Source organism: Mus caroli, unplaced genomic scaffold (genome assembly GCF_978045245.1).
Source record: "Mus caroli unplaced genomic scaffold, Mus_caroli_1 scaffold_17, whole genome shotgun sequence".
In the NCBI taxonomy this organism is placed as follows: domain Eukaryota; kingdom Metazoa; phylum Chordata; class Mammalia; order Rodentia; family Muridae; genus Mus; species Mus caroli.
The window spans coordinates 88,178,784-88,250,017 of record NW_028227272.1 but is presented as its reverse complement, the minus strand read 5'-3'; the positions used below and the strand labels follow the sequence as shown (position 1 = coordinate 88,250,017).

The 71,234-nt window shown below is 48.2% G+C and overlaps 2 protein-coding genes across 2 annotated transcripts; both read right to left on the bottom strand.

The window, feature by feature from the left end:
* Positions 1 to 31,825: 31,825 nt before the first annotated feature.
* Positions 31,826 to 33,976, bottom strand: Olig1 (oligodendrocyte transcription factor 1). The gene has a single exon (XM_021185620.2). It carries the CDS (start codon positions 33,884 to 33,886, stop codon positions 33,104 to 33,106), a length of 783 nt encoding a protein of 260 aa, XP_021041279.1. The 5' UTR covers positions 33,887 to 33,976; the 3' UTR covers positions 31,826 to 33,103.
* A 32,273-nt stretch (positions 33,977 to 66,249) lies between these two features.
* Olig2 (oligodendrocyte transcription factor 2) lies at positions 66,250 to 69,424 on the bottom strand. The gene is made up of 2 exons (XM_021185514.3): positions 69,279 to 69,424; positions 66,250 to 68,567 (listed from the first exon to the last, which is right to left on the bottom strand). Exon 2 carries the CDS (start codon positions 68,510 to 68,512, stop codon positions 67,541 to 67,543), a length of 972 nt encoding a protein of 323 aa, XP_021041173.1. The 5' UTR covers positions 68,513 to 68,567; positions 69,279 to 69,424; the 3' UTR covers positions 66,250 to 67,540.
* Positions 69,425 to 71,234: the final 1,810 nt, after the last annotated feature.

The following is a 71,234-nucleotide window of genomic DNA, read 5'->3' as shown; positions in this document are numbered from 1 at the left end:
AAGAAGGAGGAGGAGGAGGAGGAGAAGAAGAAAAGTTGTTTTTGTTCCCGTTGTCACCTTGAATGGCTCTGGCTATAAACTGGCCATTTTGCATGGGGAAAGTATTTAGAGATGTTATTTGATGAGACAGTCCTCGTATACGTTGTTTTAAGCCTATGCATAAAACTCAAAACAATGCAAACAGGAGTCAGAGCTAGGCACATAAGCTGGGCCAGCTTTTGGGTCCATTTGACCTTTTCCATTTCTATAATGAAAACTCCCCATCACATCGACACAAGTGCATTGGTGGCAGAAACTGGATTTGGGTCATTTCTGGAGAAAGACACTTCTTTCATTGAAATAGCCCTTCTCTGCAGTGTGTGTGTGTGTGTGTGTGTGTGTGTGTGTTTGCCTCATGAAGCAAGCATTCAGGTGGTGCAAGGCTGCTGGTGACTTGTTCAGCTATTTGTGAAGAAGCTGGCAAGCTTGGGCCTTCTCCCTGGCAGGCAAGAGAAAGGCTCGCTTGTTTGTGAAATATCGGCTAAAAGGCTGCTGCAGGTGGGGCCGTCAGTGACATGTTGTTGGAAGCAGAGACCGACTGCAGGTGCCACCTCTGGGACACGGATGTGTGCTTCCTCGGCCTGGGGCCGGAGAAAGAGGACTGCCAACCCCCCAGAAAGAACCACACTGTTGTCCTCAGGGTGAATGAAAAAGATGTTTCAGTGCTGTGGACGGATCTCGATGGTTTGCACAGAGGACAAAACGTCTCCTATAAAATCCCATTTACATAGTCCTATCTCACTTGGGCTTTTGGTGACCAGATTCAATTGTGCTGGTGTCCCCTGTGCAGTGTGATATCATAGCTTCAGAGGAAGGCTTTATTTAGAGGTCACACTAGTTTGTCCTGGGGATGTAGTCATTTTTTGTGTCACGGACAATGTTTTACTGTGGAGATAGGAGCCAGATGGCTCAGCCACTTGCAGTCCGGGGCGAAACAGTGTCGGTATTGTTGGCGAATAAACAGAATCTATTATCTGCTGCTCATGAAACTGTAGTACCCACCACTGTTTGGAGATGAAGTATTTAACAAATTGTTAGGTCTTGCTTAAAGCTGCTATAACACAGCACCTCAGAAACTAGAAATCTTACATATTCTTAAAAGCAACTGCTGCCTCTGACCGGCTTTCTTCTCTCCCCGCCCCCCTCCATCCTGAGAGGCCATTCATGCTTACAGTAGTGGAGGCCCTGATTTTTGTTTCTTTCCCACCGCAATCCATATGCTAATATGATCTGTAATCCGTGTGTGCCCATGCAGTGGGGGAACAACAGCCTCCTCAATTTTCTCACCCCCTCTGAACCAGGCCACCTATTTGTCAATCCCAAGTAGCACAGAGGAGCTTTATAGGGTGGTGTGTGTCACTTGCAGAAGTGGCTTCTTCCCAACACTTTGGATCTAGGAGGTGAAGTGTCTGGAGTGGTCTTCTTGCTTGGCAACTCAGTATCCGTCAGGGGGTGAGCTGCTCACACACCTCTCACTATAATAGAGAGGCTTGGGAGAATTGTGAAATGTTAGTTTTTCTCGGAAACCCGTGTTCGGTGTTGCCCTCTGCATTTAAACCACAACCAGTCATCATTTCTTCTTCTTCTTCTTCTTCTTCTTCTTCTTCTTCTTCTTCTTCTTCTTCTTCTTCTTCTTCTTCTTTTGTTTGAGCACACACCTTCCCTTTCTAAGCAGAGCACACTTCCCATTTAACTTGGCCCAGCTGTGGCGGGGTCTATTGCAATGTCAGAAGTATTCATTTCCTGTTTTAATTGCAGCGAAAGCCAACCTTGACTGGCAAGGAGAAAGGCACTGACAGGTTTGGGCTGTGTCCAGCCCTCCTCAGACTCTCCGGCAGCCAACTGTTTGACAGTCTATGCAAATACATGCAAATGCAGGGACACTGGCCTGACACCTGCAGAAAGTGACCATCCCCACTCAGGCTTTGCCTCCCCTGTAACTGGGGGCTTTGAAATGCTGCTTGGTTGCTTTCTGTCAGTTTATTATGCATTTGTCAGCAGAACGTCGGGCTGCTGAAAACACCCCTCTTTGTCCCTAGGAGCCGCACAGCTCCGTGTGGTGCCACAAGGGCCGGGATAGTGGCGTGGCTTCTGGCCAGCTCTTGTGAATCCTCCTCTCTGTCCCAAGACCCAAATGCAGACTCCGAACTCTTGCGGGCTTGCCCACACGGAGGAAGGCCTTCTGTTTCTCTGGATGCGAAGACATAATGGTGGTGGTGGGGCAACAGAGGGGAAGGCCAGCAACCTGGCAGCTGGAAGTTGATGACTTTGAGAGAAAATGTGTCCTGGATTTTAAAAAGCCAAAAGCAAGAGATCTGCCCGGGCTGTCAGAGAATCAGAGATGAGGAGAAGGCCTGTTGCCGCGAGTGGGGATCATAGGATCGCCTGCCACACACAGCACCTCCAGACGGCAGGAAGAGTGCCAGGTGGCGGGATTCTCGTGGCCACTTGCTGGCAGGCCATCTCGGCTCCCATCTGCTCAGGCCTTCGTTGGCCTCTCACGGTCCTCTAAGAGACGCTGGCACTGGTCGGACAGCTGTTCTTTCTGAGTTCTATGTGAGGGTGTGTAGGTTCAGTGTCACCTTTTTGAAGATAAGTCGGGCAACATCATCATTATGGCCCCATAGCCGTAGACTGGAACAAGATTTGGATTCCAGTGACTTCTTTCAGTCCTTCTGGGGAGAGAATAAGTTAGAAGTGCCAGATAGCAGCATCCTACAGATCCCCTTAATGTTAGTCAACAGATCTGGAAAGAACACTTACAACTTTCTTTGTGTGACTGGGCTTTAGCTTTCTAGAGCAAGTTATTTGGGAAATGGTTATGCAGAACAGAACTTCTGGAATCTGGAGAAATGGCTCAGTGGACAAAGTCCTGCCACACAAGCCTGGGGACCAGGGTTTGAATCCCTAGAGCTCAGATAAGCCCTGTGCACAGTAGCTTGTCTTTAGCCTTAGGCTAGACCCTATTGTGAGATGGTAACATACTATCTAGAAGCCTGTAGGCCAGCTAGCCTGCAGACGGCAGAAGAGGGGTACAGTGTCAAAGTGAATGGTGAGGACTGGCACCCAAGATCGTCTGGAGCAGTCACGCATACACACAAGCAGAAATTTCTAAATCTAGCCGTCCACAGACAGACTGGAAGGAACTTGAAACATGAGTGTGAGCATGCAACACAGATGGGTGTGTGCATGCTTATTCGTAAGCATGCATGTGTGTGTGAGTGTGTGTGCATGCATGTGCGCATAAGTGTGTGAATAAGTGTGAATGTGTGTGTATATATGTGTGCGCATGCATGTATGTGTGTGTAAATGCATGTGCGTGTATGTGTGGGTGGGTGTGTGGGTGTGTGTGTGCTTTGGAGGGTGGGAACCTGAATATGTACAACCTGAACATGCTGAGCATAGGAAGAGCTCTGGCAGTGTCTGGCCAGTGTCTGGTATTGCTTATAGTCAGTGGTCTTGGGGCTGGGCTACAGCTCAGAATAGATGATTTCTGGCGTAAAGATCTCTTTGCCATTCGTACAGTTTAAATCCACCAAATGATCAACTCATTCCTCCTTGTCTGTTAAAAAGATGCGGTAAATCCTGGGAAAACTATCAGGAAACATTTTATTATGTGGTCCTCTCCGGCTTCAGGAGGAAAAACCAGTGTGTGCTGCTCTGTAACAGGGAGAATGGTCCTCCGCTGAGACCCAGAGGATGCAAGCGCCCCCAACTCAGATGTGCAGCTAATGAGAATAAGGTGCTCACTACTTGAAAATTGCATTGTTGATCAACATAATGCTGGTGCCAAATGCTTGGGAAGTCTCTGGGATTTTTAAATACACAGAGGAAGACATGGGACAAGCTCTATAAACAGCATTGGACAGCTGCTGCTATGGGTAAACTGAGGCACAAAGGCATTGATAAGAATCCACCCAAGGGCATACAGTAGGTCCCGGTCACTTTGCAATAGAACCCATTTCTTAGGCACGTGCCTTTTCTTAATATTATCACATAGCATGTGCTATAAGGAAAACTCTAGTGATCAAATAATACCCGCAGAACATGGGTTTGAGGCCTGCATATGGGTGCTGAAGTTAATTTGAATTAGATGCGTTTAGGGGCTTCCCAACGGCAGGAGGAGTAGATGGGGCGTGCCTGGGATCAGATCCCCGGTAACTCTGAATATCCATGAGACCCATATTGTCTGTGGTTGTCATAACATCGACAAGGAACGAAAGCAGGAATGTCACTGGCTGGCTTTGGGGATGAATTTCACCAGCCCTGGTCCTGGTACAAGGTGGCCAGACTCACTCTTCTGCTCAGGGCCAAGGCAAGCCCCTTGGCGACCAGTTCTGATTGACTAAAAGGAGAGAATTATACCTTACCCAGCCCCAATTTCTAGGGTCTTTCATTTAAATGAGCGCGTGCTTTGCTGTAAATAAAATAAAAATGTCTACGATGGAATAAAGTTCCACACAAACGCCACTGCTTCCTGTCGCCCTAGTGCTTTTTCTTGCGCCCTGCATCTCTTTCTCCTTTTTAGAAACACACTTTGGAGCCCAAGGTGGTTGTGTTTAAGCAGCTTTAATGTCTTTTCAGGGCTCTGCGCAAGGTTGTGGTCACTCAGGCAGCAGTAACTTTGAAAAAATGACCCGTCTACACCCAAACAATAACAGAATCCCCCTTTTTATGTTGGAAACGCCCACGGCTTTCTGCGCATCCCCAGACTCCCCACGTAGATGCAACTGTTTGACCAGCCTTCTACTGAACAACTTAATTAAGCAAAAGAAAACGTGTCAGTTTCTGCCAACCTCACAAAAACAGAGCTGTGGGGGTAAAAAGGGTCGGCCGAATTAACCCACATTCCTGAACGGGTTCACTAAAGCGAGGCCTGGCTTTGCGGCAATGCCAAGGGGAGCCGCGCGCGGGATCGCCATTCACATTTATCAAGACATATTGTTCGCCAGATCATACTGAACACAATTAAAGCTGCAGGACCTCGGGGGGCCGAGGCTCGGGGTGAGCTTAGCTTAACTTAAAAAAAAAAAGAAAAAGAAAAAAAGAAAAGAAAGAAAGAAACTTGTCACGACACCGTGCCCACTACTGACACTCTGCACAGTGACGGGGACAAAACAGATTTCGCCCGACCATATGCAAACAGCAAGTTGTTTTTAGTACCCCCTTTCTACACCCCCTTACCCACCTTCTTCTCTCCCCTTCCACTTCTATGAAAGCACATGCCGTGTGCAAAGAGACTGCAAGTTCTGTATGTCATTTGTCTTGGCCAGACCAAACCTGGATTACCACCCCAGCTCAACCCTTTCTTTTTGGTGCTGGGGGGCGGGGAAGAATCCCTTCTTAAATCCTTCTCTGGAAGCTGGGAAAGCGGAGACCCCAGGAATCCTGCTTTCTAGCCAATTAAATTTAGTTGCACCCCCCACCCCGCCCCTGCGTTTTGAGTTTTCTTCCTTTATGTGAAGCCAGGATGGAGCTTAATGCCCAGTGCTCTGCCCCAACCACCCCATCTGAGCCTCCTGCAGTCCCCAGGATGAGCGGAGGGTTTCAGCAGTAGCCAAAGGGAATTTAAAAACTTTGCCTGTTCATTGGGGAAAATTTGGATCTGCACCAGTTTGGTATTGAGGCCATCCAATCCTGATGTCTTTACTCCCAGAGATCAGCCCCTATACTCTGTGTGTGTGTGTGTGTGTGTGTGTGTGTGTGTGTGTGTGTATAGTCCTTGCCTTGTAGGTTATTCTGTGAGTAAAATATCCTACAGTTATTACATGGACCCACACTCCAGGTGGGAGATAAGGACTGAAGCCAGCGCTCCCCTGCCTTATTATGCAGGCAAGGAGTTCCAAAGCGTCCCTGGACTGGAGGAGTCTTAGTTATACACCAGGAGCAGTGGGCTCTCCAGCCCCACAGGAAGCAGGAAGCAGGAAGTTCCTCATGGGGATGGCCAAGGGTTTTGGTGACACAAGGTCACACTTGGTCTGGAGGAATTGATGACTGGTATCTATCTATCACAAGGTTTCTTCTGCATGGTCATGTTTCCAACCAACCCATCACAAGTGCCTGATCATGCAGGGAGATTTTGTTGTCCCTCTTGAGTGCATGTGTTTCAGGGGTGGGAATAACAAGTAGCCTTGATGAGATAAGAGGTATAATCTAGCCAGAGGTCAGACAGACGGACGGACCATAGACAGACAGCCAAATGGGGGAAGCAGCAGAGTTGGGTGTGAAGAAAGAGGCCACCTGAACACCAGTGATGACTGTAACACACACACTTGGTCAAGCACATGAGCCCACAGAAAGTCTTTTTCCTTGAATTGGTTGAGATAAACACAAAATATGCTTGAAGCAGAAACCATCAGTGAGGAAGCATGCCCTGGGGCCTCAGGGACAATTCTCCCTGCAGTCACCTCAGAGAATTATTTGCTCCTCCGGGTGTGGGTGTCCTTGGTGTGCAAACACTTCAGGCAAAGGGTACCCAAACGCCAAAATGTGTCATCTGAATATGACATCTTTTTAAGAGCTCTTTATTGTTAATGGGAAACCCTCCACATGCCTTGGCAGGGGTCAGGTGGGGACTCTAAGATCTGGGTCTAGCTTGGTACAAATGATGCAGGCCCATTAGGAGGATTTTCCTTGTGTTCCAAGGGGTAAACTTTGTCTGGTCAGCGCCCTATACAACCTAGAGTCCCTAGGTGGAGCACGGCCCCTGAGAGGTTCCTATGCTGTCCAAAAAGCGTTCGTCTGGGACCTGGTGGAAAATCTGAGTCAAGCTTAGCTTGAGGGAGGCAGAAGGTCCCAGAGAGACACATCATCTCTCCCAGGGCTGCCTGGGCCCTTTGCCCTGCCCACTGTCCCCTCCTGCCCTTTGCTCTGGGTTTGCTGCCCCCCTCTGATGTCTTGACTGTCCCCAGTCTTCCCTGCATGCTGAAGCCCACACTGCCTTCCTGAACACTGCTTGGCACATGCACACACACACACACACACACACACACACACACACACACACACACACAGGGGTTCAAGTCTCCTGTGATTTTGGGGTGTGTGTGAGAATGTGCAGTGTGTTTCTATCTGTGTGTATGAATGTGTCTGTGCTGGACGTGCACAGGGAGAGGGCACTTGTCATTCCTCAGGGGTCATTCCTGTTGGTTTTTGAGACAGGCTATTTCATTGGCCTGGGGCCTCACAGATAAGGTCAGACTGTTCAGTGAACCTCAGAGATCTGTCTGTCTCTACCTCTGTGACACTGAAATGGCAAGTTCTTACTACCATGTTCAGCTTTAAAAACAAACAAAACAAGACTATTTATTTGCTGCGTGTCATATTGTACAGGTGTGTGTGTGTGTGTGTGTGTGTGTGTGCCAAGCATGCACGGAGGTCAGAGTCTATCTCTGGAGACTCAATTATCCATCTCTACCTGGGTTCTGGAATTTGAATTCCGGTCTTCTTGTTTACAAGGGGAACATTTTATTGATGGCTCCCTGTATTTTTGACAGTGTTAAAGCACACATGCTAGGCAAGCCATCTACCAGCGAGGGACACCTCTTACTCTGCATCTCTGCTTCTTGACGGTCATGGGATCATAGGCAAATGACTAAACCCTCTGGTCCTTCAGTTCAGCCACCTGTAAGAGAGGAACCACTGCAGAGGCTGGAGCGTAAGGCTTTGAGATCAAGTAAATGGATGAATAGGAATTTGTATGATAGATGCATTGTTATGCCAACCATCACCATTAAAAGGAACCTGTGTGGTGGATACATGGTTGCAGTCTTCAAACCCCTGGGTGGAGAGTACCACTTCAGCAGGCATGCATGGTAGAACTGGACAGCCTCTTTTAATAGATCTGGGCTGAATCCCTTAGGTTTCCCAGCCAGTCCTTACTATCAGTTGGTTCTTTGGGCAAATCTGGCAGGACAAAGCCCAGTGAGGCCCTTCCTTTACCATCTTCATTGCTGCTGCACAGGGTGGGGCTTGAAGGCTCTGAGCAGAGCATGTTATGAACATGTAAAGACTTAGAGCCATACCTACCCGGTCTGTCTAAACACCCCACCCACTCCACAGCGGGTGGTGAAGGTCAGAGATGTCAAGTGACTGGCTCGGGGTCACACAGTAAGAACCCTGGCCCATAGCTTTTGGCTGTCTGATTTCGCTAGACACCAAATTCACACTCAGATGGCAAGATACTTAACACAGTACTGTTTACATCCTGATAGTTACCCAAACATTGCCTCTCATGAACATATGGCCTGAACTCCAGGGTTAGACCATCCAGATGGGGCTTAACGCATGCTACCAAAGCAATGAGAATCACTACCGTCCCCTCCCAAATGTGTCCTTGGGGATGGATTCTGCTCACAAGGACAGGGGTAGCATCCAAGGGCTGTCATGTAGCTGAGCAATTAGAAAAGACTGAGTCACCCAAGCATGCAGTTGAGACACCCCACAAGAGGGGCCCCAGAATGCTCTGCTCCCACCCCAGCTCTTGTCCACCTGCACCCTGGCCTCCCCAGCACTGCCCACCAGCAATTAGCAGCGAGGAGTTTTCCTAACAAGCCAGAGGTTGAAGGGTGCCTCTTGTTGGGTGAGATTTATGAGCCTGCACTTCCTGGGGAGACTTCCCACGTTGAATGGTGGAGCACTTCTGACCCTACCGCCCAGAACAAGAGAGGGGTGGGGAAGGGAGGGACAGAGGGCAGAGGAGGCAAGCAGAGGGGGCACAGCTTGTCCAGATGTCAGTAAGTGGGATCTACAGATACAACAAGGACTCTCTGCTGGTGCCGAGATTGAGGACCAAGGGGGAGGGGGGAGAGAGAGAGAGAGGGAGAGAGAGAGAGAGAGAGAGAGAGAGAGAGAGAGAGAGAGAGAGAGAGAGAGAGAGAGAGAGAGAGAGAGAAATACATACAGAGAGAAACAGAGACAGACACAGAGAGACAGAAAGAGAAGAGGGAGGAGAAAGAAGAGGAGGAGGAGGAGGAGAGAAATCTGTATCCCTCCTATCTGAGTGACCATGGGTATTCACCCAGAGCATAGATGAACTGAGAGTGGGAAAGGGATCTGCCTTGGGGGTGGGGCCATAGTTGAGTCTTCCGCATCCATGTACAAAGCTGGGTGTGGAAATGTGTGTTTGTGTCCCAGCACTGGAAGAGGAGGCAGGTGGATCCTTGGGACTGGTTAGCCAAGCAGCCAAGCCTAATCGGCAAGTACCAGGTCTCAATGAGAGACCTTGTTCCAAAAAACCAAAGTAGAGGGTTCCTGTGGAACGATGCCTGAGGTTGATCCTGGCTTGCATGTATGCACCCATGCACACACACTGGTACACATGAGCATACACATACAAATTTGCACATATACATAAATCCATGTGCATAACCATATACACACCTATGTATGCACACACATGTATACACATGGGTATACACACATATACATGGAATGGAAATTCCTAGTTTCTTTAGAGGCCCAGTCTTGTCGTGTGATGTTTTTCTGGAGACTGTCTTCTGAGAGAATGTTTTGCCGAGACAGACGTGTGAGAGGACCCGTGATGTTTGGAAAGAGTGTAAGTCTAACCCAACAGACAGCATATGACGCTCTTGCATTAGTTCGCCTCGCAACACTTTGCTGGTCTTCACGATCCTCGCTGGTTGTGACTTCACAGAGAGGAAAAGTGCCAGAGAACTTCCCAAGGAGTTCTGGCTGCTCCTTGCTACTCCTGCTGACTCCTGCTGATTCTATGGAGCCTTGAAGCTAGCTACTGAGTTGTGTTTGGTGTTTGCTGATCGGATCGGACTGCTGCTACTGAGTCATGTTTAGAATTCCTTCAAAGAATCCCTGTTTCTAAACAGGTCCATATCCCCTGCTTTCTATTAACCTTTTTTCTTCTCTGCCTTTGCTTAGCGGGCTAGAAGGGAGGTCGAAGCATTTAAGAACCTTTATTAAAACACACACACACACACACACACACACACACACATATATATATATATAATCCTCTACTTGAGAGGATGTTTTACACATAATCTCTCTACTGTGGTGTCTTTCTCTGCCTAACTACCCAAAGCTCTAGAACATCATTTGTAATTGCTTCAAACGATTTCAGATTCCTGCCTGGGCAACAGACCTCCCCCACTGGCCGATCTTCCTATCACCCACCCCAGTGTTGAAGTTATAGCTGTGTGCCCAGTTTGCTTTCCCATGGGTGCTGGGATCCGAACTCAGGTTCTCATGCTTGTGTGGGACACTGAGCTCTCACTGCCCTTCCCCCATCCCTCCTTCTTTCCCTCTCTCCCTCCCTCCTGCTTCCCTCCCTCCCCCTCCTCTCCTCCGCTGTCTTTATCTCTGTCTGTCTCTCTCTGTCTCTGTCTCTCCCCCTCACACTTCACTCTTTGATTCTTTGGGTACCAATCTGATTATAAACTACTCTGTTCTCATTGACCTCTTTAGGCTTTCTTCATACTTTGAAAGAATTAAAAATTATAGCATCCGTGAATAAAAATAACTCTCTGCTCCTTCTCATCAGCTGAATGCAAGGGGGTGGGGGTGGGGAATAAATACAGTGAATGTTCAAGGAGTAAGAAGAAGAAAAAAAGGGAAGAATAGAAAATTGTTTAAGTGGCCAAAGAAACTTTATCCTATTGTGTGGCTGGCCAAGCTATGCCAGCTATATGTAAATGCAAGCAGTGGCTTGCGCTCATGTGTCCACTTTGAAGTTGCCATCTGAATTTAATTCTGTCTTTGTGATTAAATCAGGCCATTACGTTTAATCTCACTTAATAGTAAGAAACGCCCTTTGTTGTTTTCTATAGGCAACATATTCTGCCCCTAACATATACAGCTTGGTATTCACACTTCACTATTAATCCCCGATGGCTGATAATTGCTTCATCTCCAAGCCCTCTGTCCAATTCACAAGGGCTGATTGCAACCATTCTCTCCTATACATTAATGCACCGTTTGGGCCTTGCTTCTTTGCCTCACTGCGCCCCGTGAAGCTGTCCACATTTTCTGGGCATGTGGATGTATTGTGAGATGTTAAATTAAATTCTGTGTTGACACCCCCCTCACCCCAAACACCGGAATCTATTAGCCCCTGGGACTTAGCTGATTGACAAGCAGGGCCACTTTTCCACTGAAAACCCTTCCATAAAAACAACAACACACTAAATATTTTGTTTCTAGGCAAAGTCTGAGGACTTAGGGAGTCTGTCTTGCTTGTTCCACAATCACCGTGGAAGCTGGGCCAACTGTTCTTGCCGCAATGATGCCCTTGTCTGTGCTGGTCTGCACTGTTGTTTCTCTGGGGGATTTAACTCTCAGAGACACTTTCCTTTTGGTTGCTTTAAGATATGAAATTACTCTCTCACTTTTGATTTCCGTCTCTAAAAATATTTCCGATGGCAACTCTTCTGGCCTCCTCCACCTGTTCTCTGCATCAAGAATTGCTCAGGCCTAGCAAGACTCCCAGGGAAACAGCAGCTGAGCTATCGCCTCCCAGATCCACGCTTTGCACCTATGGTAACAGATACGGCTCATTTTAATGTTTAGCTCTACAAAGACACGGGCTTCCCTTTCTGTGCCCTCTCATTAGATGGGCTGTGCTAACCAAGCTTTCCACCATGCTAAATTAAGAATGCTATCATTATCAATTTGACTCTTGGTTCCTGGAGCATAATTAGCCGCTTCTATCTAATTCACATTAACCACATCTAGAACCTAGAATTTCTACAGCAGCCGGCACACATCCATAGCTGCCTCGAGTCGCGCTCAGCCTGGCTTTGTGCAGTTACAGCCTCCTGCCTGTCATTGAGAAGCCTGGAAAAATCCATGTGGCCAGTTTTAATTTCCTTATAGAATTTTAGAAACAATCTTATTTAACCTTAATTTTATACAGGGCATGCTAAGGTAAACATTGGCTTACGATACCATAGAAAAATCTTAAAAGCCAGAAAAACTATAGGGGAAAAAAATGAAGCCCCAAACATCTTGAATTTCTAACATAGCGTCAATCCTTTTGGTGTATTTTCTAGTTTCCCTGATTAACCAACACACAGAGTCACATTAATATAAAAAACATATGTACAATTTTCAGTTTTTACAAAGCATTTATCATATTAGTCTCAGGTATACGAGGTACTGAGAAACATGACTTACAAGATTAGTATTTGTCCTGCTTTAAAGCAATATTTAAAGGATGTAATTTTTTTCATATTTGGAATAGTTTCAGACTTATAAGAAAGTTGCATAGATGGTACAGAGAGCTTGCGAGTGCCTGTCAACCAGTGTTGCCTTTCTTCTTTATGTTTAAAACATTTGCTTGCTTCCAATCAGTCACTTGTTTTGGCAGGAGGACGGTGTGCCACAGTGTGTGTGAATGTGTGTGTGAGTGTGTGTGTGTGCCAGTGCATGTATGTATGTATGGTACGTGTATGCATGTGTGCATGTACATGTACACACACCTGTGTGTATGTATACACATACACTTGTGCACATGAGTGTGTGTGCTAGCCTGAATATTGTTAGGGTTTTTGTTTAAACCTTATATAATTACAAGATATGTGTCACAGTTAAGAAATACAGCATTAAAAAACACATGTAGGTACACACAGCCACTTAATCAGGTTCTTTCAGCATAGAAATACTATTTTCCTATGTCATTAAATATTTGTATCTTTTCAGAGGGGAATGAGCGCAGCCATAGAATATGTTAGATTCTTGGGTCTCATAGTGTCTAATCAGAAAACTGTTGCCAGACAGGCCATCCTCCTAGAAGTCACATGCTGGAGAGAGGCTGAACCTAGGCTTACACCACTCCAATCTGTGGTAGTGTCTATGTGCGGGGCTCACTGCTGACATTCTAGGAGCATCAGCCCAGGCCCCATCTTTGCAAGGGAGATTCTTAGGGCAAGCCGGTTCCCAGCACCAGGGTTTAGCTATCTTTTAAATGTATATGTTCATATATGAACATGTTCTCACTGCAGAAAATTTGGAAGCTATGTACCGGAAGAAATCCCTGAGCAGAACACATGGTCACACAGTGTGACTGTTACTTGCACACAGTGTGACTGTTACCGACTTGCAGGCACGGTGGGAACTCCAGTGCTGGGTCACGGCTATTTCACCTACACCTTGTTCATTTTTCCAGAACATTTAGACTTTTATAAAGTTCCCTAAGAGCTACACAGATTCTAGCCTATGACTTAATCCCAACCTTATTTTGTGCTTAGAGTATCGGTGACATTTCAAGAGAGCCCGAAGCAAGAGGAACCCTGACTGTAAAAGGCAGGGGACTCAAGAATCAGCTCCTGAAACTTGTCCTCTGTCCTTTACGCTACTGCTGTGGCACAGGTGCGGCACATAGCCACACTCAAATGTGCAGGCATATACAAAATAATATGTGTTAAGATGTTGCAAGCTTTTTATTACAAAGTTTTTCTCCTTTTCATTTTTTCCTTTTACAAAGAGAATAATTAAGTAATATGTTTCATTATTGTCTCAGGAATAGCATCGTCAGGGACGGGGGTATGGTTTTGACTGTTGCCGCCCTGTGTGTGCCATGCCTGAAAGTTGTTTTCCCAAAACTATTTAAAGAAAGAAGCTGCCAGCCAACTCAAAGACCACTGCACTTATGTCGGAACAGGGATGAAAACTCGATTCTCTGAAGATACCAAATGCTCACCACGGCCTAGCGGGATTGACTAGAAGTTCCTGTCTAGTCAACCGTTTGCTACCCATGGGCTCTCCCTCATGAAAAAGAGAGAAAGGTCCCTCTGCTCCCAGTGCCCAGTGAGGCCTGAGGCAGGAATTGGCATTTGAGTGGAATTCTGAAGGGTGTGTTACATGACAGTGGCTACATAGGCGGGGACTGGCTGGTGGGAGGAAGAGAAACACTAGCAGTGGAGAAGGTAGGATTTCCGACTGGCAGACACCGGAAGAACAGAGCAGAACAGGGGAACCCTGAGTGACCGGCCACGGGGGTGGGTGAGACTATTCGGGGCACTCTGTCCTCAGAGGTTTGGCCTATCAGACTGAGAAGTATTGTTCAGTTCACCGGAGGGTAGACCTCACATTGGGTGGTATGCTTGCATTTAAAATTTCCGAGAAGGATGGGGGACTAGACTAGCTTGCACTCTAGAAGCGGTTAGACTCCTAGGCCTGCCCATCTGGGAATGAAAAAAAAAATTTCCCTCGGGGATGAGACTCCTGGGCCACAGGTTTATTTTGAAAAGACAACGTTGTGCTATCCTGAGCCTGTTTATGTTGTTGAAATGACATTGCACAATCCAGTCTGCTTTTGTGATATAAATACACATGCTTTGTCTAAAGAAGCTGTTGCCCCTGGACCCACTGGGAGCCTGGGATGGGCTCGTGGGACTTACCCATCTGGCAGCCTAAGTGATAGGGGATGGGATCAGGAGAGAGGTAATGAGTGTTTCCTGAATATGCCATAGGTTAGCGGTGAGTGGTGATGATCGTAGCAAACCCAGAGAGAAGACTGGGGGCCATGTTGGTTTAAAATCCACTGACCCGGGCTGTGGCTTGCAGGCTTTGTCTCTGAAACAGTACTAAAAGTCTCTGGGTGATTCAGGAAGGCAGAGCAGATGCAAGCTAAGAGAGAGGCAACTGAGAAAGTAAAAAGTCAGGACTGATATCCCTGCTGCCCCGTCCCTGCCCTCATTTTCTCCTCTTTTTACTTAACCAGCTGAAATAATCAGAATGCTTTAATGTGAGAGGGAAAGGCACCATCAAATATCGCCAGTGCTGGGGCTCGGATGCTCCCTGGCCCACCAGGATACTCCAGGGCAATTCCCTGATATGCTCTGAGTCGAGGAAGCGGTTTGGACTCTCACCCATTGGATGCTGTTGAGGTCATTTTGGGTTTGCTTTGCATGACAAAAAAAAAAATCCTAGCAAGTCTCATGATTTTTTATATCTGGTCTTGAAAGGAGCCTTCTAGAATGGCCTCAGGATGTAGGACGCCTGTGAATTCTAGACTTCTGTGAATTCAGATCCAAGACTGACTTGGAGAATTCATTTCAGTCTTGAGAGGTAGAAACTAAAGACAAGTTTAAGTGTTGAAGACACAGCCCGAGTTTAAAGCTTAGAAAAGGAGTTTCGTCCCCAGAAGGCGAATGAGAGCAGCAGTGTTTTCCATTATTGTCTTCGTTACCTCTGCTCACATGACTGTTCCTGTCTTTGTATTTGGTCATCAGTACGTCTCTGTATGCATAAGACCAACATGGCTTAAGAGCTGGTGTTCTCTGCCCAGGCCTGCTTGCTCACGTGTAGTATGAATTAGGAGCCCAACGATCTCAAATGCATTTGCCAGGGGGAAGGGGTCAGGAGAACAGAGTGTGGAGAAGTGAAGACTGTGCCATCAGGGGACTTTTCTGCTTAGCACGAATTGCCCCTGCCATGCAGAACCTAGCTTCTGTGGCATAGCTTCTCATTTTGCCGAGGAATCTCTATATCTGAATTTTCAGGTACTTTTCCAATGATCACATGTAGCCAGTGAATTCATTTAAAACCAGTAGCACTCCCCTGCAAGCTGTCTACATCCTGCAGGTTCCCCCTGCCCTGAGGGGGGAGGGAGAGGAACAGAGCATCGTTTCTCAACCTGTGGGTTGGGACCCCCTCCACAGGGGTTGCAGAAGATCATCTGAAAACACAGATATTTACAATTCATAACAGTAGCAAAATTACAGTTACAAAGTAGCAACAAAAATAATTTTATGGTTGGGCGTCACCACAACATGAGGAACTGTATCAAACGGCCGAAGCAGTTGGAAGGCTGAGAATCGCTGTGGTAGAGTGTCTTAGCCGTATGTCTTTAAAATTGAACATTCATGAATTCATCGATCCTCACAGTCACAGTCATTCTCAAGGATAGAGCCTCTGTTGTGTGGTTTTAGAACTCTATTTAAACCGGAACTAAACCCCAAATAGAACCTCTTTGGGAGTAACAAACTACACGTGTCTGTTTTGTTTAAATTATTTTTATTTTGGTAAAATATCCATCATGTGAAACTTACCACCCTTAAAATCTTTCTGTTTGTTTAGTAATTCCATCGGTTGCTGGGATTTTTGGTTGTTGTTTTTTTTAAATATAAGGCGACAAAGAGTTTGCAAAATACAATCTTGTATACGGGACTGAAAGAAATAATTTTTCTTTAAAATTTTTTCTTTAGCATGGTTGACTAATATTATTATTAATTTAGAGAGATTCAGCTGCCAAACTATTAGTAATGTTTATATATATTATATATATATAATATATATAATATATATAATTATAATATATATAATATATATTATATACATATAATATATATAATATATGTTACATGTGTCTACATAGCTGTCAAAAAGAAAGAAATTTCTTGGTGTACCTTTTTCCAACATGTTAATAGATATTTTAGTAACCCTTGTGTGATTACTCTTAAATTTTAATTATTTCTATAGTTCTTTTTATTTTTCAAAAACCATACTTTCTGAGTATACAACTGACATATGAAATAATACTGTAATCAAAAGCTTTGCTATAGTCTTAAACAGAGAAAAAGGAGGAAAATTTTAATGTTATAAAATGCCTCCCCAGAATTAAAAGAATTGAATCCCCATTTACAATGAGTCACTGAGACAAATGTGCTCAGTGACTGGTCAGGGCTGACTCTGGTCAGGGCACTAATGTTCGATGTACTTAAAAAGAAATCCTGACTTTCACAATCACTGCCTCAAAGGAATGACATTGCAGGCTCACTTGGAAGGCAGACCTGACTCTTGCTGCTTCAGTGCTTCTTCAGATTGGTTTATTATAAATCTTACAGAACCTTACCATTGCCACCCTTGTCTGAATGGTCAGCTCAGTGGCATTGAGAATTTGCAGATGGCAGAGTTCCCGTCACCACCATCTACCTCAATCTTCTCATCTCACAACACCGGGGCTACGGTCAGGGAACAGCTCCTTGCTTCCTCTACCCCGGCTCCCAGCAGGCCTTGTTCTGCTAGCTGTCTCTAGATCTCTCTACTCTGTCTCTCTCATACAAATAGAAACACACAGTGTTTGTCAATTAGTATCTTTCCTTGTCTCCCTGGAGGTCCTTAAGGCTCTTCTTTATTAGAGCATGTAGCAAAATTCTCTTCAGTTTTAAGGCTGATCAACACTCCATTATAATCACGTACAGCGGGTTGTCCTAACTCTGACCTCTGGAAACAGAGCTACCATGGACTTGCAGCCACACATATGTGAGTCCATGCTTTCAATTTTGACAGTCCCTGTTTGTAAGAGCCTATAGATGGCCTCTTCTTTGAGACCTGCTCTCTCACCTGCAGGGGTTGGGTGGGGATAGTCCCATACTTGGATGTATTCAACAACCCACCTGATTGTTAGAGGTGAATATTCATTTAGTGTGGTCCTTCCCTCTAGTTCAGTTGACAGAAAGGAAATTAATCGGGGGGGGGGGGTGATAAACTCCTCAAATCAAGAATGTGAAAGAACTGTCTCGGAACAGATATAAATCAAATCTTGCCTCTGGCTAAGTCTACTTCTGGACTCGGCCAGTATAACCATCACCACTGGATACAGCTGCCACCCCACCAGGAATCTCTCACTGGACTGTGGTTTGGATAAACTGACACCACCCATGGCAAGTATTCACCTCCACACTGATGACCACTTGAGTCTGCTGTGGCACAAAGAAGAAAAGTATCCTCAAATCAATGCTGTACTGGCCAGAACACCAACCTTGCGGGCATCACACTGGCTTCCAAAATGCCGAAATATTTACGCTACCGTTGGAACATTGTTTTCCCCTCAGAGAGCATTTTCCCAGCATGCCTCTGGCTGATGTACTGAAGAGCCTAATGGACAGGTATCTAATATGTCAAGGGAATAAAAGGTTGCCTGTACAGATTATACTGGATGGAGGAGAGAGAGAGAGAGAGAGAGAGAGAGAGAGAGAGAGAGAGAGAGAGAGAGAGAGCACTTGCATTTCTACAATGCATTTCTACACTGGCATAGATAGCTTAGAGAGAGCTGGCCAGTACTCTTCAAGATACATATGTAATTCTAAGTTTTTATCATGGACATACTAAAAGATAAAAGAAATGAGTAAAATCAATTTTAGTAATACATTGTATCGATCATCTATTACATATATATACACACACACACACACACATATATATATATATATATATATATATATATATAATAAATACACATAATACATAATAAATAAGGCTCTTAATGAGAGAGCATGTGTATTCCACACCTCCAGCAGCCTCCAGGAGGATGGCCATATCCCAGGTGTTCCCTAGCACCAGTGCTATTGGCACCGTATGGAGGGTTATAATATCCGAAGAGTGGCTTAGGATCAACCTCAGCCCATCCTCGTGTTGCGGGCTGTGAGCAGCATGTATTGCTTTCCTTTCTGATTGGCGTGGAAAAATCACAAATCCAAATGTTAAATAAAATCAAACCAGGTCAATTAAGATCCTGTCTTGTAGGAGGAGATATTGCTGAATATGCTCCTGAGAATGTGAACAGAGATCTTTGGGGGAAAAAGGGAGAAGGAGGGACTGGAGTGATGGCTTAGCAGATAAGGGCATTGGCTGCTCTTATAAAGGACTTGGGTTTCATTCTCAGGATCCATATGCTGTCCCATAACTGTAACTCCAGCTCTATGAAATTTGATACCCTTCTCTGACCTCTGTCGGCACCAGGCACACATGTGGTGGCAAAACCACCATCACATAACGTAAAAATGAATAAATCAAAGAATAAATGCTCAGATTCTGTGGAGAGCGAGATACCAGGTGCCTGGATGCTCTAGCCCTTCACACTTGATGCTCAGTGTCTGCCTGTAACCTAGCAACATTCTCCATGCAACACGAGTCATCTGTAGGTGACTTGGAAGGCCTAACCCCTGAAAGTTATGGCTCTAGCTGTGGTGCTGCTGTGTTTATTGTTTGTGAATGGTTAGAAAGGTGTGTGTGTTTAACACAGATGCAATCTGAGGCATCCTGTATCTGGGTGTGGTCGAATTGGTGAGTATGGGGACCTATGCATACGCAGGGTTGATTGTATTGAATTAAGTACAGCTATACAAAGATGAGGAAGAGACCAGACAATGATAAGTGCTAGCAGGGGCTTTAACAGTGCCTATAAAATTATATACCATTTCTGGTTTTATTTTCATATTTGTTTTGAAATGGTCTAATTTATTTACAATGAGTAAAATTAATCCTTTCAAATGTTCAAACAACAATGAAGGCATTTCTTTAAAAAAAAAATAGCCGCTATTAGGGCCAGCTCAGTTTGTATAGTGCTTTTGTAACATGTGTTCAACCCGCAACTCTGCAGCTAGCAGGCGTGGTGGTGCATGCTGGGAGTCGAGACAGGAGGACCAGTTCACCATCCCTGGGGTACATGAGACCCTGTCCCAAAAGACAAAATTAAATTAAACCAAAAAGCCATCTTTGGAACTTCCCTGTCTCCTTCAGCAACAGATCCAAAACTAGCAACCAGACTTCCCAGTTGAGCTGGCCACAAGCCTGTGAGGCTGAGGGAGGTGGAGCCAGGTCCCAGCTTGTGAGTGACATTTCCCATTCATTGAGAGTCCTACAAGGTGCTTGACCTATAATGTCCAGGTATAATTATATACCCTTATAATTTCTTTGAAGATTATATGGATTTAATATAAACCTAAGATGAAGCCAGCAGAGGGACTTATTGGGCTGAGGGGCTTCCTGCCAGGCCTGTCAGCCTGAGTGGGACCCACAGGGACTCACAGGGACCCACAGGGGCCCACAGGGACTCACAGAGACTCATGCAGTGCAAGAAGAGAACTGACTCCAGCAAGCTGTCCTCTGATCTCCACATGCGTGCTCTAGCCTACATACCCTACACATACACACACACACACACACACACACACACACACACACACACACACACACACACAAAGTGAATGTAAACATCAAAATGAAACAAAAAAAATATGAAACATTTTAAAACAAGCTTATAAACACCTTTTCTTGGAAAGGGCACAAAACATTCCCCGGAGGCGGCATCTCAGCTTCCGATTTGTTGCTAGATTCTCGCACCAAGCATGTCTATTTGTTTTGGTTTGTGTTTTATTTATGTTTGTTATTTTTATGAGTATGTATCTCTGTGTGGGTGTGTGCACATGAGTGCAGGTGTCATCGGAGAGCAGAGGTGTCAGATCACCCAGAGCTAGAACTTGGGCAGTTGGGAGCCTAAACTACTGATGTGGGTGCTGGGAATCAAACTTCAGTCCTCCGGAAGAGCACCATGTGCTGTTAACACAGAGCCATCTCTCCGGCCCAGGCGGGCCTTCTGAAAAGCCCATCAAAAGCTATTTTCACAGAGTAGTTTAAAAATTGGAGCAGAGCAATTAACACATCCCAGAAACTTTCAGATGGTGGCCCCACTATGAACTGTTCCTTTGTTCCTCATCTGGGTGACACATCTCCCTGAGATCAAGGATTAGGGACAGAGAAAATGGTAGTAGAGGCGCTGCTGGAGGAAAACAAAGCTCTCTTATTTCACCCAACCTAGGTGAGGCAGAGTTGGTGCACTACTTTTTACTAAACCTCCCAGACTCACACACTTCCCATCACAGGTGTTCAGACCCAGGCGGTCCCTCACTGTCTAGGAATGGAGGGAAGAGGAAAGAGTTTAATGACCCCTCCAATAAATAACAGATACCTGGTGCTAAACAGCAGTTCAGTGGAAATGTTTGATGGCAGTGGAGGCCTATGCTGCCTCCAGATTAGAGGGGTATGCAAAGAAAATAACTGGGCCCTGCATTCCTCAAAAAGGCTCTCCAGGTGGATCTCCAAAAGAAAGATCTGAATGTGAGGGGACCTGGCTCCCTTGACAGAGGACTGTTAGTTACACAGTAGCCTGAGCTGTAGCCTGCACTATGTGGATGAGTGGAAGCACAGAGGACTGCTACACTGTAGCCTGAGCTACTTGGATGAGAGAAAGGACAGAGGACTGTTACACTGTAGCCTGCACTATGTGGATGAGCAGAAGGGCAGAGGACTGCTACACTGTAGCCTTTGCTATGCCGATGAGCTGAAGGACTTGCTCCCAGCACATCCACAGTAACAGTGTTCTGGATGCTCTAATTTGCCAGCTAAATGCCCTTATAGCCCCTCTTTACAGAGGAGACTGCTAAGCATGAAGCTATGCATTATTGGCAAGGGTGGAGTAGGAATTTGAAACAAGGCTTTCATAACCACACTGGCCACCAGACTGCAAGGACAATATCTGCTGGTATCTGAACTTGACTGGAACATCATTTTTATGTCTGAGCTACCTTTAGCTTCGAGAAATCCAGCCCCACATGGCCAAAGTTGGAGAGGGTCAGTGGGAAGGCAGTGGCCTCGTGGGTTGACTTAGCAATGACCTTGGTTAACTGGGAAGGCAGGTTGGGGTCTTGCCTTCAGTTAAGTCCATGTAGGAGTCTTGGGAAAAAAACAGCAGCTGTCTATATGTAGACTTCTGATATTTTTCCCATGCATATTTTTAATCAATTTTTATTTTAAACATTGCAAAATATTATTTATTATGACAAGTGACTTTGGGGAGGTCTCTTCAGTTTTGTATCCAAAGAAACGTTATGCTCCCTAACCCATGTCCTGGTTTCTGGCTAACACCCAAATAACACAAGCAGGTCTCATCCAACTGTGTGACTCTGGGGACATTTAACTTAGCACACTGTTTTTCTGACTCAATTTTGTTTGCCACAGTGAAATGGTCACTTAATTCATGAGTTTGAACCAAAACAAAACAACTATGCAAACTCAAGCAAAACAGGGAATTAGTCAGTGGGAGAACACTTCTTAGCAGCACGAGGCCTTGGTTCTGTGGAGGCAACTTAGGCTGAAACTCTTGTTGAGTTCCACCCACTGAACAGAGACTGGCTACCTTTTCCTTTCCAATATTTTTCTATTAAAAGCTTTGGGGCATATTTCTTTGCTTCCCTTATTTCTACCTTCTCTTCCTCCTCTACTAATAAAATCTACATAATAAAATCTATAGTCTACAGGCAGTGTGGGTGTATGTGCAGGATATGTGGACACACAGCTAAAGCCGGAGGACTGGGCATCTTCCTCTATCATTGTTCACCGTTGTTCACCGTATTTCCTTGAGATAAGGTTTCATTTAGCCTGAGCCTTGCTGTTGGCTAGACTTGGTAGGTGGTAAACTCTCCGCATCTGCCTGTCCCACCAGTTACAGAGCATGGCCAGGCCTTACTTTTGGAGGATGCTGGGGATCCAAATTCAGATCCTGGTGTTCTTACACACTGAGCCATCTGCAAACTCTCAGTAACTTAATATTCCCATGTTACAGTACTTCCTTCTTCTTGCTCCCTTCACCCTTCCATCCTGATAAGTTATCTCTCTGTCTGTGATCCAACTCGAGAGAGAGAGAGAGAGAGAGAGAGAGAGAGAGAGAGAGAGAGAGAGACCAGGTTTATTGGGGAGCTGCTCTGGGGCAGATGAGTTTACTCATCCCAAGGAAGAAGAGAAGGGAGACAGGGGGGAGGTGAAAGAGAAAGAGAGAAAAAGCATGCACAGAGAGAGGGAGAGGGAGGGAGAGGGAGAGGGAGAGAGGAGTTTAATGACACCTCCAAAATGTCTGAATTATATACTGAAAAGCCTTTGGGGGAAGGGCTGCCCAGTCCCTGGTCTGGAAAGCTCAGGTTAGGGACTGGGGGATTCTGGGAGAACATGGAGGCTAGGTCTACTCCCAGGTCTAAAAACCTAACACATCCCACTCTCCACCTCGTTTTCCTTCCCTCCTTTGTTCTGGCAAGGAATCCATGTTGAGTTCCACTCATTGAACTTCCATGACCACATCCCTGCTTTGAGACATCACTGTGCCAGTGCCAATTGTGGGACCCTTGCTGAGAGCTGACCAAAGGCATGGCTCTTGACTGGGGTTGCCCAGACTCACTGGCCGGGATGAGCCCCAGCTCCCTCAGCCAGAGTTCTCCTGAGCTGACTGACTCCCATTCATCCTCCATGTGCGGATGACTCAGGCAATGATTTCAGCCACCCGCCTGGTGTTTGTGTCACTTGCCACAAACCGGTAGAGACTGTTTGGTGCTGACCTGAGCTCTGCTGGCAGAGAATGACATAGGATCAGCTTGTAGCCAAACAGATGGCTTCTGAAGAACCTATTGTTTGTGAGCTCACTCAGAGGAGGAGGAGGGGGAGAAGGAGGAGGAGGAGGGGGGTGAAGCAGAGGAGGAAGGAGGGGGAAGAAGAAGAGGAGGGGGAAGAGGAAGGGGAGGAAGAAGGAGAAGGGGGAGGAAGGAGGGGAGGAGAGAGGAAGAGAAGTAGGAAGAGGAGGAGGAGGAAGAGGAGGAGGGAGAGGAAGAGGAGGAGGAGGAAGAGGAAGAGGAGGAGGGGGCTGTCACTGTGGGGAGGAGGGGATTCTACAGTCTATTTCCAGCCACCCCAGAGAAACACTTGACTTCAGATATGCTCAGCAGGAATCCAGGAGAACAGGACAGAACCCCACATGGGTTTTCTAAGAGAACCCCTAAGCAACCCAACTGGACTTTATACACTTATTTATCTAAATGGATTTTTGCTTGGCACCCTTGGGTGCTGACATGGGCCCCACTCATGTGCAAGAAAAGATGCAAACACAGAGTACACACTGTCTCTTAGCGACTGATCATCACAGTGCACAGAGCCACGCTGTTGACTCAATTCTGTCAATCTGTGTGCCGTGACAAGCAACCGCAACAAGCACTGAGCTGGGTCCTGTCGGGATTCTCACCTGGGACAGCAGAGGTCCTAGAGTTCAGTGACCTGTCTGAGGGAGTAAGATCTCCAATGCTCAGCCATAAAGGCATGCTCAGCACGGCAAGGTGTCAGAGAGAGAAGGCGAGAAGGAGTGTGGGGGTCGGATATGGCGTCCAGTGATGCTCCAAAACAATCGCAGGTTCGTGGGGCAGAGAATGGAAAGGCACGTGGACACCCACAAAGCTCTCCTCCCTCTCTTTCTTAAGTACCATCTGGCCCTCCCACTGGGCACAACTTCCCTCAAGCCCTCCACAGGAAGAGTTTGTGACTAACTACTAACCATTAACAACTTTACAGTATGCTAACATGAAGACAAAATGCAAAAGGCATCTTCCTGGGCCATCCCAGTCCTTCACAGATACCATCGCCAATGTAAATTCACGGCAGTCTGTGAATACAGTGCTGAAATACTTGCATTCACGGCTGCACCAGAGGGCTCACTATTTCTCTTGCCCAATACGCAGCTCCTAGGACTGCATGGGGGCGGGGGGGGGGGTCGTCCTGCAACTAACACCACGGGGAGCCAGCAGACAAAATAGCCTTTTGATTGCTAATCAGGGTAGAGAAAACTATCACCCAGTCAAACAGTCTTTACTGACTTTCATCTGCCTGATGTGATTTTTAAGGACTTGGATTGGACATATCTACTGATCTCCCGAGAGTTCAATTTTGTGTTTGGCTCTTTACCTTAGGCCAGTGGTTCTCAGCCTTCCTAATGCTGCTAACCTTTAATACAGTTCCTCCTGCTGTGGTGACCCCCAGCCATAAGATTATTTTGTTGCTACTTCATAACTAAGTTTGCTACTGTTATGAATGGTATTGTAAATATTTGTGTTTTTCGATGGTCTTAGGCGATCCCTGTAAAAGGGTTGTTCAACCCCCAAGAGGGGTAGTGCCCCACAGATGGAGAACAGCCTCAGAGGCCTTTGTAGGGTCAGGAATATGTTATGTTTTCAAAGGAGCAGAGAATGCATATCTACCTTTTATTCCATTTGCATTCCTAATATCTCAGAACTGAAGTCAACCCTTCTTCCTCCCAGCCCTGTCCCAGACTGGGTCACATAGGGAGTGAAACTTAGAAAGCAGAGTGAACTTCTACCCCTCAAAAATGCTTAAAAAAATGAAATGACTTGAAACGACACCATGCGAGCTCTGGAGAGAGGAGGGAGCACCGACTGCAGGTGGCCTGCCAGGCCTCGTGGGAATCTCAGTGGTTACATTGACCAGAACATTGAGTGGTGGCAGTGATCACAGCTAGGCCTGGGGTTATATGGGGGATGCCACCACTTTGTCCTAAAAGCTGAGGGAAAGGACATCTCTCAAATGACAATAACCCTTGGGGGCTTCCCCCACCCAGGCGTCTAGAAATCCCTGGTATGAGCCTTGACTCCCTTTCTCTGTCCTGCTCACCTGACAGGTGAGGATTACACAAACACCTACAAAGTGAGGCGAAGTCTGTAAATGCTGAGAAGATTCCTGGCGCTCAGTAAACACAGCTGGCTCCTGGGTACTGTTGCGGTTGTTAGCAGCAGGTGCCAATCAGCCAGTCCTACTCAGCCTTTACCTTCGTCCTCCTTGTCTGCTCATCTCCGGGTGAGCCAGAGGCCTTCCCTCCTCCCCTCCCTCCCTCTTCCTCTTCCTGCTTTCCTCCATCTCTCTCTTCCTGAACTCGAAGATGAGTCTTTTCAGTCTTGCCACTTGGAAATCTCTCCGTTGTAGAATTTAAAGTCATCCTCATTGCCCAGCAGCTTTGGGGACACACTAGCCTTTCTTGAGCTCTCGGGCTAACCTTTTTCCTGGGCCCATTGCTTACCTGTGACTTGCGTGCCAGGTCTGGGGTCCAGGCATAGCACCAGGCATATCTGGCCTCAGTTCCTGGAGGGTTGGCTGCAGCCAGGGCTTCCTGCTACAGAGGAGCCTCTTGGGAAATTCTTCTCGTCTGCGAGAAACACAGGCAAGAGATGCCGTGTGTGCTGAGGAAATGGTCCCTATGTAGGTCAGCACAATGAAAACGCAGAAAGGGAGCCATTAAAAGACAAGTCCTTGTGCTGTGCCCGATGGCTGCTCCCCTCTCTCCCTGCTGCCCCGGCTGCCAGCTGTCTGCTGCTTTGCTACCTAAAGTTGCTTTCTGAAACCTTGATGACAAACGTGTGCCATCAGAGCCTCTCCCAGGGCTTGCCACTCCCTGTCACTAATCTGGGTCTCCTTGGGGACCAGGAACAAGGCTGTCACAGAAAGTCCAGGTGATTCAACTACAGCCAGGTTGACTGGCAAGGGATTGGCCCTGAGGCTGTGTCATGGATACCACTCCTGAGGCCAGACCAAGGGCTGCATGGAGAGGCTGGAAAGGGTCAGAGGTCAGAGATGAAGGGACTCTAGCCAGCCTGGACCTGGCAAACATAGCTTTGTCAGGCCCTTCTCCCCATTTCTCTGTCTTGCCAAAACCAGTTAGGTTACACTCCTGAAACTATCCCCCAAGTTCTAGTCCCTTATCTGACCACTTCCTCCTCCTGAGGCTGACCACCAAGGTCCAGCTATAAAGTAGTAAAGTCCATCAGTCAAAAGCCCTCTTGGCTCACCTAATTAACATGCCCAATTAAAATTAAACTCCTGGGCCTAATGTGGGGTTTTCATCCTTATCTTAGACAATGCCATTTACCATGGTCACATCTGTTTCCTCTCTGTCCAGAGGCAGTCTTTTATCCCTCAGGGACAAACACCCCTTCTCCCTCTCCCTGTTTCCCTTCCCATTCTCCCTACTCCTCTCTCTCCCATCTTTGTCTCTTATTCCCTGCCTTTTGTCCTTCTGGAGCAAATAAATTGTTCGTGCTGAGAAGTTGGTCTTGGGGTCCTGAGCTGATTCTGTCAAGAGATCGTCCAGAGAGTCAGGAACAGTGTGCTCAGCCTGGGATGGGAGCCTCTCCTCTCACCTGGGTCCCCTTTTCCTCACCCACTGGGAAAAATCAAGGAAGAAATGTTTGCTTTGCTGGCAACAGGCACCCACCAGTTCTTGACCACCTGTGACTTTAGCCAATAAGAGAGAGAAGAGCAGGTGGTTTGTGGGTCCTCGTGCTTGAGACATTCTATACGGTTCAGAGAGGTATTCTATAGGGTTCAAAGAGGTATTCTATAGGGTTCAGAAAGGCATTCTATAGGGTTCAGAGAGCAAATTGTCACACCTTGAGGTTTTCTATAGGGTTGGCACTTGTATCCTTTGACCTGGGCTTATATTCCTACTTCATCTTCTGAGGTCAATGGGGGATGCTGGTGTAAAGGAGAAGGGTACCCCACTTCTACTGTTAACCTATATACCCCTCCCCCCAAAGATTCCCAATGCCTTTGGCCTTGAGATCCTTGAGCTGGTTATCCTGAGTCGTCGTGATCCAGCAGTGGAAATCGAAGGTGTTTCCAGACCAAATGGGTTAATTGCACAGGAACAGAAAGAACGCCTTGATTTTTCCATCAGACAGTTCAATATTCTCCTTGGGTTAGCGTAAGATGGTGGACAGGGCTGCTTTAAAAACTGTACTAGTTAGCATCCCCGTGGCTACACTAAAACACTGACCAAAAGCAAAGGCCAGGGGAGGGGAATGGTTCATTCGGTTTCCAGGGAAAACCAGGGCAGGAGCTTAAGGCAGGAACATGGAGGCCATAACTGAAGCAGGAACCTTGGAGAAACAGTGCTTATTGGCTCGCTGCCCTGGCTTGCTAGGCTAACTTTCTTACACAGTGAAGGACCCCCTGCCCATGGTGGGATGGGCCCTCCTCTGTCAATAAACAATCAGAAGGCCCACTAGCCAACTGATGAAGACAGTGGAGACAGTCCCTGGCTTGGGATCCCCTCTTCACGGAAGTGTTTGGGTAGATGTAAGTTTGACAAAAGCTCACCAGCAATCTCCATGCGCGCAGTAATGCTAAATTCTGTAACCCCAAGGAATACTTTGCTATTTTATTTTCAAGCCTTGTATCTTGTAAAAGAAACCCTGCCTTTCTCCTTTCCTTCTGTGCTGGGAACTGAACTCAGGGTCTTACCTGTGCTAGAACTCTACCACTGAGCTACACTCCCAACCCTGGAATCTTTTTGAAAACAGTAAAATCAAACAGTCTCCCTACTACTACTACACTCTGCTTACCGGAAATCAAATCCTGTTGAAGCCATTGCTCTGTGAGCTTCCGCTGTGACTGTGGGTGACTTTAGTGACTCCTGATTGTGTAGAATTCGGAAAGCCTACGGAGAAGCAAGAATGTGCTTGTTGAAGGATGTATACTATTCCTGTCTGCCATGGCGGGCCACAGCTTCCACTTAATAGCTTTCCAACTATCACCTGTTCTGTCCATAAAATAACCTAGTGTGGCTGGAGGAAAGTCCTTCTTCCAGTTGGCTTCTGTTGCCAACCACAGAATGTTCTAGGCTCTGGAGGAACCAACTGCAGTTCTGAGCAGTGGTTTCCAGCCTCACCAGTGCATGTGGGCTGGATTGAAAGGAAAAGGAAAGAGCCAACCCACCAGAGACCAGAGAGACAGCTCAGAGGTTAAGCATGTGTGCTTCACTTACAGAGTTCCCAAGTTCAATTCCTAGCACCCACCTTGAGGAGCTGATAGCCACCTGTCACTGTCACTCCAGCTTCAGGGAAATCCAACACCTCTGGCCTTCATGGGCATCTGAATACAGGTACACAGACACACAGACTCATAGACATGCATACAGACAGACAGGCACACACACACATTAAAAAAAATTTAGAGCCAAAGAGATGGCTTAGAGGTTAAGAGCAATGACTACTCTCTCAAAGGACCAGATTCAATTCCCAACAATCAGATGGTGGCTCCTAACTGAGTGTAACTTCAGTTCCAGGGGACCTGATGCCCTTTTCTTGTTCTCAAGGGCACTGTGTACATGTGCTATGCAGGCATATATGCAGGTAAACACTCATACACATTAATAAAAAAAATAAAGGTTAAACAAATTAAAAAAATAAATAATTCTAAAACAACAGTAACAAAATATCCCCGTTAAACTTGGGGGGCATGTAACAACCCAGAAGATGAAGTACTTGCTGTAAGAAGACCCTGGTCTGTAGGGCAAGCACCCCATAAGAGCCAGGTGGGCGGCGTGGAAACCTACGTGTAACCTCAACACTCATTTAGGAGGCAAGAAGAGGTGATCCCCAGGGAAAGCTAGCTGGCCAGCCTCGCTGGACTGACTGGTGAGCTCTGGGTTCATCTGAGAGACTCCACATCAATATAGAAGATGGAGAGCGACCGAGGAAGACCCTGGTGCCAACCTCTGCTCTTCATTTGTAGCCCCTCTCCCAACACACACAGATCTAACGGTACATTACCTGGGCACCATGCAAGGCCTGTGGCTGAGATCCTAAACTTGAGGGAAGCTCAGTCTTTTGCATGTTTGAGGTGGAGCCTCTTTGTTGGCGGAACTACTACATTAACCATTTCATTAAGCAGCATGCTCATACCGGGTGCAATTGCTTTTCCTTAGGGGAGATCTCCGCTCAGTAGACATTGCAGTGCTAGGGAAATCCCATGATGCTTTTCTGCTTTCCACCCGCTCCGTTTCTGACTGCTCACTGACCTTCAACACATAAGCCAATTTTTTCTGTGTGTTTTCCCTGCTCTGATTCTGTTCTCTAAGGCTGCTGGGATTGCACATGGAGGATGCGGGACTGGGTACAGGGGCTTTCTCTAAGCACCAAGCCACATGTTGCTTTTCTGTCTCAAAGACCCTGTCTAAACCCACCCTGCTTTCTTACCCCTTCAAAGCTTAGCTTAAACTGTTGCCTGAGACCACTCCATCTGAAGTCAAAGGAGGTGGGAATTCAACACATTCTCTTGCTAACAAGACAGAGCAATGGAGAGTTCAAAGGTGACTCAGCTCTATAAAGTGTCCGTGTAATTGTAAAGGGTATACTTTTCCAGGGCTGCCAGGAGATTCACCTTTGCACTTGTCTATATATGACTCATCTGTATATGTATCCTGTGTATACTCTTCTGTATATGGTGACCTCCAATTTATCCAATGGGCTCCTGAGCTAGCTTAGCACATGAACTAACAAGGTGACATTCTAGTAACCTTGCTCAGCACTTGGTTGATAAGACGTTCCGTGCAGGTGCAAAATGTAAAGATTTAGATAGTGTCCTGCTGCACTGGTTGTTTATTATTATTATTATTATTATTATTATTATTATTATTATTATCTTGTCAGTTTGATACAAGTTAGCATCATTTGAGAAAAGGGAACCTTAGTTGAGAAATGCTCCCACAAGACTGGCCTGTGAACAAAACCATACACATCTTCTTGATTAAAGATGAGTGGGGGAGATCTCAGTTCATTGTGGGTGGGGCCCCGGGTAGCATAAGAAACGAGGCTACAAGTCCCAGGGAGCAAGTTTAAAAGGAGCCTTCCTCTGTGGCCTCTGCTTTGGTTCCTGCCTGGAGTCCTTCCTCTGACTTACCTCGGTGATGGAGACTGGCCTGAGAGTTGTAAGATAAACCCTTCCCTCCCCAAGTTGCTTTTGATCATGGTGTTTCATCACAAAAATAGAACTCACAAAGGCATCACCCCCAAATCAACACTGTATCCTTGTTGAATTCACTCGTGATCTTCGTCAGTGCAAGGGTATAGCATGGGTGCTTGTCCTACTGAATACAGGAAAAGGAGATGAGGTAGTGCTTATAGCCATGACTGTTTCTCTTCTGTAAGCTGGCTCTTACAGGTGACTCTCAGGTGACAGTGAAAACCCAGTGCCAGAAGTGGAACTGGAAAAGGTGTTTCTAAGCTCAGCTTGGTCCTGAGGGTTTTGTTTTTTTTCTTCAGGTTTAACAGCTGGTTGTTTGCTCTTTGGCCCCTCATCAGATTGTGAGGTAAGGAAAACAAAGAAACAAACAAACAAAAACAAATAACAAAGCAAAAACAAAGGCAAAAAAAATCCTAAAATTTAAATAAATCAATCCCCAGTGGCAGAGTCTGGAGGATGAGCCCCAGGGCTCTTTGTGTAGCTGGCTTTCAGAGCTACTCTCTCTTTTGTGAGTCTGGGTTCCCTCAGGACAAGAATTGCCAGCATAGGGGGGCAGCCATTCCATAGCTCCATCCCCTTCTGCCTGTGTTCTCAGAGCGAATGTTTCTGCTCTGTATTCTGCTCCAGGGAAGCCGGTGCATGTAGTATCAAGTCAATAATCTCAGTTTCCTGGACCGTCCCTCAGCTAAGGGAGGGGGCAGGGGGAGGGGCCGAGGGGCGGCGGCAGGGGCTTGTATGTGAACAGATCAGCACTTCAATTTTTAAATCTTCTTTCTTCTCTTGAGTCCGGGTCTCATGTAGCCCAGGCTAGCCTTGAATTTAAGGGTAACCTCCTGCCAGGTGTGCACCCCCAATCTTGATTTATAGTGCCCCAAATTCTTAAAATCAATTCGATGGACCCCAACGTTTTCCTCAGTTGGAATCAAATTGTGCCCAGTGTCTTCTTGTATCATGGAGACAACCCTGCTTAAAAACAACCAACCTCCTGCAGATGGGAGGGGCCTCATATGTTTGTGACTCTGTTTACTACAAGACAGAAAAAATATATTTCAAAGGAAAATGTTGAAATAAAGTATAATAATGTATGGCTTAATTCACCTGGGAATATCACTGGGAAGAAGATATATTTAAAGGAGCCCCTATCTCCTGAGTTTGGCCAAACCCCAGTCTCTTGGGTTTTTCCTTGCCCCTCTAACCAGCTTGCCCCCTGCCCTTCCACGACCAGCCGATGCCTGGATTTGAATCACAGTCGCCTCTCCATTGGATTATTTTACAGGTCAAGAATTCAAGTTTTAAAATGTGGAAACCCAGTCATTGTGATTTCACTCTCACGTTGTGACTCTAACAGGACACAAGGACATTTTTATTCAACAAACAGACGAAAAACGTAAAAATTCAACTGTTGACGTTTTATTTTGTGATTTCTGTACAGTTCAGGGGGGACAGAGTTAGAAGTCAAATAAAATGCCAGTTAAATTCGGCTACTGTCAACAACCCAAAACTTCCAACATAAAAAAAAAAAAAAAAAAAAAAAGCAAGCTGGTGAAGATTATGCAATAATCTTGGGTAATTTCCTAACGCTAGTCACAAGCCAAGACGCGGCACCCACGCGCGCACGCGTCCACTGAGTTCTTCAGCCGCACTGCTGTGGTTAACGACCAGCCCGCGAAGTGCAGAGCGCCTTCCCGCCTGCAGCGCAGCTGGGTTTGTCCAGCCAAGGGCGGTTTGGGATCCTCGCCCATCTCCGCTTACTTTAATGAGAACGTTAATGACCGAATTTCATAAGCCTGCGCTACGACGTGCCTTGCTACCTATTTTAGTAAGTCCGAACACCGATGGCGCGGAACGTGGTTGGAATTTTGTTTTCAAGCAAGCTCAAACGTTGGTTAAGCTACCTTTAGGGAAGTGGAGACTAAGTAGGGTTTTAGGTTTTAAGGAGCGTAAACTGCAACAAAACACCTGGGCAAGCCTGAAAAACAGAACTGGGAGGGGAGAGGAACCTCTCCACTTCGCATCCCCAACCACCGGGCGCGGTAACCAGAGTGCACCCTCGTAACATCCAGCTCGGAAACCCTGGGCCGTCCAGAGCGGCCCATCCATAACACCCTTGATGTTTGTACCGGTGGCCTGGGCTTTCTAGACCTCCTAGATCTGCATGGTTTGGCTGGAGGGAGCAAGGGAGCCTGTGCGCTCAGGCTCTGGACAAGGAAAGGAATCCCCTCTGGGTAGACACTGTTGGGGAGCCCCTCTTAGGCCAGGGAGCTGGAGCATGCCAGAGCACCAAGCTCGGGGGCAGCCTTTCGCTGCACCCAGGGCAACCCCCTTGTACCGCACAGCCGGCTACCGTCTTCCCCGACCCCGCGATGCTCACGGATACAAGAATAGCCCGCGGTGGTGGGGGTTATCACCCCCGCCAGTGGGTGAGTTGTGGTGGGGATGCAAAGACTTCTGGCTCTAAACAGGTTCATCTAGAACCCCAAGCAACTGCGTCGCTCCTTGGAACACCCGCTTGGGTTATTTTAATTGCCAGGGAGTGGGGGCGGGGAAGAAGGCGCCCTACAGTCTGTCGTCTGGGAGAGAAGTCTGGAAATGTCCTCCTTTCTGGGGCCAGCTCTGCCTAGATCCAGGACGCGAGGGCGCGGGAAGATTGGCTGAGGTCGCGCCCCGCCCCGGGCCCAGCCAGCCCTCACTTGGAGAACTGGGCCTGCACCGCTGCCAAGCCCAGGCCGGCGGGGACCAGATGCGGGAACTTGCACACCGCACAGGAGCAGAGGCCGGGGCTACCCGCGCCACCAGCTGGGAGAGAGAACTGGCCGCACGGTGGCTCGTCCAGCGCTAGAGACAGGTACTTGGTGGGGCGCAGCGTTTCGGGGGGTCCCACGGCACCGGGTGCCAGCAGCACAGAGCCCGGCGCGGCAGCCAGCAGAGGCAGGCCAGCGAGGAGCAGGCGCGGGGCGGCGGGTCCCGCACCGTCGCCGAGCGCGCGGCGCAGCTCCTGCAGCGAGCTACCCAGCAGCAGGATGTAGTTGCGGGCGAGCAGCAGCGTGGCGATCTTGGAGAGCTTGCGGCCCGGCGCGCCCTGGCAGTGCGCTGCCGAGTAGGGTAGGATAACTTCGCGCAACGCGTCCATGGCCAAGTTCAGGTCCTGCATGCGCTTCCGCTCGCGGCTGTTGATCTTGCGCCGCAGTTGCTGCTGCTGCTGTTCCTCTTTGGCGTCGGCCCGGGCGCCCCCGGACTCTGGCGCCGGTCCCCGCGGTTCAGCGAGCGGAGCTTCGGCCTTCTCGCGCGCAGGCTTGGGGAGAAGGGATGAGGTGGAAGAGGATGAGGATGAGGATGAGGAGATAGGTGGCTGCCTGTAACCCACCAGCTCGTACAGCGAGGCCCCGAGCTGCACGTCTCCAGGCCGCTGTGGCCGCAACATGGTCGTGGGAGCCGCGTTCACACGCGCCTGGGAAACCGCATAGTACATCTGGGGCGGGGGCTGTGGGGCGACTCGGGGCGCCCTTCACTAACGCCCAGGGGTGGGCTGGTCGGCAGATCGCCCTCCCCGCGGACCTGCGTGCCGGCGGATGACAGTGAGGGGCCCTGCGCGCCTGACACCTTTAAACCCGGCTTGGGAACCTGCGAGGACCGCGGTTGGCGGGGTGCAGCCAATGGAGGCGCGAGCTTGGCCATAGGCGAATGTTCATTGGTCGCCTGAGCAGAGGTACAGCCAGAGTTGCCAGAGATGGTTATCACGGGGCGCCTGCGCGGGTGTCACAGTGCCCGCCCCGGGAGGGCAAGGGAGGGAGCTTTAGGGCAAAACATTGTTCCTTCCGAATTCTAGTTCAGCTGGTCAGGCTAAAATGGCTTTTGCCTCCCTTTATCTCTCGAGCTCTATTCCCATCCCTTTTTATAGTTACATTTGTCCTTGTAAAATGTGATCAGCCAGTAATCCCATCGCTGGGAACTACTGAAGCAGGAAGGAGAGCAGGCCAATCTGGGCTCCAAAGTGAGAGGTTGGCTGTTATAAAAATGCAGTCTAATATTCATAACATGAAATGTAACCATCCCAGAGTGCGCAGTTCAGTCGTTAAAACGCCTGACTGTTGACACGATTTTGCAACAGATGGCCAGGACTTGTTTGTTTTTTGCAAAACTTAAACCATTAAAACTGCAAAACAGCAACCCTAACTCTTGGTAAGCATTAAAGAGCCCCTGCTTGTCTTACTTAGTTCTCTACTGCTGTGATAAGCACTGGAACCAAAAGAAACTGGGGGCGGGGTTTCCCTTGGCTGACACTTGCCAATCACAGCTCCTCACTGTGGAAAGTTAGCTCAGGAACCGGGAAGTTAGCAGGCACAGAGGCAAGAACCAAGAGTAGCCCACCGAGGGGAGCTCTAACCTGCTTCCTTCTGCAGGCGCAGGCTCAGAGTTGGTTACCTTTCTTATATCGCACAGGCCCACCTGCCTGGAATGGTGCCAGTTCGCAGTGCGCTGGGCCCTCCCACATCAATTATTAATAAAGAAAATGCATCAGAGAGGAGACCACCAGGCCGATCTGGTGACGTCAGTGTTCTCATTTGAGGTTCCCTCTTTTCAGGTATATCCAGTTGACAAACAACCACTTCTCCACCTTGGTAAATATCACCCCGGGTGTGTCTGCATGACTTTGTTTTCTCAGGAAATCCCATATACGCAGTCGTCGTATTTGTCTTTTAGTGGCTGGTTCATTTTGGTGACTTAGCATGTGTTCAGGCTTCATCCATGTCAGATATAGCACGCATCTCCATTCCTCTCCTCCTGTATCCAAGGTCGGGCCACACTCCGTGTTTATTAAAAGATAACTTTAAACTTAAGATCCTCCTTGTCTCCGCCTCCCAGATCCTGGGAATACAAGCACTTACTCACTGTGCCCAGTTTATGCACTGGTGTGGATCTGAAGCCAGGGTTTTGTGCACACTGGGCAAGCACCCTACTCACAGAGCCACGCAGTCCCAGCCTGAATTCTTCCTGCTGAAAAAGCCAAATAGCTCATTATACTTCCCAGGGATGTCTTACACTTCCTGTAACCACCGCCTTTATCTGAGCTCACAGAGGGTGGCTTCAACCTCAGGGCTATTAGGACAATGTTCCTATGTGTGTGTAGGACAGGGGTGTAGGGTGGTGACTCTCCGTTACTTTCACCCCAGCTCTCTGATCCACAGGTCTACAAGGATGAAGGAGTCTTTGGGGTTACAAAACATCTCTTCCTTCCCCAAAGGGATGTGAGCTGTTTTTATCAGTGACTTGACTCTTCCTTGAGCAAACCCCACTCTGGCCTCTGATCAGAAAGAACATAACACCAAATATTTCTCGAGCACAACGGGATTCCTCGTGGAAGCTGGCATCCCTGCACACAAGTGGGACATACACCTGCAGCTTGTCAGAGTCCTGAAATGTCCCCCAGGGAGAGTTGTATGGTATCTAAACATCCACTGACCAATAAGTAGCACCAGGCAGTTATGTCAGTGTGAATTAGATAATAAAATGAGGGTCAGGATAAAATGCATCTCCAGGTGCACACTCGTTGCTTCAGGTGCACAACAGTGATTGTTGTTACCTGCAGAACAGCAGATGTGGATCCTCCTCCCACGGCAGAAGGGTCAGATCTAGTGTGTAGCAGAAGATGCCCCTCTCCCTGGATGCTTTTGATGGAAGACAAGAAAGAGTGTCTGCCCTAAGAACTGACGTTTGCTATGAACACACTTCAAGACGGCCATGTTCTTTCACCAACATCGGTCCTCCAACCTCCAAGTGAACTTGTAACATCCTGCGTTGGTGCAGACTCAACACAGCTTTCCTCTTTGCCTGGGATACTTCCCAGCTCTCCTCGGTCAGCATACTTGACCAAACACTGGCAGTATCGCTCCAGCCTGGATTGTCTTATGTGTAGATATTATCTTGTCCAGGCAGGATGGTCTCCAGAGCACCTGTTTGTCTCTACATCCGTCTGAAGCGCAGTAACCATGCTTTTGTGTCTCCTGTGTGTCTAAGAGATGCGACGAAGGTGGGTTTGAAATCACTGCTAGCTCACAATAACAACAAGCTCCTCACTGAAATATGCAAATGCCCGAAGGTGCTCATTCAAGAGTGTGGGCAGCTTTACAGAGAGGACTCTGGCAATAGGAGCCCACTTGGGAAGAGAGGAGGTGGCTGGAAGAAAAAGCTGGGTTGAAAAACAAAATCATACCAGATGGGAAGCAAAGTGACACTGAAGAAATAGAGAATTCAACACTTCACTAACCATGTCACCCTTAGGCGGAGCTTTCTGTTTGAAATGTTTTCATATACTTGCATTTGGCTCTCCCAGGACCCTGGTAGCTGGGCATTTTTGATCCCCATTAAACATGATAAAACTGAGATTCTCAGGGGACACTAGACTACTGAATGCCTTCAGACAGAAAAGCAAAGCTTCTCTAACAGTAAATGGCTTCTCAGAACCCCTCTTCCTGGCCAAGCTTCCAGGAGAGAGCTGAAGGGATAAAGGATGAATTGCCCAGCAGAAGTCTAACCAGTGCTGACAAGGTTATGGGTTCAAGCTATGCTCATTATGAATGGGGACACCACCCCCAGAAATCCCACGCCACCTTGGCAGCCCCTGCCCAGCCGGTTCCCTCTGGACCTCATAGTCCAAAGCACTAGATCAGGCAAGCTTTGGTGATCTCTCTCTCTGGCTTTCTTCTCTGCCCACTCCCTAGTCAGGGCCCTAGGCAGTGAAATAGAGAGGCAGAACCCAGTCTTGAGTCCCAATGGCCCAGAGTGTTCCCTCTAGGTCTCCCAACCACAGGCAGGGGCACCAAGAATCTTGCCTCCAGGAGACACTTTTATTGTGGGTATTCCAGAGGGGTGTTTTTAACCTTGGCTTCACTTCAACAGCCCCTTCTTGGAGGAGAAACAAGCACCCCCACCCCCACCCCCACCCCCACCCCCACCCCCATGGAGGATAATGGTAGTCAGCCTCCATTTAGGTATTCCAGTGGAGGGCCCCAGAAGAGAGTTCCGGGTGGCCGTACGGTCCCAACATGGGCACAGGATTTGGCATTCTTTGGAGCTGGTGACTTGGATGGCCCCTTGTGCCGGGCCCAGAGCTCCAACAGCATGCAAAGCATGACAGCTGGCACAGGCCAGTGAGGCACTGTGGCCGCTGGCAGGGACCCATGCAGTCTGTCTCAGGGGAGGCAGCTGCTGTGGCCTCCCACATTCAGGACATGCTTGGAGAACAAGTTGCACCAGCCCTAACAACGCTCTTGTCTTCACCCAAATGGGCTCTCTCTCTTTCTTTCTTTCTCTCTCTCTCTCTCTCTCTCTCTCTCTCTCTCTCTCTCTCTCTCTCTGTCTCTCTCTCTGTATGTGTACTGTGTATATCTCTCTCTGTCTCTGTCTTTCTCTGTCTCTCCTCTCTGTCTCCTTGTGTGTCTGTCTCTCTGTCTCTCTCTTTCTCTCTCTGTGTGTGTATCTGTCTCTCTCATATGTGTATTGTGTGATTCTCTCTCTGTCTGTCTCTTTGTGTATTTCTGTCTCTCTGTGTCTCTTTCTCTCCTCTCTCTATTTTTCTCTGTCTCTCTGTCTTTCTGTGTGTGTATCTGTCTCTCTCTCTCTCTCTCTCTTTATGTGTACTGTGTGTATCTGTCTCTGTCTCTCTCTGTCTCTCTCTTTCTCTGTGTGTGTGTGTATCTGTCTCTCTCATATGTGTATTGTGTGATTCTCTGTCTGTCTCTCTGTGTATCTCTGTCCCTCTGTGTCTCTGTCTCTCCTCTCTCTATTTCTCTCTGTCTCTGTCTCTCTTTGTCTCTCTGTCTTTCTGTGTGTGTGTGTATTTGTCTCTCTCTCTTTATGTGTACTGTGTGTATCTGTCTCTGTCTCTCTCTGTCTCTCTTTCTCTGTGTGTGTGTGTGTGTATCTGTCTCTCTCTTTCTGTATATCTCTCTCTGTCTGTCTCTCTCTGTCTCTCTGTGTCTCTGTCTCTCCTCTCTCTATTTCTCTGTTTCTGTCTCTCTTTGTCTCTCTGTCTCTGTCTCTCTGTCTCTGTCTCTGTCTCTCTTTCTCTGTGTGTGTGTGTGTGTGTGTCCATGTGCTCACATTCATGATGGCTTTCAGACATAGAAATGTGAATCTCAGGCTTTCTTTTCCTTACATAGAAATTTATGTTGTTCTGCCTACCTTGGCGTTGGGCTAAGAGGATGGAACCTTTGAAATGGCAGATGATGGGTGATGTGGGCACTGTAGTTTTAAGCATGAGGACAGGCTGTGACACTGACACTTGAAGCCTTCTGTTTTCCATTAAGACATGTTCCTCTCAGAAGCAGCCAGCTAAGTGTTCAGAAGTTGTCTGTGCTTTATAAAATGTGCTATTTAAACTGGCCAGAGTTAGGATTGTGGTGGAATGATGGAGTTTGCCTTCCAAAGCATGAAAAAGGAAAACCTGCTCTGAAAAGTTGCAGTTCACACTGTCAGTATGAGAAGTGGTCCCTGGTGCCTCCAGACTAAACCTGCCTGGAATACAAGAGGTAGGGAGGTGCCACAGAGAACAGCTTCATGCTGGATTTCTCATTTGAGAGAGAGGAGAGTAATAAGAAAGAGAGAAAAATAAAGATACTCTTTGCTATTTTTTCCTGGCTGGAGAGAAACACTCTGTGGACCACCCCATCAGAGTTTAAATCCCTCTTAGAAATAACTCTATTTGAATAAAGGGAATAACGGTTCCATCTGGAACAATGTCAAAGACCATGAATGGAGTCCATTTTCAAAAGTCAGTGCAGTCAACTGGTGCCTGGCCATGATGTTCTGAAATCTATATAGTTACCTCCATTGTGCAGGGCACAGGCAGAAACACGGTATTCTCTTTTGTAGTAATGACACTAAAGGTTATCAAATATAGGTATATTTTATGAAGATTATAGAGTTTATCTTATTTTGAGGATGTGCATGTGTATGCATGTGTGTGCTCACGTAGAGGCTAAAGGTTAATGGCATTCCTCTGTCACTCTCTACCTTAGTTTTTGAGCTGGTCTCTCACTGAACCTGGTTCTCATTGGTTGGCTAGTGAGCTCTGGGGATCCACCAGTCTCTCCATCCACTTGTCTTCCCAGCCGCAGAGCTGGGGTTATACATGTACACTGCTATCCCTAGGTTTAACTGGGTGCTGAAGGTTCACACTCAGGCCCTCCTGCCGCACAACACACAATGATCTCAGAGGCGTCTCCCCAGCCATTATTTTAGTTTGCACAGTGCCATTGGCGCTTGATTTTTAAAATAAAGTTTATTACTTCAAATGATTTCTGAATCCAAAAATAATCGTATGACATATTTTGGGAAAGTGGAAAAATAAATGAAGGGGGCATCTGTGTGTTTGGGGGCGTTGCCTAGACTAACAAAAGCTTGATTCAGCTATTGGTGACATAATTCAAACAGATGGGCCCAGGCCCTCCCCCATTTTATTTTTTCAAATTCAGAGTGACCTAGCTCTTTGCTCCTGTGAAACAGTGAAAGTGCACTTGTTCGTGTGGGCTGTATAAACGCACCACTGTCCACCTCACTCTATAGCCAAGAGCTATTCCAAATGATTCACAGGAGGTGAAACAATGTTTTTCTTTCAATGAACATGGGAGATGGTTTCTACCTCTTCGGAAGTAGGTCAGTGGGATGCTGGGTCGAGAACCTGGATGTAACTAAAAGACATGCAGTAAATGTGGTGGGAATCATGGCGTGTGAAGCTCTGTATATGTTAGTGTGTGATGCGCGCGCGCGCACACACACACACACACACATCTAATCTTAAGCAATTAGATGGTTTAGAGAAGAGCAAAAATATTTTCTGGGCTTCTCTGAAAATTAGTAACCCAAGCCAAATGTTCCAAAAGCTTATACTGAGACAACGAAAAGATACAATTTGCTTGGAAGGCTGTGGCTAATTTATAACACAATGTCCAATGTCATGGTTAGTTTTGTTGCAAAAATTTGGCAGCTTAACCCAGAGTCTCAGGCAGCCTGAAAAGAGGCGAGCCCGATTCTGGCTGCAGCATCTCTCACTTGCTGGATGTTCCAAATGGTTCAAACAAGCCCTTTCATAGAGACGCAGGGCCAAGTGTGCTCAAAGGAATGAGAAGAAACAAAGGTGGCGTGAAGTCACTTCCCTGCACTGGGTCCAGCCATCCGGTTCCACTCTTTCCCCATTGAACAGGCAGAATGCAACAGGAAGAGGGGGGATCAAGGGAACAAACGGGCTGATGTGTTCAGGGAGAGAATGGCGAGGGGCGGGGCATTGGGCTGCCAAACCTTCAGTCTAGGTTTTCAGACAGGACTGAATGAAGAATTATAGAAACCCAAAAGGTAATCAAATATGGGTCGCTGAAGCGCTGAGGCCAAGTTGCTAAGACACCTGCAGAAGCTGAGGGTTCTGGAAGTCACTGTGGGCCCCCATAGTTGCTTAGGCAGAACAGAAGGGGGACTGTTCACATGCTCACCTGGTGTTTGCTGTTGGCTCTGGGTTCTTCCCCCCTCTTGTCAGAGCCAGAGCCTGGACCTGACTCCAGATTAGACCACCAGCGTGAGGAGGAGGGGGGCTGGGAACGAGTTCCCAGAGTGCAGTTGAGGTGACCAAAGCCTCTGCCCACTTCTCCCCATGGCTCTCTGACCTGGAAATATTAGTCCAGAAGCTGGAGACGTTGGATGGATGTGCAGACCCGCTCAGCTGTAATATCCTGAGAAGTTTCTGCTCAAAGGCTCAGTGATTTATACCTTACAGAGTGGAGTCCTCGGCCCTGAGTAGGAAATAAAAGCTGGCCATACATAAATTCTTCTCTATGAAATAGGCCTAATGGTATTTATGTTCTAGGAATATGATAAGGGCTGGGGGAAAATGTAAATAGCATGTTCTGACTAGAGCCTGGCACACAGAGACTGTTCAGCCAAATGACCCTTAGATGCCAGACAGAAACCACAGAAAGATGTTTCATTTATTATTTCACTTCAGACAACTGTAGTGTGCCAGGTTAACTTACTTTAAGAACATGTTTGCTCTATGGCAGGCATTTGGGGTGTTATGTCCCCAGGCATACGTGCTTCACACCCCAAAATGTCCCACCCATGAGGGTGTGTTTTAGGAACACTGTTCTGGTCTAACTAAACCAAACTGGTAACAGTGTTCTAACAAGGAAAGGTGTGTGGCTGTCAGCTCAATATAAGCCCAAACATTGGCAGAGACATGCAATGAAGACTCCAAGACCTGGCTTTGATGCCTGGGTCCCTCACTTACTAGCTGTGCAGTTTGGACTAAGAGACTTAACATGTCAGCATCCCTGTGTGAAGGAGGACTGACTTGAACTTGTCTATAGGATCCTATAGGTAAAAATGGAGTGAACTGATGTCTACAAGGCATGCAGGACACAGCATGGTAGTGTTTCTTGTTGCTCTCATTCTATGAACCACTGTGACAGGTTCATTGTGCCCTTGCAAAGTGTGTTGAAATCCTACCCCCAGAACCTCATAATGTGTAAACAAGTGGTCCCCACAGGTTCACTGCAGATGGGATTAGCTGGGATGAGTTCACTGGAGCAGATCCATAATCTTTGTGACTGGTTTGCTTATGAAAAGGGGGAAATGGACACACACACACACCCTTAGAGAATGCCTTATACATATGAAGATGAAAGCAAAGGTTCAGACAATAAGCTAAGAGACAGCGAACAACTCCAGCAAACCACCAGAAGTTAGAGTAGAGGCAGGAAACAGATTTCCCTCACAGCCCCTTAGAAGAAGCCAATCCTGCCGCCAGCTTGATCTTAGACTTTTGTTCCCCTCCCCAAATAATGAGATGGTAGATTTCTACTAGGAGTACCCAGTCTGCTGCCTCTAGGCAGCATGTGCCTGAGAATGAGTATAAAAATTGTACAGTATAAAACTGTAAACTTACTAAGGCACTGATATACTTTCTGGGTTTTCCCCCCACTCAATTGTATGGATCTTGAGTGTGAACTTTGTGCGTGGAGTCATAACACAATATCCAAAGGTTAGACACTTCTAGAAGACACCCAGTGGCACATTGATTTAGTAGCCAGAACTGACTCATACAAACTCTGGACTGGCTTCTACATCAGACAGTGACTGGCCGGGCAGACTCTGTGGTCAGATTCTTGATGCTCAAACTCATCTCTGCTTAGCACACGCAGCTCTGCCATCTAAATGTTTGTGAACTGGGATGGGCTCCTTAGCCTTTCTGTGCCCAAGTTCATCTATGTATACAGCAAAGCTCATAATTATACTTAAATATACTTAAGTACCTTTGAAAGGGTTGGGTGGGTAGAGGCTAACATCTGTGCTGAGATGCTGCTGTTGTTGCTGCTGCTGCTGATCTGGGGACCAGTTTGGAGGACACTGAGATTTTAGCATACCAGTTAAAGTAGCTGGAGTCTCTTGGTCTGTGATCAGGTCAGAGGTCAGGCCATTTAGTTGGAAACAGGATGGAAGAAAGACAAGGAGGTTGCTAGAAGGAATAGGTAAGTATGAATAATTCTATGACCCTAACCAGGAGGACCTAGATTATTTCTGCCATATTTTGTTCTCAGTGGACGTTCATAGAAAGACTGAGACCTGGGGACATAGCCTTCCTCTGGTCTGTCCATCAGGCAAAACGTGTTTTCAGAAATGTTGTAAGTGTAGGTTGCCCAACAGGGTCTTGAAGATATGGCTTTAAGACCCAGTGTTTGCAGTGGGCAGTGGATGCTCTCCCTGGGCCGTGCTCACAGCTCACCAGCTGTGATGGGGATGGGCTGTCCCTGCAGATGAATGGCCCATTTATTGTTTTACAAACCACTTTCTCATCTCTTATCTCACTAGAACCTTCCACGACCTCTATGTGGTTGGAAAGCTAAGGCCCAGAGAGCCTTAGAGGGCCAACCCAGTACCTTCCTGGTGCAGAACTTGGGGTAAGAATTGTTCTTAATGCTGTTAACACTCTGCCTTTCTTGATGCCCATATGTGTGCATATGTGGGTAGTTCTGGAAGCCTGCAGTTCTCTTAGCTGAAAAAACAAAAACAAAAACAAAACTCAAAAAAACCTCCTTCCTTCCATGTTTGTGGAATAATGAGTTCCATGGGCAGGGCTTTCCTGCTAGGTTGGAAGCTGGGCTAGCCCAATGGCACTGGAATGCCAGAATATTCTAGACTTTCTCAAGAGTGGGTGTGGCTTCATGTCAATCCCCCTGGCCATTGGGGGTTACAGGGAGGGGAGCAGCTGTGGCAACTGGCATTGCTTCCCACACTGCTCAGAGTCTGAGGTTGGGACAATTTCACGCTCTTCTGTCCCCTCTTATGACCTCCAGGCGCATGGCAGCTGCTGGACCCCAGAGGGGGAGACAGGAAGTATTATATTGTTGTTAGTAACACTCAAGATGGGAATAACGCCATGATGAGCTCAAGCTATTCATCCTGATCTTAATAGTAGATGTATTAGAATTATAGTGAGTGCTCAGGACATATTTTTAAAAATTGCTTCTATGGAGACTTGCTTGTATGATGAGACCCTTGTCAAGAAAGTGGAACTTGTGTCCCTCAACCAAAGGGAAGGGCTGCTGTGGCTGTCATTCTGCAAGTCTGTCCTGGTACACTGAGAATATTGGAGATTTGGATTAGCCTGGCTGGAAACCTCACCTCTGGGGAAGATAGATCATGTCTGTCCATTCCCCTATACACCCTACTTTGGTTCTGGGCTGGTCCCAGCTAGCTGGGCCATTATCACTAGTATCTCCTTGGACTCCTCTGTTTCAGACCCTGATAGCTCTGAGCTTGTATTACCCAATAAGGCAGGGAGTGGCTATTGCCTGAGAGGGCTCTGGAAGTCTGTCCAGGGTGTAGTTTATCATTGTCACTTTTCTTCCTCCTGTTGCTCAGAGCCTCCTGTACTCATGTGGTCTCAGGGGGTGTGTGTTCCTGGACTGCTAAAGATCCTCGCTGTTAACAGTCTGCACTGTGCCTCACATGCCCTATTTAGCAATCTCCAACATACAGAGTAACACAGTCATTCATCACAACACAGGCTGCTCCAAAACTGGTTCACCTGACCTTGTTCCCCCAAAGCTCATGCATTGGGAACAGTGCCCCCACAAGCCTCTGCTGAGGATCTTTGGAGAAGAGACCTTTGAAAAGCAACTGAGATTGAATGTGGTCTTGGCGCTGTTCCCCACATTGGGATTCACGGCTCAGGAAGAAAGATCTGAGCTAGTCTGCCTGCTCTGTCTGGTGATGGCGGTGTGATGTCTTCTTCCATGTTAGATGCACCAAGGTTCCTGCCATCATGTGCTCCTAGACTTCTCAGTCTTCATGAGCCCCAAACTTCTCTTTCTAATAGTCTTGGTCTTGGGTATTCTGATATAAGCAGAAAATGAATGATATCCTCTACTTAACAAAACACATCCACCACAGAAAACTTTCTGTCCATTGAGCATGCCCAGGACACTTGTGATCTACCTTCTAGTCCAGTTCAGAGCTTTCCCTGTAAGAGCCATTTAGGTGAATGGACCAGTCTTTATATTATTATGCTAATAATAGATGCCAACTAGCCCAGAGAAAAGGAGGTATCCTGGGCTAGATAACATTCTAGATATGCCCACCACACTCACAGGGTCTTCTTTTTTTTTTTTTTTTTTTTTTGGTTTTTCGAGACAGGGTTTCTCTGTGTAGCCCTGGCTGTCCTGGCACTCACTTTGTAGACCAGGCTGGCCTCGAACTCAGAAATCCGCCTGCCTCTGCCTCCCGAGTGCTGGGATTAAAGGCGTGCGCCACCACGCCCGGCCTCACAGGGTCTTCTTATGCTTATGACAGTGTCCTTCAGCATTCATTCTTTCTTAGTCTTACACCCATCTATCACTCGTTGCAAGGTAACATGCTCTTCTCTGCTGGCTCTCACCTGCTGATAGGCAGCATGACCTTGGAGCCATATGTGTCTCCAATGATCTCAGGTTGGAGCCTCTTTAACTCACTGTAAGAAGATTGAGGGTTGCAGTGTAAACAGGTTGAGTGAGCTGCTCCTGGGTGACCTCTGAGCATGCCTCTCTTACTGCTCTGTCCCTGTATCAGGATGCTGTAGATGTTACACTTATCATCCCAAGTTCAGGCCACCCTGATGACTGCCCATCTATGGGATATTCTGTGCTAAATGGGGGAGCCTATGTGCTTGGACATTAACTGATTATCGTGATGGTGGCCCAAGAGTCAAATCTTGATTGTCCCAGCCCTGAGCTGACTCTGCAGATACTCCACTTGAGTGTTGGACAGCTTCAGTCTACCTCTAGAAGTGAGGAGTGTGCCTGTCAAGAGCTTGCTTTTTTCTTACCTGTGTGCCACTCAAGACAGCCAGCAGGGAGGGAAAAGTGATGGGATAGGCACAGACCATATTTCAACTCTTCTAAGTTCCATAATGACATGTAGCTGAACCTCTCATGGTTTACCTTCTCCTGGACAGATGGCCAGCATGCAAGCTTCCTCCAGCAGACATGGGAGACAACCCCGGCCACAATTCTAAATAAGTCATAACTCAAACACGGGCTCCTCTATACCCAAAAGCTTTGTCAGCCTCCCCAATACATTTATAACTCAGCTCAAAGGCCCAGAAGCCTCTACACAATGGAGCTCTGAAGCTTTGGGGCTTTTGAAAGGCATGCGCCTTTTTTAGAAATTTGGGGACACCACTCAAGGGGCCGCACAGAGAAAGAGAGGTCTTGAGATCAATGTGAGGGTACCTACCTGTCTCTTAGACTTCTCATCCTACCTCCTGAGCCCCAATCCCAGCCCCAACCCCAAAGCCATCAGCTCAAGCCTGCATGGGCCTTTCTGCAGCCCAAGCCTGCATGGGTCTGTCTGCATCAGGTTGCATCATCCCTGGCTCACACAGTCGCCCTGTTACCATTCAACACCTGCTGGTCACGCGGTCCTAATGCTGTAACTTTCTCCGCAGTCATCTTCTCCTGGTGCCTACCCTGACCAAGAGCCACAAAGTCACTCTCTTCTGTTCTTTTCGCATGAGTTTCCCTTCCTGCCTGTAATTGTATTATAAGTGGGTTTGTTCCTCGGGCTGAGAACCCTTTCTGGGACCCCTAGAGAATTGCATCACATGTTCAAAGAACCTTAATTGCATCTGTACTACCATGAGTAGGGATCTTTGCCATCTGTCCCTTCATAGGTACACCTGTGGCTATTGGGGAGCAAGATGTCCCCAAAATCTGCAGGACTGATCCACCTTCCCCGCCTGGGTTTTCATGTGAGGGACACTCCTGTTGAAGGCTGCCTTCCTCTGCTGGGTTCTTGCGGAGCCATAGGTGAACTGTGCTTATACACAGCCATCTATCTCTGTTTCTCACTGGCTGGCAAAGCTCGGGGGGAGGAGGCTGACTCCAGCCTACTGCACCCAGATGGTCAGAACCTCCATTCTTTACCACTGGAGCAATCCAAGTCCCCTCTTGGAGTCCAGACTCAGCCTCTCAAGTGTTGAGATCACAGGTGTGTGCCACCAGCTAGGCTCATCATTTAGTTAAGCTTTCTATTTGGAGACAGATACCATTGACCAGTATTCATTTTCTAGTGCCCCAAGAAAACAACTATCCAAGCTTCTGATTGGGACAGGAAGCCCGTGTTTCTAAGGGCAACATTCTTAAACTGTTCTTGACCGTCAATTCTGGCAGTTTACGGCCTGGAGGGCTACAGGAAGCAGCGGCTGGGAGAAGAGAAACACCCATAGACACTTCCCAGTTCCTATTTAGTCTCTGGAATCATTTTGGATAGGAGGAAATTGGGGAAGTAGGCTAAGGGTACAGCTCCGTGGGTGGGAGTTTGAAGCCAGCCTGGGGATACATGAGACCCTGGCAAAGAGAGAGCAGGTGTAGTAAGTTTGTTTCCTTTGTCTCTCACTTCCTTGAGACATACTCTTACTATGTTGCCAAAGTTGTCTTTGAAGTTGTGATCCGGACCTCAGCCTCCTCCAGAGTGTCGGGATTACAGCTGTTTGCTACCATACTGAGCTTGTTTTGTTTCGTTTAATATGTATAAAAGCAAGAATCCATCCTGGGCCTACTATATAACCAATGCATTTCTACCCAAGAATAGCAAGTAATGGATAATAAAGCTAGCTGGCAAAATAAGAACCACTAAACAGGACATTCTCAAAGGTGTCCTCTGCGCTGGCTTGTTCCCAAGGAACGCATTGTTGTTGCTCATACACGTGACCACTAAGACAGGGGGCCGTTCCCAGAAGTGTGCTATGGGTGCCAGGTTGAAGGTTGGTAAATCAGAGTGCTGCATTCACATTCAGCTCTGCCTAAGCCCAAGAATCCAGCTGTTTCTCTGGACCTTGAACTTGGAGCTACAACACCAGACCTCAGATTGACTTCTGTCCCAGAGCTGTCCCTCTCGGTGCACCGTGCTTATGTGGGCCAACGATCAAAGCTATCCTCTAGAGACCCGGTGGAAATCCTCGTGAGATCAGGGCAGTGGGAAGTGCCCTAGTGTCTGTGTCCTTAAGGCTCTCAATGGCACCACAACTTCGAGCTGCTTCTTGGAACCACAGGAGGGGCTGCATGCTGCATGGACCCGAGCTGGCTGGGTGACCACAGAATCTAGTCCATCCTCAGGTCCAGTGCACAAATGGCTTAAACTCTTCTCCTTCGGGTCTTCTAAATTGTGCTTCTTTTATTACGTACAGAATGTATGTATTCTTAGGTTTTCACATTCCACTAGAGTAGCCTGTAAGTCACAACAGGCGATGAAAGCCCTTGTGCTTAAAACTGGTTAATTCTAAATCACCTTAAAGGGCAGAAGTTGTATTTGGCAAGGTCCTGATGAAGCCAGTTCTCTATCATGTGAGCACAGTGTCCCAGAACTCTAACAGCGCACCAGCCTGCAGGTAAATCTTGCTTTCATGTTAGGTCTATTAAGTAGTGTTAGGCTTGAATTATGTCACCTCCAAAAGATTTGTTAGAGTCCTGGTCCCCAGTGCCTCAGATGAGACCTTTGGTGGAGATAGGGTCTTTATGGTGGTAATCAAGTTGCAGTGTGATCATTGTGGTTGGTCTAACCTGACCTGGGATGTCTGGATACACAACATGTGGAGGGAGGGTGGACTGTGCACACAGAAGAAGAGGCATGGATCAGATTTTGCCTCATAGTCCTCAGAAGGAGCAGACTGCCTCAACCTCAGGTTTACTTCTGGCCTCCAAACTGTGAGACAATCCTTGCCTACCATCGAGGGCACTCAGCTGATGGCAGCCGTAGCTCACAGAGTATATACTTTCTTCTAGAGAAATCTTGGCAGAGCTCCTAGTCAAAGCACTTTGCAGCTGAAAGAAGTTATTCTTGGCCTGGAGAGGGGGTTAGAGACCCACACTCTGATGTTAACTCCAAAAGACCCAGAGAGCAAAACATCTAGTATTCCTCCCCACCTTTATACTTTGAATTTTGCAGAGGGAAGGTGACATGTAGGCCAGGATTTGTCCCCAGTCCTCAATGCCCACCCACTGCCATTAAATGGAATGTACCCAAGACTCAGAGTTCTGTGGATTTGAGTCGCTTTTAAAATTGACCAAGTCTTGGAGTTGAGGGTGCAACTCAGAGGTACATCCTATTGCTTAGTGTGCATAAGTTCCATCCCCAGTGCCAGGAAACAAAACAAAAGCCTTAAATATATAGGATCCTCTTCCACTGGGGACTCGTGTATAGTTCAGGAGTACATCGTAAGCTTAGCATATGTGAGGTGCTAAGTTCTTCTCCCTGTCTCTGTCTCTGTCTCTGTCTCTGTCTCTGTCTCTGTCTCTGTCTCTGTCTCTGTCTGTCTGTCTGTCTGTCTGTCTGTCTCTGCCTCTCTCTCTCTCTCTCTCTCTCTCTCTCTCTCTCTCTCTCTCTCTCTCTCTCTCTGTGTGTGTGTGTGTGTGTGTGTGTGTGTATGTAGTGTAGTGTCTAGGTATTGAATAAATAAAATTAGCCAAGTCTGGTTCTACTCACTATTGTGTCTCTGACTGAGTAGTATTGCTACTGGTGTAGAACTAAGCACACACTTCTGTTTTGCCACTCTGGACACTTACAGCAGTTGAAATACATGGTTCTTTGTGTTGGAGAATAGAGTATGTTAACCCAGCAAAGCCAGATCCATCCTGATTCTGAGAACTGGAGGAGCCTACTGGGGGCAGGCAGTTGCAGGTGACAGTCCTCACCAGTCCTGGAACAGATGAGAAGTTTATAGGCTGTTAATAAACTGGAACCAATTGATGACCATGGGCTGATTGTGCCCGAGGCTGGGGACGCAGGTCCTTGGGAGCGCTCACACTTGTGCTGTGTTATCTGCATAGAGCAGAGGCGCCTGCCGCTGCTCGCATTTGTTACAGAGAATAGACATATGTCCCTCGCACTAGCTCAGGGAATAGCTAATGAAGCCACACAATGATTGCTTATGCCCTGGGCTGTGACAAACCAGGCTCTGTCACTCTCTCACAGAACCACGAAATGGTAGTGTGTTTTTAATGGACAATAATGAATATATTTGAAATATATTAGAATTGAGTTAGCTTATGCACTCAACTTTAAAACAACAACAACAACAACAAAGCGTCTTCAAAAAAGCACTTTGTCCATTTGAAAGGGCTGGGAATAAGAGTCAACTCTCAGTAAAAAAAAAAAATTAGATGATGTTGTTTGTTATAATTATCTTATACTTTTAATGAGTGGATTATATACTTGGGGTGGGAGCAGTATTTTATGCAGTATTTGAAGAAAAAAAATGGCATACTGCAACCATGGTGGTGGTTTCCAGCAAATTCTGGAGGCAAAATGCTTACGTTTTAAGCAGGGGTCACTTTTCTTGTGCTAAACCTTGGATTTCCTCCTTTAATGTCAGTGAGACTCACAAGGACATTTTTAATTAAACAATTAAATTGTGGAATCATTTTAGAACATTGAATTCAGGCAAATTTGATTGTGGATTCCAGTGACCCAACTACCAGCTCTCAGCCTGGCCCCCACAACACACGGCCTAGGGTTTCCTGGGGAGCCCCGCTTTTCTCAGTTGTCATAAGGGAGAGTACCATGGTACACTGGTGGGAACAAGCCACCAGAGAAGAGAACTCTGGGAAGGCTGGTTTCAGTGGTTACTACTATGGCAGTATAAGTTGTATTAGTTAGCGTTAGTGGTTACTATTGTATCAGTAATAAGTCATATTCCTTAGCGTTAGTGGTTACTTTGTGTCAGTATAAGTTGTATTAGCTAGCCTTAGCTCTCCCTAAGAGAGGCATGATTGCAGGGTTATATGAAGGACTGAGATTTGTCTCAGAAAAAGAAAAACAAAGTGATTTTTTCCCCCTACCTTATAGTCTTATGACCAGGAAAAAAACCAAACCAAACCAAACCAAACCAAACCAAACCAAACTAAACTAAACTAAACTAAACTAAACTAAACTAAACCAAACCAAACAAAACAAAACATTATGCTAGCCATGTTGCTGAAACATATGCAGGATCCCTTGTTGGAAAACGAGTAAGAATTTCAAGATTGTAACAGCAGAACACTGGCCTGAGCGTGTGCCTTTTCGACGAAGAAGGTGTGTGACTGCTGATAGAGCAGGTGGCCAACCTGTCAAGAGTCATATTATTGTCAATTTGGACACAAAGGAAGAGGAGACCAAGGACCAGGGGCTCGAAGAGGGGCTCAGGTGAGCCGAAATGAGTTAAAAATGAGGACTGCAAATTTAACTTGTTCATTTGCACCAGATATTTGTGTGTGTGCATGTGAGAGTACACGCGCACTCACATGTGTATGTGTATGCATGAATTCATGTGTGTGTGTGTGTGTGTGGTGGGGTATATAGGTTTGAAGTCAATGCCTGCCTGGGTGATAAGTGAAGAAGAAATACCAGGATGTACAAAGCTGGTAAGAATTGCAAAGACTCATGGGAGGAATGCTACAGGGAGGACAGAATTGGACAGTGGCCTGCTTGATCATCCCAAGGCATCCAGAAACAAACATGTGGTGGAGTGGGGTGGTACAGCTTTCCTTACGGGACTGCTGACCATGGGTGACTGGATCAAGGACTCCCTTGGATAAGGGATCAAAGTATTCAGTTCCCTTATATCAAATGTCACAAGCAGTGCATATAATCTGTGCACATGATCGCATATTCTTTAATCATCTCTAGATTGATTATAACATCTAATACCATGCTGATGCTATATAAATAAGTGGCGCTATTTGGATGTGTGGCCTTGTTGGAGTAGGTGTGTCACTGTGGGCGTGAGCTTTAAGACCCTCATCCTAGCTGCCTGGAAGTCAGTCTTCTAGCAGCCTTCAGATGAAGATGTAGAACTCTCAGCTCCTCCTGCACCATGCCTGCCTGGATGCTGCCATGCACCTTGATGATAATGGACTGAACCTCTGAACCTGTAAGCCAGCCCCAATTAAATGTTGTCCTTCTAAGAGTTGCCTTGGTCATGGTGTCTGCTCACAGCAGAAAACCCTGACTATATTCTTTAGATAGAGAAGAAGACATGCACAGCCTCCTTCAGAGGTAGAAGGAGCAGTGATTTCCTTTTCTTTTGGATGTGTGCATGGTCAGGACAGGTTGGGTGAATACGACTAAGACGGAGAAACACATGTATGTTTTGAAGCACAAGGTTGGTGATGGACTGGAGAAGGATTGGAAATCCACCTGGCAAGTCACTGACTTCACAGTATGTCACAATTCATCTTAATTGTCAGCTTGAAGGGATTAGGTTGACCATACAGACAAATCTCTGGCCAAACCTGAGAACGAGCTCCTTAGATTAGGTTGAGGTAGAAAGAATCAGGATAAGTGACAGTAGCACCATTCAGTGAGTGGGGGTGGGGTGGCATGGGTGAACTGAACACCACCGGCATTCTTGTCTCCCTGATTCCTGACCACAGGTGCCCTGGGCCTAGCCACCTACATCCCACGCCATGACTTCCCGCCATGACGGACCTCATCCTCCATTGTGAGCCAACAACAGCGACCTGACTGCTCTGTCAGGTGTTCTGTTAAAATATGAGAAAAGTAACAATTACAGCCTTCCTCCAAACCTCTTTTTCTTTATCTCTGAGATGATGACATCAGATTAGCTCATTGGCTCCTCCATCATAGAGGCAGAGCCAGGCGTTCAGACAGATAGAGTCCCTTTCCAGTGGGGCAGGACATAGTTTATTCATGAAAATCTCCTGGGCATGTATTCCTTGTGATTTTATTAGCCTGGAAGTTAAGGTTATATTTGTTTCCTGACACACCGCTGAATGCCTCAAATCTCAATGGTTTTTGGTAACTTTCTGTTTTGATTCGTGGAAGACTGTGTAACAGCCGCTGTCCTGGTCAGCCATGCTTTCTTCCCCTGCTATGTATCAGTCTCCTGCTAGGTATTCTGCACAGTCAGGTCTGTGAGGCAGAATTGAGACTCTGCTCACGTTTTAGTCAGAAGGCTCTCTAAGCAGAATGAACCCAAGGATGGTCTGATATTTAGCTTTTCTCAAGTCCATGTTCCCACCTGATCCGTCTACTAGGACCTGTTTAAATTCTCAGCCTTCCTCTAGCCTGCCCCTACTTTTGAGTACCGTGTCTGCTTGGTCTCTCATCATCCCTGGAATCACGCGGGACCTGGGAGGGTCTCCTCCATGTCCGACAGCATTATTCTGTGTCCTCATCAGCCCTGCCGTCTCTTTAGCTGGTCCTCCCAGAGAGAAGGGCATGAACCTCCTTGGGAGAGCCTTGTACCCTCCTGCCCGGACGCTGTGGGTACTGACTTCTGTTGGACTTCTCTGAGCTGGTGTCCTACCAGGTCACCGAGTCATCTCAGCATGATAATCGATCCCCTGTTCACTGTCACCTCAGCCCAGTGAGCATCACGCTCCCTTTCCAGTGGGGCAGGACATAGTTTATTCATCGAGGTCACCTTCATGCAAATCTCCCGGGCATGTACTTCTTGTGATTTTATTAGCCTGGAGGTTAAAGTTATATTTGTTTCATGACAGGATGCTAAGTGCCTCAAATCACAATGGTTTGGGGTAGCTTTCCGTTTTGATTCGGGGAAGACTGTGTAACAGCCACTTTCCTGGTCAGTCATGCTTTCTTACCCCACTATTTATTAAGCAATCTTGTCCCAGAAAACAAAATGACGAAGGTTGAATTAGTACAATGGGGAAAGGCAGAGGTAGAGTTCCGACTGCTGGGGACCAGAGTTGGGGACCAGTGCCATATGCCAGGTGGAGAAAGCCTGAGTCCTCTGTATCAGATTTCCTTTTTTTTTTTAACACTCCTGATTTCACCCATCTGGTGTAAAAATAAGCACACACATGGGCACACACACATACACACATCACACCACACACCACACATACCTCACATAGTAAATGCTGGTTATGCTGTTGAGAGAGAGTCAGAGAGAGGCAAGCCACCAAGTGTTCAAATGTGGCACCTAACCATTGATTTCCAACAGCATTCAAGCTTCGAGGTGAATCAGCCAGGCAGTGGGTGACGATCCCTTGTCCCCTGGAGTCAACCAGGCAGATGCTAGCTTTGCACACAGCAGCAACCAGGCTCATTGTGGTTGGCAGGTCTAGTGGACTCCATCTCTCCCTTATGTGCAGAGGCAACTCTGCCAAGACTCTTTCTCTTTTCTCCTCACCACTTCCTTTCTAGAGCCTTAATCTTCCAGCATCACAAGCCCTTAATGGTTCGACTCCTACTCAGAAGCTTTTGGGGGGGGGGTGGATCCCCTTTTCTCTGGCCACCTTGTGCAGCAGACTCTTCCCACCTCTGAACTATGTTGTGCATGATTTCCTTTTCTTGCTCCATCCTTTTCCAGAGGAATTGTCATCTGCCACCCTGTGATTACTGTCCCTTAGGGTGGGGCAGCCCCTTTCCACTACCTGAGACTTTAATCCTTCCTCCCAGTGTACCGTGCTCACCTGATTTCCCTCTAATCCGACAAAATCCCTCGACCTAACCTTAATGCACAGGTGATTAGCTATCTCTGCTTCTACTTTCCCCGATGCTGGCCTGTGTGTGGCGTCTTCTATAAGAGCTGTGAGCTCACGAGGAGAGCAGATCTTTGGTGGAGACCATTAATGATAGACATAAGCAAAACATGATGTGACATCCTAAATTAAAAACACTGCTTTTCTCAAGCACAGACAAAGGATACCCGTCAGGAAATGAGTCCCTGCAGTTTAGTTAAATCATAATAACTGGGGTTGAGGATGTAGCTCATTTGCTAGAGCGTTCACCTAGGATGCAGGAAGCCCTGGATTTGATCTTCTGTCCCACATAAATGACAATTGGTGGCTTATACTTGTAGTTCCAACACTCAGGAGGTAGAGGCAGGAGGGTCAGGAGTTCAGGGGCATTCTTGGCTTCACAGCAAGTTTAAGGTCAGCCTGGGATACCTGAGACACTATCTCCAGGAAAACACACACACACACACACACACACACACAAACTATGTTAATGTCTTAAGGAAGCATTTACATATTTGTCTGACTTTCATTGCAGCATTTCTGTGAATCTAGACGTGTTCCTAAGTGAAAAAGAAAAATTAGTCCTGGCTGGCCTTGAACTCACAAAGTAGGCCAGGCTAACCTCAAACTCACAGATCTGCCCACCTCTGCCCAATTTCTGGGATTTAAAGACATGTGCCACCTCACTTGGCAATATTTTCTTTCTTTCTTTCTTTCTTTCTTTCTTTCTTTCTTTCTTTCTTTCTTTCTTTCTTTCTTTCTTTCTTTCTTCCTTCCTTCCTTCCTTCCTTCCTTCCTTCCTTCCTTCCTTCCTTCCTTTCTTTCTTTTTTTTTTTTTTTGGTTTCTTCAAGACAGGGTTTTTCTGTGTAGCCCTGGCTGTCCTGGAACTCACTTTGTAGACCAGGCTGGCCTTGAACTCAGAAATCCGCCTGCCTCTGCCTCCCGAGTGCTGGGATTAAAGGTGTGCGCCACCACTGTCCAGCTGCAATATTTTCAAATAAGAGAAAATTGAAGCGAACATGGATGCTTTTCAGACATGCCAACTTGGTGTCATCTTTACAAGCTGCCACTTGATGCCTTGTGGTCGCTGTGATTTTATTCTCTCCTGGGTAGCTAGAGATAAAGACAGATCTTGTGTCAGTACAACTGGAAGAATCCTAGCACTAGTGTGAATTTTTCCCTCTAACGTTTCACTGAGTTCAGTCTACAGTAGATGAGGCAGATAAGTTGACTATCTCTTTATTGTAAATACATCCCGTTAGGAAACCAAATGGATCAAGTTTCTTGCATTTTCAGACCTTTCATTGTTTCAAAAATAATCCTGGAGTCAGCAAAATGCATCAGTGGGGTAAAGACATCTACCCCAAGCCTGATGCCCTGAGTTTGACTCCAGGACCCACATGATAGAGTAGAGAATCAACTGTAAGATGTCCTCTGATCTCTACACATCAGCCACAGTAGTGCCCCCTCTCTGTCTCTTTGTCTCTCTATAACTCTGTCTCTGTGTCTCTCTCTGTCTCTGTGTCTCTCTGTCTCCCCATCTGTGTCTCTGCCTCTGTCTCTAAACCTTTGTCTCTGTGTCTGACTCTCTTTATATAAATGTAAAGAAACAACAAAAGCAGTACATGTCTCAGAGCAGTCTGAGCAAAATCACCATGTTATGGCTTAAATTTAAAATATTCCCCCAGGCCCATGTGTAGAAGTCTAGGTGTTCAGCTGGAGGTGCTGTTGTGGGAGATGCTGGAAATCTTGGGATGTGAGGCTTATCTGGAGAAAGCAGCCCCTTTCCTGCCATTTATCCTGCCTTCCATCCTCTTTTCTTCCTTCCTCGGCTTCCTGTCCACAATGATCTGAATACCGAATGCCTTCTGTTGCATGGTCCTCCTGCCTCTATGTTCTGACCCAACATAGGTACAAAAGCAGAAGTGCCCAGGACAATGGATTGAGGTCCCTGGAATTGTGGGACAAAAATAAAGAATTTCTTCTTTAAGTTGGTGGTGGTAGATATCTTTTCACAGCAACAAAAGTCTGACACATTCTATGTCTTCCTCAAGTCTCTTATATCTCAGAGTTCAGGGACAAAAGGCTACTACTATCAGGAACTTTAAATAAAATGAAATGTCTGACAGGAGTCACATCAAATGCGCAGTCTGTGTTCTTTGTCACAACTGTCACTGTCCATGAACAGAGTAGGTGCTGGATGGAAAGAGCTGATGTGGTCACCAGCCATTCTGTACCCTCTACTGGATCTGATGCTCCCAGGCCAGACCCAGAGTCCCTCAAAGTCTGTCCTGGGCCATCGAGTCCCCTGGACAGGGGATTGACAAGAACAAGCATTCCTGGGCAGCAGTCCAGGTTATCGAACTTCAGGATAATCAAGAGTAGAATTATTGGCCAACTCGGTGTGGACATCTAAGATAGCAGGCTTGCACCACAGCCCAGCCTACCCACAGCTCTCACCCATCACATCCTTCTTCCGGTGGCTCACTCCCCTCTTCCTTAGCTTCCCTGAGGAGCCCCAGGCGTTAGCTTTCTATGAACGCTAAGAAAGAACGTAAAGTTGTGTTGGTCAACACCCTTACTTACAGACTGAGGGTGTCCTTACTGTGGTAAGTAGCCTGTTGTCTCACAGCATAGAGATGTACCATTCAGTCAGTAGCCACAAGCCATGGGTGACATTACAAGAGTCAAACCCGATTAACGTGAAATAACACCTATATTTCCCAAGCTCCTTTGCAGTTGGATGTGACCACATGCCTAAGTGCCGCTCTGGAATCTGGGCGAACTGACATTGCTTTGGTACTCCAAAGGGGGAGGGAGCCCAGCCTTCCTTGCTCTGGCTTCCTAGAATTTGAGAGTGATGGAAGGTGTGGAGTAGTCACCCCAGCCACAGAAAGGGGACGATGCATTGAGGGTGACAAAGAGAAGTTATTCTGGCCCTCCGGATATCAAGCTACCTCCCTAGACTTCATCTTCCTCTAAACTGTTTTGGAGCTAGCTGTCTTTCTGTACTCCGCCTAACACACAATTCAAATGACCTTCTCCCATGTCTGCTTCTGCTGCATATAGTACCTGCCTTGCTGGCCTTAAGCTCTCTTTTTTTTCTTTGCTTCCCTTCCAAAATTCACTGGTTTGAGGTCCTTTTATCAACCACATTGTATTGATTGCGCTGTGATAATGGCTTAAAACCTCTCCCCAGTAATGGGTATTTTGCAGTCTCTCTGGAGATACTTGGCCACACTGCATTAACAGGAAAGTGGCTGAGCATCCCAGATAGGCTAGGGATGTTGGGGTTCATGCAAGCTTCCCAAGGGTCCCCCCAAGAATACAGCAAGACTTAGACCAGTTTGCAAGTCCACTGGTTAGTAACAGACCTGAGTGTCTACTATGGAGTTGAAGAGTTGACAGTCCTTCCTGGTGCCTGTGTGCCTCTGCCTTGGCATTGATGTGATGTGGCATTCTATGTTCCACTCTCATCCTCATTGCCCAGCCCTGGGGATGTGAGCTGGAGAAGAGATCATGGCTCTATGGGCAGCTTGGCATGGCTCTGTGGGTGGCTCATTACTAAAGACGGCCATCAGACCCCAGATTCATCTTAGGACAAGGGTGCCTTGGGCTATTAGCCCAATCGTATCTGCTGCAACCTTTGCCTCCAGATGGATGAGTGGGGGCTGGACCACAGTGCTTGCTGCTTCCATTTAGAATGCAGGGAATCAGGTGAACATTTCCTTGGAAACTTGTCTCTGTAACATCCTTTTGTAGCTGCCAGAAGGCCTGGTGTGTGTGCGTGTGCGTGTGCGTGTGCGTGTGCGTGTGTGTGTGCATGTGTGTGTGTGTGTGTGAGTGTGAGTGTGTGTGTGTGTGTGAGTGTGTTTGCAGCTATGCATGTGGCCAGATATGTATGTGTGCATATGTGCACGCACATATGTGTGTGTGTGGTTTTGCATGTATGTGCATGTAAATATGGAGGCCAGAGTACAGCAGGTGTCATTCCGCAGGTGCCAGCCACTTTTTGTTTTGTTTTGAGATCAGGTCTCTCACTGGCCTGAACTCAGCAAACAGGATAAGCTGGCTAGCCACTAAGCCATAGGGACTCACTTCTCTACCTCTGTCTCCCAGGCTGAGATTCAAGTGCACACCACCACATGTGGATTTTTCCTTGAGGATCACACCTGTTTTTTTTTTTTTGTTTTGTTTTGTTTTTTTTTCATGAATGTTCTGGGGACTGAACTCATGCAAGGCAAGCACTTTATTGATTGAGCTATTTATCCCCCAACCCCATGGCCTGGTGTTCCATTCCCCCAGCCCCATGGCCTCAGGTTCTATCCCTCAAGCCCCCATGGCCGGGTGTTCTACCCCTACCCCACCCTGCTCAGCCCCCTGGCCTGCTGTGCTTGTGTGCAGTTTTGGTATTGATTTGGGTCCACTTCCTTCCTTGCTGATGTACTTCACTGTGTAGAAGGATAAAGGAGACTCTTCAGAGTGAGAGAGAGACAGCAGGGCAAGATTCCCCACACTACATCTAAGCCATAGGAGAATAGTAAATAAACAAGTAGCACTCAGGTATCAGCGCGCTGGACCAGCCCAGCCTCCTTTCCTCCTAAGTCTCTGTTGTATGCAAACACTTCAGTCCAACAGAAGAACACCTCTGGTCTTTCTTCCCTGCCACATTTGCCTTTGGGTTGGACAGGGTGGGCTTGTCCTTCCTCCAAGGACAGCCACCACCTCTCCAAGGACAAGCAGGGCTTTCTAGGACAGGTTAGAGTTGGAAACAGGCTGTGGGCTCTGAGTTCTGACCCAGGCAGGGCAGACCTGGTCATGGTCATAGCCATCCACTGAGGCCTGTGATGTGTGAGCACATTAGCACAGGGTGGCCCTCAGATGCAACATTGTTCTCCTAGCTGTATAGTCTGTATTCCACAGCCCAGCAGACTCAACAAAAGGAGAGCTCTGCGTGTGGTGTAAATATGCCCACTGAGCTTCTCTGTCTCTGTCTCTCTGTCTCTGTCTGTCTGTTTCTCTGTGTGTGTTTCTTCTTTTAAGAATACATAATGCAATTCCCTCCCCTCCCTTACAATATTGCTATCATTCTGTTTGTGACTTTGACATAGATCGTTGGTAGGAACTTCTAATTTACCAGGAGAGCTTTTAAAATTATGATTTCTTGTGTGTGAGCATGAGAGAGAGAGGGGGGGGTGAACTGAGCAAGTGAGGGCTCATAGGGCACGTAGGGCACATAGGGCTCCACTTAGACACATAGGGCGCATAGAGCATATAGGTACATAGGGCACATGGGCACTAAGCACAGAGGGCACATAGGCACATAGGGCATATAGAGCCCATGGGTCAGGGGTAGCTTTCAGGAGTCAGGTCTCTCACCTGCTTCTACTCTCCATAATAAAACAACTTGATCCCAGAGTCACCTGCATGAGCTGATTCATTCAGTGATCCACCACTAAGCGCTTGTTCAGTGTGTCACCCAGTGGTTAGCAGAGCACTGCCTGGTGGGGCTCAGGCTTAGCAAGGAGATCGGATAATCAAACCAAGCTTAGTGTAAAGTGAAAGAACCATAGAGCAGGGTAAGGGGATGGAAAAGCCAGGGTGTGTGTGCAGGACTGAAAGGGAAAATATGACCAGGATATATGGTGTAAGAAAAGATCTAGTTTCAAAAAAGAGGGGGGAGCTGTGGCCACAATGTGCAGAGTTTCTGAACTTCTCCCTGTGGGAATCACAGTCCCTTGATTTGCAGGAGTGAAAAACAAACAAACAAACAAACAAACAAACAAACAAACCATTCCTTTCTGCTCTAGTCAAGGCTCAAAGGTCTTACCTTAAAAAGCACTTTTCCGAAGTCCATCTCTGTAGGTTTCTAGCTGCCCAGAGCAGAGGATGAAACTGTCTGGTGGCTGATGAGCAGACCTGGGATTTGTCATCCTGGGGTCTTCTGATGTGTGCAGTGCATGTTTCATTAAAGGATTCAAGAATGGATTGGGAAACAGCTTCAGGTGTCATTCTTTGGATGCCTGGCACTTTTTGGTTTGGTTTGGTTGGTTGGCTAGCTGGTTTGTTTTCTGGCTTTGAGACAGGGTCTTCCCCCTGGCTTCGAACCCACCAAGTAGGCTGAGTCTGGCTTTCCAGGGAGCCCCAGGGACCCATCTGAATGCCTCCCTGATGGGTTTACATGTTTTTGTGGATCAAACTCTGGACCCTGTGTTTGTGAAGTGAGCACTTTCCTAGCTGAGCTATCTCCCCATACCTTAAGACATTTAATTTTTATCCTGATCAAAATAGGAAAAGGGTAAGATAGAAGGAGCTGATGAAACAATTTTTAAATTAATTAAAACAGGCAAAGGAGTGGGTGTTGGCAAGGGCTGGGCTGCTGGGTGGGTGGCTATGGCTGGAGCCCTGATCCAGCCAGTGGAGGAGATGTCAGGAGAGAAAGACAAGAATGGGAAGCCAGATCCACAGATGCTGGGATTGATCTGGAAAAGCTGGGGAGCCTTCTAGGTGCCCTGGGCTCCCTGTCCCTGCAGCAAAAGCTGCCTGCCAGTGCCCCTCTGGGCTGGCTGAAGTAATTTCCTTCCTGTGTTGGCTAAGCCATACTGGCCTCCAGTGTCTTCCTTAGCATTGACTTGGCCTGAATAGCTTGCACAGGCGAGAACTGGGGGGGGGGGGGGTGATGGGAGCCCCCAGCCGGGTTCCCAGGTGTCTCCTCTCTCTGAGGCTCCTGGCTGTTCTTCAGGATGATGCTGCACTGGTCATCTGAGGGGCATAGACAGAGGGCCTAACTGTTTTCCTGCCAGCTGGGAGTTCCCAAGGCTTCTGCACAAGGGGACACAGGGGCTTCTGATAGCCTGGGCAGAGCCTGCTCTGCTCAGGGCATGGTAGAGAATACCCATCTTGTCCCTATTCTACAGCGGAGGAAACAGACTCTGATCTGGCATCACACAGCTTCTGGGAAGCCCCTAAAATCTCCACAGCGGCGGCGGGGCTTTTGCTCCCAGATGAAAGAGAGGGAAATTGCTTGTGGCCTAATTTTGGCCCGAGGGTGGAATTTCTGTGCGGTCCAGGCCACTAAATAGAGAGTAGAGGAACACAGAGAAAGATCCGGCTCACAGAGACTGTAGAAATCGCTAGCTCACCAATCAGCCTGGGAGAAGGTTACAGATCTCGCTGTTCAGCGGAGAACTTCCAGCTAACAGCCCGTAGAGCCCTTTAGCCAGTGCAAACGCTGGTGTGGGTGGACCTGTGAATGGGAATTTAGGTGTATAAGTCTCTGTGCACACAAGCCGTTCAGGTATTCGGGTCCAAGGACTTGGATGTGTGTACCCTTCAGCAGCCGATTTGGTCCCCACACAAAAGTAGGAGCTGTTGATTGGTTCTGTGTTCCTGCTTCTCGGAGGGGGACCTTCGACCCCAGACACCATCACAGTTACCAACTTCATTAATGGATGGTCTCAGGAGCCACAGGAGCTGCTGCATTTAGAACCTGTGCAGAGCGCGCAGCAGCCCGGGCCAATCCTGCAAGAAGGAGCAACCCCTCTGCACCCACCCCTGAGATCTAAGAAGCAAAAGGGAGGAGCGGACCCTCGTGCACCTTTCAAAGAGAGCTTTCTAAGCAATCTCTCTGTGAGCCTACATGGTACACAGCGATGGCCGGAGGAGCCGGGTCAGAATGCAGCCTCCAAGGTAGTTAGATGCTCTGCCAGGCTGCCCACCTTCAAAACTCAAAAACTGGAACTTCAAGGGCCAATTTGACCCCCTCCCCCGCGCCACCCCCCCCCCCCCCCGGCGCGCGTTTGAGCTGGCAGCTCAGGGTGTTGTAACACCAGGTCTGAAGTCCCGCAGAGGTGAATGCACACTGCCAGCAAAAGGCTTTGGTTCCACTGCCTCTGGCACCGGTGTTGGTGTCTGTCTGGTCTCTCTCTGCAAACATGAATTTCCCTTTCTGAATTGCTCCCCAGGCGCGGAAAGCGCAGCCCTATATAAGTTGAGGCTTGGGATTCCGGCTGATACTGGACCCGCAGCTGTCCTGGCAGTAACGACAGTCCCTAATGAGCGGGCCTCCGCGGCTCACCTGCTCCGGCCCTTCCTCCACCCTTGCAGCGCGCCCATCGGTGCCCGCTAATTGCAAAAGTCTGTCGGCACAGCCTGCTACCCAGATGGAGGCGTCAGGGACAGATGGGGTCCAAGCACCTAGGGGGAGCACCCAAGAGCTTCCCTAAAGCCGGCTAAGGGTGTGTATGTGGGGCGGGGGTGGGGAGCGAGCAGCGTCAGATTCAAGTTTCCCTGTTGGAGCTAAGCCAGTCTGGGATGGTGGGGGTGGGGGCTGATATGGGTTCTGTCAGACAGACTCCTGCAGGACAAGCGTGCTGCCTGAGTTTCTGGTCAGTTTTTGTGTTAGTCTGTTGCCCTCACATAGATCTCTGGCCTGAACATGGGACAGCAGCACCTCTTCAGAGTTACTGCGGGGGGGGGGGGGGGAAGCCACGAGTTGACACACAAAGTGCTGTGCCCACTTTATTCACAGCCTGAACTGCCACCTGCCTTCATTAACCTGCAGCCAGACAATGTGGCAGTGCATCAATAGGAACAGCCCAGCTCCTGGGAGAGAGCTGTGTGTGTGTGTGTGTGTGTGTGTGTGTGTGTGTGTGTGTGTGTTGGGGTAGTGATCTCTATCTAGTGAGGATTACCCGGACCATGCTTTCTCCCTTACTTCTATTCCGGATGCCCCTACACTCTGACAGAGAATGAAGTGGTGACCTGGTTTGGCCATGCTAACTCTGGAAGTTATTGAGCCTTTTTTCCTCAGCAGTGTGGAGGGGTTAGGAGGGGCAACTTCATTCTGTGAACAGCCAGGACTGGTTGTGGTTCCCATCAGAGGTCTGCAGAGAGGCTGAAAGACAGTTGCGCTCACCCATAAGATGTCTTGTGGCCCTTGATGGAGGACTCTTTGTAAATACCTCCCCTGATCCCTTCTGGTACTGTATTGGGGGGGGGGAGGCAGAGGGGGGAGAGTAAGCAAAAGTCTGCAGGAGTAAAAGGAATTTAATACAGGTGGAGGGTGTTGGGGCCTAAGATGAGTTTGAGGGCAGCGTAGGCATCGAGGTACTTAATTAATAATGTTCAGAGTTCTAAGCTGATTTTGCCCTAAGAAGAAACAGACATTTCTCTATCATGGAGTACATGAGAATATCATCTGGGGGAGGGGAGGGTTAAACAGCACCATAGGTGGACCTCTTGGAACAGGTCTGGAATTCCAGCTACTCAGGAAACTGAAGAAGAAAGAATGAATGTCCAAGGACTGCCTGGCTCACAGATGAGTTTAAAGCTACCTTGGGCCACTTAGTAAGAACCTGTCTCAAAATAAGTTTAAAAAGTAAGTAAATGAATGAGACAGCAGTAGAGGCGATTGCTTATCATTCACAAGATTCGATCCCAGACACCCAAACCAAACTACAAAGGAGCGTTTACCCTATGAAGGAAAAGGAGGAGGGTCTTGCCTGGTTGGCTGATGGAGCACCAGATCCGGGTGTCCTTGGCACACTAAAGTCCTGGGCCTCCCTGGGAGTGACCCCTCGCCCCCCCCACAGTGTGTTCCTCCATTGGCATAGCCACATGGTCTGCCAGTTTGCTTTATCCCCTGTTCACTGTCACTAGGATGTGGAACTCCTCGGTGACATCAGAGATATCTTGTGGCTCGGGCAAATCCTCCAACACTGAGCCTGGGAAATCAGACCTTTTTCTATGACTTTCCATGGGGAGAGTGGAGACCCTGGGGACAGCTGTAGGGGAGTTGTGGCTCTGCTCCTCTCCTGGGTGAGGCCCACTGAGCTCTGTCTACTCCATCTCCAGTTGAACTTACGCCTTAGCCAAAGTCTCTCAGATCACGTGTCTGACGAGTCCTGGGGGGAGGGGGTGGGGAAGGGGGAGGGGTGGAGCTTGCCTGAAAGCTGAAGAGTCACTAAGGCCACAAAGAGGGGCATGGCTGGGTAGAGGCACGGGTTAAGGGCCCACAAAAGTCAATGTGGTCTGTCCCCTCTCAAGGTAGATCAACCACTGATCTGAGACACCTACCCTGACCCTCAGCAGCCTAGAGCTACCCTGGGAGAGGAACTACCAGCGATGGTTGGAGGTCTGTCATGCTTCCTGGTGAGCACTTCCCCCTAAGGCCAGGGAAGCTGGGAGCCCAGGGCTTTGAACAGCTGAGGCTAATGTCTCAGGGGAGGGTCCAGAGCCTGGCTGGACTTAACTCCCTCATTGGTGGGGCGAGGAGGTTCTTAGCATGGACCCCTCCAAGATACTTAGGGACAGAGATGGCAAAGCAGATTTGATTTCTTTCGTTGTCACAATTGCCTTCTGTGCCTAAGGCCTGGGCAGAGGCTTGCAGAGCACCGCTGGGTGAACAAGCTTCAGACACTGTGCCATTCCCCACCACAGCCCTCCAGGTTCTTAGCTTAGTGCTGGGGATTTCCCACTTCCTAGCATCCCTGGGTATGTGTCTGCATGGGGGGGGTGGGGGGGGCTGGACTCTGTCTCAAACACCAGACTTTGATTTTCAGTGGGATTTTGGAACAAACAGGACCAGACCTGCTGAACCCTGACTTTTCTTGAGCTTGGTCTTCTCTTTCCTTTCTCCATTCCTTCAGGAACCGCATCTGCCTCCTAGTCTTAAGGAGGAAACAAATGAAGGCCTTTGTGATAAGCAAGGTAGGACCCACAGCACTCTGAGCGCACCAGAGCCTGAAGTTCTGGCTAGCAGACAGTCATTACCCACTGGAGGAAGGAGCCGTTCTTGTCCCAGAGCTAGCCTATGGGTCCACAGAAGGTCTTCCTTCAAGTAATGCATTCCTGAACCAGCCCAGCGGGGAGGAAAACAAAACAAAACAAACAACAAAGAGAACTCTCCATTTCCAAGTCTAGGTCTAGTCTGCCAGTGGTCACCCAACATGTCATCTGTTAAAGGATCTGATGCCCAGCATCAGGCTGACATTTCAGAGATTGGAGACAGAGGGGCAACTGGAACCGAATCTGCTTCAACTTTTATCCAGGAAACTGAAGCTTTAAAATTTGTCTCTTAGAATCTCTCTTGAGAGTAAAACCCTACCTTTACACCACTGTTTAGTATTCTAAGACACTCAGTGACTGTGAAAAGACAGAAGTTGCCCCAGAAAAATCCACAGGGCTCCCCGTAAGAGAGTCGCCTCTAAAACCAGGAAGGTTCCCAGCGCCCACCCTTTGCCGGTGGCGGGCGGGCGGGCAGGCTGAGAAAGGATGGAAGAGGCTGGTGAATCCTCATCAAACACCCCTGCAGAGCTTTGCACAAAATTCCCAGGCTTTGCTGTACACCGGGACTCAAGAGTCGGTTCAGCTGAATCCAAGGGTGCTATGGGGCCCAGTGAACGCTCCTGAGCTTAGAGAAAAGAAATTCTTGTCTGAAGAGGGCTTTGTTAGAGCTCCCAGAACCTCGGCAGAGGCTCGGTCCCTGGACCTGAAGGTCCAAAGTTCGGCACTCCTGGAAAGAAAATTCATTCTTGAACTAACTCTATTTTCACTAGAAGGAGAAAAGGAGTTTTCAATTAGGCGTGCAAAATAAAAAAGCACAAGAAAGCTGTGATACACATCCGCAGAGCGTGCTCTTGTAAAGAAAACATGTGTTGGGGGGGGGGAGGGAGGGAGTAGTAAAAATCCCTTATCTTTCTCCGTGGCTAAGCCAGCAAAACGAGCTACAAATCCGTCCCCAGAGGAATCGCTGTCCCTAGCGTCTCCTTGTTCCTCCCCCGTAACTCCCTCACACAAACTGAAAACACCTGACTTGCTTTAAATTTTATTTAAAATCTCAACACTCCATCATTTGTTTCGTTTTATGCATCCAAACAAGTAATAAATATTATTTAGCACTTCTTTTTCTTTACAAAAATAAAACAGGTGATAGATACACTCTGCAGGGGCAGCGCGGGAGAGGTGGAAGGTTAGGAGGCAGGCGCAGTAAAGCCCACGTTGTAATGCAGGTCGCGCCAGGGAGCGCGCATGAAGGGGTTTGCCCCTCGTGTTAACAGTGGCAAAAGTGGGGGTGGGGCGACGACACAGAAAGAAAACAGCGGGCTTAGACGGAGGGGGTAGTCACATGAACAAAGAGCTTAGCATCGCGCATTTCGTTGATATTATATTTACACACACAAGAAATTATTAAAAACCCAACAGAATACCCCCTCCCAAATAACTCAAACTATATTCACAGCAACTTTTGATGTTGTTCTTCTGTCAAGCCCCCAGGTACCAAAAAACAGCGTCCCCAGTCGGGTAAGAAACCAATTTATGTGTGCTTAGAATGTGTGTTGCGTGAGTGTGTGTGTGTGTATGGGGGGGGAGTTCTATTTAAAAATAAGACCTAAAAAGCATTCAGTCCCATATCCATTTGGGATTATTCCATTCCACAAGTGCTATTTTAAGCGTCTGTAAAGCTTGCTCCTGTGCTCTGAAAAGGAACATTCACAGATTTGTTAGGAAACCACAAATCAACAGGAGAGACAACAGGAGGGAAGGCCACACTTCTGAGACCACAGGACCCTAAGTGCTTCTGATACCCACGCCAGCGTCTACTAACTTAGTGCCTGGCCCTGGGCCAGGGATGAACCTGCAGGGTGAGGCCCAGAGGTCGCTTCTGCAGGGCGGTTCCTGGGAGTCTCCTACCCCGCCTGAAGTGGGGGGAAAGGAGTCAAGTGCAGTGCTCTGCCTCTCGTCTAAGCCCAGACAGGGAGTCAATCTTTGTACACCGGAAAGTTAGTTTTTAGACTTCCTGGGGGTGCAGGCAGGAAGTTCCAGGGATGAAAGTACCCGCGCGTCGTGACCGTTTTGTACAATGGCGCCTCCCAGACCCTCGGAGTGTTCAGCCAAAGAGTCAACCAGGTTCTGGAGCGAACGCGCCTCTCTCCATCGCTCCAAATGCTCCCATTGCTTCGGTTCCCAGATATTCGACTCCCCATAATCCCCTAGGCCCAGCCCGTGGTTCAGCTCCCCTTCTTGCAACAGAGCCCCGGAGCCCCAGCGCTGGCCTGTCCGCGCTGCTCCGCAGCCCTCGGCTCTCCAGAACGCACCCCCGCTGGCCGGCTCACTTGGCGTCGGAGGTGAGGCGCGGCAAGGTGCCGGCGCCCATAGCCGACACGTGGTGGTGCGGCGGCGGCACCTGGCACATGCTGCAGGGGCACGGCATGCCGCCCCAGTGCTGGAAGCCACCGCTGCCACCGCTGCCTCCACCCCCGCCTCCGAGAGGGGCGGCTGCGGCTGCCGACGGTGACTTGAGCAGGCCGTGCGGAGGCCGGATGGATCCGACCGAGGACAGCCCGGAGCCCGGTAGAGAGGCGCTGGACACCGCTGCGGCGGCGGCGGCAGCGGCGGCGGCGGCGGCTGCGGGAGGGAGGATAGGGTGGTGCACGGCCGGGTGGTGCGCGGCGTGCGCGGCGGCCGCGGGGTGCGCCGTGGCGGTGGGTAGAGGCGCCGAGTGTGCCAGCCCGCCACAGGCCGACGGGTGGAAGCCGGCGTGGTGTCCCCCGTAGATCTCGCTCACCAGCCGCTTCATCTCCTCCAGAGAGTTGGTGAGCATGAGGATGTAGTTTCGCGCCAGCAGCAGCGTGGCGATCTTGGAGAGCTTGCGCACCGACGGGCCGTGCGCATAAGGCATGACCTCCCGCAGGCCGTCCATGGCGATGTTGAGGTCGTGCATGCGCTTGCGTTCGCGGCTGTTGATCTTCAGGCGCAGCTGCTGCAGCTCAGGCTCAGTCATCTGCTTCTTGTCTTTCTTGGTGGAAGACGTGGCCGCCGACGACGTGGACGAGGAGGTGCTGGAGGAAGATGACTTGAAGCCACCGCCGCCCAGTTTGTCCCCGGGATGCGCGCCTGACGCGCCCATGGCCCCTCGTAGCTCGGAGCTCAGCTCTGGAGGGCAGTCGCTCGGCGTGGACGAGGACACGGTCCCTCCTGTGAAGCCGCTGCTGCTTCCCCCCTTGCTCCGGGCGGGCAGAAAAAGATCATCGGGTTCTGGGGACGACGGGCGACTAGACACCAGGCTGGCGTCCGAGTCCATGGCCCCAGGGATGTTCTAAGCTTTCGAAGGATCCTTCTTTTTTCAACCTTCCGAACTTGAGGAGAGAACCAGACAGACACACAGACACACAGACACAGACACAGACACACACACACACAGAGAGAGAGAGAGAGAGAGAGAGAGAGAGAGAGAGAGAGAGAGAGAGGAAAGAAGTAAGACATTGCCTTCCCCGCCTGCACGGCAGCTCAAGGTACCCGCAAAGGTGGTTGGCATCTATGCCGCGGCAGTCTGGCCTTCTAGCAGCCCGGGGCATGCAAGTGACCCTAATAAATCTCTCTCCTCCCCACGCTCATCCACCGGTTACTTTATTTCAGTGTCTCCTGGGTGGCCCTCAATGAGGGACATTCTAGAGGTTTTATTTCTTCAGTCCGGCCTGGAATAAATGAGGACTTTTCTCTGGACCGGAGATCTGAATAGAGAAGTATTTTCTATCTGGTGCTCAGACGCATTCGCCTTTAAGGCCATCTACACACGCAGCAAACGCGGGCAAGCGTGAACACACGCATTGGTTCACATTCCAAGCGCTGGTTCTACGACCGCGCGGCTAGCGTGCGGACTCTCAACAGGAGTTATTGGAGCCTGGGGTGCAGCGGTAAGTGTAGACACTCAGGCAGTCACTAGTACCCACTGGGGCGGGATCTCGGCCAGTAGGCCAGCACGAAGGGTGCATCCTAAATCCTAGCCACTTTGGAGAAGTCGGTCTTCGGGGTTTAGGCTGGGGCAGTTAAGGGGCGGGGACACTTACTGTGAATTAGATTTGAGGTGCTCGCTGCGGAGGAGAACCTGGCTCTGGGCGCTGGTGTTGGCTCGGTCTGTAATAAGCATCCACACCTTTCGGGGTTCCGCTGGTTTTTATAGCTGGGTGGAGGCAGCGGCGACGGCGGTGGCGGTGGTCCGGGCGGGGGCGGGAACAATGTGCTTTTCCTGGAGGGGCAGAGGCGCCAATGAGCTGGGCTGGCCCGAGGGGCTGCGAAGCTGATGTCACCCGGCTAATTCCGCTCAATGAAACCCGCCCGGCCCGGCACACGCCTCCTCTCAGCATACAGCCAATGGGCGCCCGCGGTAGAGAGATTCGCGAGGAGGGATGGGAGGAGGGACCTGGGCAGGGAGAGGAAAGGGCGAGCTGAAGAAGCGGGTGGGCTAGCGGGGCTGCTAATGAAGGCTGGGGACACTGGCTGAGAGGGAACGCTTGCAACTTTCAATAAAAATATTGTCACTGTAGCGTCAGGCCAGGGTAAGGAGTGGGACGGGGACTCTGCAAACTCGTCCGATGGCCAACCAGTTCTATGGCTGAGGATGAACACCGAGGTTGCTAGCCACACCTGGAGTTTTTGCTAGCCCTCCCGCCCCCTCCTGTTTTCCCGCCTCCGACCTATCGAGTGATTTTCATCAAACTGTGACCATTTGGGGTTGCATAAGAAAACACTAGCCGCGCAGAAGGCCCCCCACTCCCTTAGCTCCTTTCTACTTAGTGGCAGTTGCTGCAGCTCTGGGGACAGGCGGTAGCGCCCCCAGGTGGGGGCATGGCCTTGGAGAGCACGGGGCGGGCAAGGAAGCAGGAGAAAGTTTCTTAGCACTCTGGGAAGAAATCGCAATTCATTATTAAGTTTAGATTGTGTAGAAGCTCCGGAGAGCTATTTTCAATACAGTCAAAGCGCCAACGCATCGATAGTTAACGACTTCCACCTCATTTATTTTCAGGGAAACCCAGCCACTGAACTTCCAACATCTTGGTGCCCAAGACTTGGAGTAGAGGAAACATTATTTGCAAAGAATTATCAGAGGCTCTTGGCTGGGGATGGGAGTTGATACTTGAAACGCACTCCTAGCTGCCTTGGGACGTCTTTTATAGGTAGCAACCTCTCTCTCTCTCTCTCTCTCTCTCTCTCTCTCTCTCTCTCTCTCTCTCTCTCTCTCGAGCGCGCGCGCGCGCGCGAACACACACACACACACACACACACACACACACACACACAGAAGCCGAGAACTGGATCTGGGAGAATTGCCTGGGGAAGTCCAGAGATAACTATACACTCACCCATTTTATGGAAGTGAAAACCTAGGAACTGATTTCAGCAAGCCTCCAGGAGAAAATACGGCCAGGCCCATACAGGTGACCCTGCCTACCATGGATGCGGAACAATTGGCTGTGCCCAAGCATGGGGGCAGTAGGTTGTCTCCCCACCCCCCAACTGTTTCTCACATCCGGACATTTCCAGCTCAAGTGCGTTTTGTTTGTTTGTTGGGGTATTTATTTTTTACAGATCTCAGGTGCTACCTCTCCTCCACCCCCCAAACATAAGCGCCAATTCTTTCTCACAGAGTTGTCTTTTCTCGTTACTTCTCATTGCTTCGTATTTGAATTCGCACATGTCGTTTCAACAAGCAAGCAGACAAACAGTAATTGGTCTTCTTGTAGCAAAGTCAGAACAGGCATGAAAACTCAGGCGATTGCTCCTCATTTCGTGCTAAGTGCCCCCCCACCACCACCCGGGGTCCACCCTAGAGAGCCAGTGGGCTGGCGCGTTTGCCCTCATCTCGTGCCTTCTGAAGCATTGTTTTCCGACCCGCGTGTTTCCCAGCTGGCTCTGCAGCCATCCGTTAAATATGTATTTAAAACACGAAGAATTGAAGCGTGGTGATAATGTCGGCCAACGGTTATGAGGATGACCCATAACCGTTCAATTAGCAGAATCTGTCA

What these genes read in the sequence shown, in the direction of transcription:
- Olig2 (XM_021185514.3), bottom strand. Translation starts at nt 68,512, where the DNA reads ATGGACTCGGACGCCAGCCTGGTGTCTAGTCGCCCGTCGTCCCCAGAA.
- Olig1 (XM_021185620.2), bottom strand. Translation starts at nt 33,886, where the DNA reads ATGTACTATGCGGTTTCCCAGGCGCGTGTGAACGCGGCTCCCACGACC.